The sequence below is a fragment of the Manihot esculenta genome, chromosome 2 (assembly GCF_001659605.2).
Source record: "Manihot esculenta cultivar AM560-2 chromosome 2, M.esculenta_v8, whole genome shotgun sequence".
Classification (NCBI taxonomy): Eukaryota; Viridiplantae; Streptophyta; class Magnoliopsida; order Malpighiales; family Euphorbiaceae; genus Manihot; species Manihot esculenta.
In genome coordinates this window covers 14,019,700-14,079,852 of record NC_035162.2, presented here as the reverse complement: position 1 = coordinate 14,079,852, position 60,153 = coordinate 14,019,700, and the positions used below count along the sequence as shown (strand labels likewise).

At 31.7% G+C, this 60,153-nt stretch overlaps 6 protein-coding genes and 1 long non-coding RNA gene across 8 annotated transcripts in view; 4 read left to right on the top strand and 3 right to left on the bottom strand.

The window, feature by feature from the left end:
* LOC110609594 (50S ribosomal protein L3-2, mitochondrial) overlaps nucleotides 1–257 on the bottom strand; it is an 8,405-nt gene extending 8,148 nt beyond the window's left edge. Inside the window, exon 1 of one of the 2 annotated variants that reach the window (XM_021749285.2) lies at nucleotides 1–257. This exon is cut by the window's left edge and continues 61 nt beyond it. The gene's annotated coding sequence lies outside the window, so the exon portion shown is untranslated. The other variant, XM_021749284.2, reaches the window with a different exon arrangement.
* Nucleotides 258–13,014: 12,757 nt separating this feature from the next.
* LOC110609319 (probable GTP diphosphokinase CRSH, chloroplastic) lies at nucleotides 13,015–17,391 on the top strand. Its single transcript, XM_021748815.2, has 5 exons — nucleotides 13,015–13,514; nucleotides 14,129–15,061; nucleotides 15,607–15,885; nucleotides 16,465–16,897; nucleotides 17,020–17,391. The coding sequence occupies exons 1-4, from the start codon at nucleotides 13,089–13,091 to the stop codon at nucleotides 16,597–16,599; spliced, it is 1,773 nt and encodes a 590-aa protein (XP_021604507.1). The 5' UTR covers nucleotides 13,015–13,088; the 3' UTR covers nucleotides 16,600–16,897; nucleotides 17,020–17,391.
* A 10,719-nt stretch (nucleotides 17,392–28,110) lies between these two features.
* On the top strand, nucleotides 28,111–33,029 carry LOC110609504 (transcription factor VIP1). Its single transcript, XM_021749102.2, has 4 exons — nucleotides 28,111–28,790; nucleotides 29,103–29,235; nucleotides 31,876–31,960; nucleotides 32,539–33,029. Exons 1-4 carry the CDS (start codon nucleotides 28,228–28,230, stop codon nucleotides 32,781–32,783), a joined length of 1,026 nt encoding a protein of 341 aa, XP_021604794.1. The 5' UTR covers nucleotides 28,111–28,227; the 3' UTR covers nucleotides 32,784–33,029.
* On the bottom strand, nucleotides 32,963–35,059 carry LOC110609959. Its single transcript, XR_002487120.2, has 3 exons — nucleotides 34,938–35,059; nucleotides 34,561–34,669; nucleotides 32,963–33,100 (listed from the first exon to the last, which is right to left on the bottom strand). It is a non-coding gene; the product is annotated as an uncharacterized LOC110609959 (long non-coding RNA).
* Nucleotides 34,977–38,060, top strand: LOC110609958 (abscisic acid 8'-hydroxylase 3). The gene is made up of 9 exons (XM_021749811.2): nucleotides 34,977–35,182; nucleotides 35,262–35,580; nucleotides 35,677–35,829; nucleotides 36,181–36,444; nucleotides 36,530–36,616; nucleotides 36,706–36,784; nucleotides 37,029–37,135; nucleotides 37,231–37,349; nucleotides 37,747–38,060. The coding sequence occupies exons 1-9, from the start codon at nucleotides 34,977–34,979 to the stop codon at nucleotides 37,835–37,837; spliced, it is 1,425 nt and encodes a 474-aa protein (XP_021605503.1). The 3' UTR covers nucleotides 37,838–38,060.
* Nucleotides 38,061–38,576: 516 nt separating this feature from the next.
* LOC110609921 (serine decarboxylase) lies at nucleotides 38,577–41,121 on the bottom strand. Its single transcript, XM_021749761.2, has 5 exons — nucleotides 40,618–41,121; nucleotides 39,883–40,114; nucleotides 39,581–39,774; nucleotides 39,350–39,486; nucleotides 38,577–39,240 (listed from the first exon to the last, which is right to left on the bottom strand). Exons 1-5 carry the CDS (start codon nucleotides 40,940–40,942, stop codon nucleotides 38,674–38,676), a joined length of 1,455 nt encoding a protein of 484 aa, XP_021605453.1. The 5' UTR covers nucleotides 40,943–41,121; the 3' UTR covers nucleotides 38,577–38,673.
* Nucleotides 41,122–48,432: 7,311 nt separating this feature from the next.
* LOC110609810 (SKP1-interacting partner 15) lies at nucleotides 48,433–49,952 on the top strand. Its single transcript, XM_021749630.2, has one exon. The coding sequence runs from the start codon at nucleotides 48,565–48,567 to the stop codon at nucleotides 49,762–49,764; it is 1,200 nt and encodes a 399-aa protein (XP_021605322.1). The 5' UTR covers nucleotides 48,433–48,564; the 3' UTR covers nucleotides 49,765–49,952.
* Nucleotides 49,953–60,153: the final 10,201 nt, after the last annotated feature.

The window sequence follows — 60,153 nt, the reverse complement described above, 5'->3', positions numbered from 1 at the left end:
AGGACAGTATCGAGAGAGAGCAGCAGCTGATGGAGGAGCACCAGTGAAGTGCTTGAGCAGGACAGAGGAGAAGAAGCAGCAGAACGATTGAGAGCAGCAGCGGCGTCACGAGGGACGTAAGCCCAGTGAAGTGGGGCGGGGCGGCGGCTGTGCGCGAATGTAAATGTGTGAAGTGTTGCTTGGGATGTGTTAGCAGGGGAGGGAGAGCACTATTCGGCTTAGACATAAAAAAAATTGAATAAACTAAAATATTCTAAAATGGCTTATCGGTACTAAAGACATGTAACAAGCCCAATTATTTTATACTATAATTTTTTATATTTATTAATTTTTTAATTTAAATATTTATTAATTTTATGGGTATGAAATATTATGTATTTTCAAAAGAGTGATAAAAACAATCTTTACAAAATATTAATTTTATTACCAATTAAATATTAACCTTTGCATTTTATATTAAATACACGTTATCATTATTTTTATTATTAAAAATTAATAAAATTATCACATGTATTTTTATATTATTTTATCACATCAATAAAATTTATAATTAAATTGATAAAAGTTTAAAAATTTAGAATTTAATTAATAAATTTTTAAAATTTAAATGTAATTGTATTTTTTTAAAAGCTAATATCATTTTTTAAATTAAAATTTATCATATTAAAAAATAATTTATATTATTATTATTATTAATTTATTAATGACTTATGTATATTAATTTATTTTAATTTAATGTCGAATAAATACCATCTATAGTTTTTTTTTCTTGAAATCCATAGAATCCACTCTAATTATTATTATAGTTTAAAATATATATATAATTAATAATATAATTAAAAGTAAATAAAAAGAAAAAAAGAAAGCATATTGAAAGAAAAATAATTCTAACTATTTTATTTATTTTATATGCTTAGACCTAAATTATGTGATCTATAATTTTAAATCAAATTTTAATAGTTTATAATTAATATATACAATAAAGTTCTTTTCTTAAAAATAATAACAAATGATAAGCCAACGGAATAAATTAAAAAAATAATTAGATATAGTTTGAATTAAGATATAGTCATAATAAATTTTTATTTATTTTTGAGATATTGATAAAAATAATAACAACATAAAATTAATTTTTAAATACAATTAGTTATGAAAATTTTAATATTTTTATAATTATAAAATTATTTTTTTCATAAAAATTTATAAATTTTAATTTTAAAGTTAATCATAAAAAATTATATATAAAACTTTAAAAAATTATAAAATTTAATTTTAGAGTTAATCATAAAACATTCTAAAACTTTAAAAAACTTACAATTCTGCGTAAATTTAAAAAATTTATCAATTTTAAGTTTTTATTACTTTTATCTTAAAATGTTGCTCACGCGTTAAATAATGTGATAATTCCTTTAGTATTTAACCATAGAAATGACAGTAAAGTATACTTAACACGTGATAATTCCTTTTAGTATTTAACCGTAGAAATGATAGTAAAGTATACTTAGAATAAAATATAAAAGTCAAGTTTAATTAGTAATAAAACTATTACAGGATGCAATTATAAAAATTTATTAAAGATAAAAAAAAAATTATAATCAATTTTTTTTAAAAATAAAATTTAAAATATAATTGATGATAAATAACAATTGCTCAAAATAAATTATAAATTATCACTATAAAATAGAGTCACGTAGTAAGGATTTGAACACGTGATAAGGATTTGATCACGTGGTAAGAATTTAATAAATAAGAAATACAATTCAGAGAAAGGAAAGCTCCGTGCACCCTAAACACTCGGCTCATTATTAAAGACTCGCCCTTTTCTTGACAGGCGAATCTCAGTACGAAATTACCGTTATCAAGCACAAATTTAGTATATTTTTATTATGTCTATAATCGCGAGATTACCAATCTATTAGTTAGTATTGTCCCTCGTCAAGCAGCCAGCCATATTATCGCTAGATTATCAAAAAATGTCATATTTATCTCCACCTTCTTATTAGGGGTGAGCATTCGGTCGGTTCGGTTCAAAACCGAACTGAACCGAATAAATCGAAAACCGAAATTTTAGTATTTATGAAAAATAAAATCGAACCAATTTTGGTCAGAAACTGAATCGAACTAAACCGATCTGATTCGATTCGATTTGATTCTCTTTGATTAGTTTCAATTTTTAATAATTTTTTATTTTTTACACTTTATTTTTAATATTTTAAAATTTAATTAAAATATTTTAATCTTAATATAATTTAATTTCTCTATATTATTGAAAATAACATATTATTATCACTAATCGGTTCGGTTCGATTTTTTTTTGATCAAAACCGAACCGAAATAACTGAAATTTTTAAAATTAAAAATCGAACCGAACCGAACCGAATTGAATAAAAAACCGAACCGAATTTTGAAATTAATTCGGTTCGGTCGATTTTTTCGGTTTGAACCGAATACTGCTCAGCCCTACTTCTTACAGTATAAAAATGGAAGAATCACAGAGGTAAAGTTATGTTTTTCTCTTATAAAAAAGCTCTAAATAGTTCATTGCTCCCTCTCTTTCTCAGTATACTGACTTGGGCGTCGGAGTGGCTGTCATGGACACCTACCACCACCTCGTTTTCCCTTCCTTGTGGTTTAGTCAATCACAACACAATTCCATTTCGGTCACATCATCATTTTATTTTCAATAACATCATTTGATTTCATTGTTGGAAAATCCATTAAATCCCCTTTATACATTTGGATTACGATCGGTCTTCTACTCTTTTTCTCATAAAAGAATACCTCTTTCCCTTTCACTTTCAGAATGGCCGGTAGTTCGCAAGCTGCTGCTAATATCGCTACCAACAAGGGTGCCATCATTTCCTCTACTCTTTACAATCGACAAAATGTGCTCTCAATGGTCAATGAAGTGGATTTCAATAATTTAAACAATAAGCAGATGCTCCAATACATCGAAAGATTGCAGACTATTATCGGGCAGTACAAAACTCGAAAGGAGGCGTTGTATGTGGATCTCGAAAGAAGGGAGGAAGCCTCTGTGAACACCCTAAGGGCTCGAACAGAAACAATTAAAAAGTGGCCTAAGGGAAAGGTCGAGTCCGAAGATGAATCGGATGATGCTCCAAAAGGCATCGATTGGAAGCTAGTACGAGCCGTGCAAAAGTATCAAACAAGAGGAGGATTTCGATTTCGATGGTGCCTCGCCTCTTTTGAAAGAAATCTTAGCAGAAACCTTTCCAACCAAGTTCAAGATGCCTAGCTTGGACAAGTACGAAAGAACAGCAGATCCCAGGAGCCATCTGGCAATCTTCAAGACAACCATACAACTTCAAGATGTACATGACTTTGTGTTGTGCCGAGTGTTTCCATCAATACTCACAGGTTTGGATAAAAAATGGTACAAACATCTAAGTCCATGTTTAATTTAAAACTTTACACAGTTTGCTATATTATTTAAATCTAAATTTATTACTTATATACCTCCTAAAAAACTTTTCTCTGACCTATAGAAGATCTGCCAAGAAGAGGGTGAGTCTTTGAGGAGTTTATCTCATGGTTCAATACTGAAGCCATAAGGTAGAAGAACCAAATCATGAGATAGTGTGTGAAGCATTGAAAAAAGGAATGCACAATGTCAAATTCATGAATTCCTTAATTAAGGACCCAGCCGCAACATATCAATAGTTGATAGACAAAACTCAAAAATATATCAAGCTGGATGACGAAATCCAAGCGTTAAAGGAGGATAAGAGGACAAACCAAAAGCAATGTCAAAAACCCAAGAGGCGAAGATATGAAGGAGATCACAGGAGTTATCTCATCTCCCGAATGAGGGAGGATCAAAGTAAGTACAAGAGTTATACTCTATTGAATGACTCACAGACTCGGATTTTGATATGGATCAGGAAAAATGATAAAGAAATCAAATGATCACCTAAGCTCAACCCTAAAAAAGAAGAGAAACAAGACAAGACCAAGTACTACCATTTTTACGAAAATCATGGTCATACGACAGAAGAATGTCGGCAGCTAAAGGATGAGATCAAGAGGCTTATTAGGGATGGCACTCTTTGAAAATTCACCAGGAAGGGCAAGGAAGAAATGAGACATGAGCCCAAGGAAATAACTTCCGAAAATACTCTTGATCGAGAACTTGTATGGGTTATACAAGTAATATCAGGAGAATCTAGGGATGGTCAAGGAAAGGAAGCAAATTGTAGATGTAATAGCTGGAATAGCAAGTTGGGTGAGGTCAGAAAAAAATCTTTTAAAGTTTCGAAGATATTTCACCCAGAAATCGTATAAGTCGGCTAAACTGAAAGGCCGAGTGATTCCCCACTCTCGGTATATGTAAATTTTATCAATAATGAAGTTAATTAGGGATTTTTATATGTGGTGTTATCCAGTGATAGAGAATGATGGGATGACCTTCCTTAAAAAGGAATAAGAAGACTAAATAAGGCCACAAAGTGTGTTCTGCCAAGCCAGATCATAAGGCGGATTCTGTCAGACCATCCAGGCATTGGTCCCACTAAATAAGGCTGCAAGGCAGGTTCTGCTAGACCATCCAGACATTGGTCCCACTAAATAAGGTCACAAGGCGAGTTTCACAAAGCCTGGTCATAAGGCGGATTCCGCCAGATCATTCGAACTTTATTTCCACTAAATAAGGCCACAAGGTGGGTTTCGCTAGGCCAGGTCAAAAGGTGGGTTCTGCTAGACTAGGTCACAAGGCAGGTTCTGCCAGAACATCCGAGCGTCGGTCCCATTAAATAAGGCCACAAGGCGAATTCTGCCAGGCTAGGCCATAAGGTGGGTTTCGCCAGGCCGGGTCATAAGGCGGGTTTCACCAGATCATTCAGGCGTTGGTCCCATTAAATAAAGCTACAAGGCGGGTTTTGCTAAGGCAAGTCACAAGACGGGTTCCGCCAGACCATTCGGGCGTTAATCCCACTGAATAAGGCCACAATGCCAGGTTTCACCAGGCTAGTCACAAGGCAGGTTTCGCCAAACCATCCGGGCGTTGGTCCCACTAAATAAAGCGACAAGGAGGGTTCTGCTAGACTAGGTCATAAGGCAAGTTCCGCTAGGCCATCCGAGCATTGGTCCCATTAAGCCACAAGGAGGGTTTTGCTAGGCTAGATCCCAAGGCGGGTTCTGCTAGGCTAGGTCCCAGGCGTTGGGCCCACTCATCAAAAAGTAATCATAAGGGACCATAAGGCGGGTCTCGCCAGCTATTGGCCCCCTATAAAAAATCTTAAAGCACACTTAAGGCCGCAAGACGAGTACAAGCCAAGCTAAAAGAACAGGCTAGGGTTCCACTACTCGAGGCCTTTATCCTAGGCCATAAGGTCGGCTTCGCCAGATTCAAATACCATCTCATAGCCCTATATAAGATTTTTTAGACAGTCAAGGCCCGAGACACAAGACTGATATTCATGGGTGAGTATTAGCCTCAAGGTTATAAGAAATTTTGAAGGATATTTCAGACTTGAGGCATGCACTTGCTAGGCTATGTATCCAGGTGTTACCTCCATTATTTAAAGGTTTTCAAGCTATTACTACTACGGTGGACGGGTATTAACCCTTAGTAATTCTTTAAAAGAAATTGTTTAAGTCTAGAGAAAGGGCTGTGAACGAGCACATGGTATACAAACACTCAGCAAAAGTAACAATATAAGAAAATGTTTTCATTAAGGTTATAAAAGACTATATAGGGGGAGAAATATCTTCAATCTGAGTCTCCATTACAATACTATTTTCTACGTCTAACATTGTCAGTAGAGACCTGGTCATTGCGACTGCCTTCGGCTCGTCCTTCCCCCTCAATCTCAACTCCCTCCTCCTTAGAGAAGATGTTGTCTATCCAAGAAAAGTCTTCAAAAGGAAATCGTTTCACCATCTCCTTTTTACTGAATCTTGACTTTCAATAAACATCTCTCCACCTTAGGTCACTATTTCCTGCAGCTCTGCCTCAAGCTCCGTGACCCTGGTTGAAGCAGTCGGGCCTCCCTAGCTTGAGCATGTAGCTCATGGACTTGGTGATGCAACAGGGCCACCCGATTCTCGGCAATTTTTGCTCGATTCTCAAAAATCAACCTGGAAGCATTGGCCTCATTCAGCTCATACTGAAGCTTATTCACAGACTCTAGGGTCTCCTTCATGGTGCCTCGACTTCATTGATTCGAGCCTTCAACCTTAAGCATTCCTTGGCTAAGAGCCTCCTATCTGTCTCTTTTGTGCCAAACTCCCACCTCGAGGCTTTGTGGTGCTCATTAGCCATATAAGTACAAAGGGCACCCTCCATAGCAGAGTGCATGACGTTATCAAAAAGTTCATTTGTCTCAAGCTCATTCAGGCAGTGGCGATCTGCAGGCCTCAAAGCTCTTTTGATTGGCAGGAGACCTAGGGTAGGATCATCAAGGAGGGAGAGCGTCTGGTTTAGCACCAATGCTAGGCGTTGGATGCTTGGAGGCTAGGATGATTAGACCCCATGCTCGCGGAGCAAGTTCTGGTGGGGTGGAGGCAGCAGTAGGAAGCTCAAAAGTTGGGACAGAAGTAGAAGTGCCCAAGGTAGAAGACTCAGGCTGAAGGTGGGCCAACTCTTCTACTGTAGGAGGGGCTGGAGGAGGGGGAAGCATTATCACCTCTTTCATGGGGTGAGCGCGCTTAAAAGGGGGACTAGTAGCCCTAGCAACAAACTTCCTTTATGGTAGCACACGCCACTTCAACAAATTTGCTTCGAGACCCAGCCATATCTGCAAAAAAGAGAAGTAAGCAAGGCAATTCAAAATTAAAAAAAAAAAATAGAAAGAGAAGTACTCTGATCTCTAGCTAGGGAAGCACCTTTCCCAAGGCTGGGAAGGCTAGACAGGTGAGGATCTCGAGTCTGGCTTGCGTGCGGGTGGCTCTACCAAGACAAAATGGTATTCCTCACCGCTTGAGTGATGTCCATTTTCTTTGGGGAATTAGCCTTCATCAAGAGAAAGGCTAAAGCCTCGTCCTCATCCCTCCTCGAACGGCATCCTTCCTCAATTCCACCCAATAGTACCAGCTTGTTTAAAGGCGCTCAAAACCTCTCGGCATCCGATGGCGAAGGACAAAAAATTTACTTTTCTACCACTTCAAGAAGGAAGGTATCCGGTCAAATATGGTCAAGTGCTTTCACCCGCTATATCAAAACTCTTCATTTTTGTGAGTACCCAACTGATATAGCTGGGAGAAAAGTACTACGCTCAGTTTGATGTGGTTGTTAAGATAGAGAATCGAAAAGCCACTAGGATTCTTCAGCTATTAGGATATAGCTAGGTGACCGAAAGCTTGTAGAACTGAAGGACATCCACAAAAAATGGGTCCATAAGGAATCGGAGACCCGCCTTCAATTGCTCCTCAAAAACCATAGTAGTATCTTCAACAGGAATCAAGTTACTCATACGGACGCATGGAAAAGGAGCAAAGACGCGAAAAGCCTCTCGAGAAATTTGATAGGTGTAACGACCCGGAAACCGGTACCACTCAGTAACGGTCCGAACCATCACTGGCACTAGGATCCAGATCGGCTTAAGGCCGCCGGGACCCGTAGCAAGCCGACTATACTCTCTGTGTACCTGATAAATCCCATACATGATACAAAGATACTCAACAATCCTGTAAAACTTTGTAGGCTTAACTACTGCTACTCAGATATCGCAATCTGAAATGGCCCTCAGGGCCTATACCAGGGACTACTATCTGCTGTGGATCAAGGGATTGAAACCCTTTTACTCTGTAACACAATCCACTGGTATCACATCAAAGCCATACATTAAGCCTAACTCACACATTTCTCATCAAGAAACGTAAAACAGGATTCATGTACAAGGGATTAATCATACATCACACTATAGCAAGGATACTAGGAAAAGCACAAGTCTATCCAGTATACGACAGTACATATCTATACACATTACATTACCACTAATCTTTGAGTTACATCATGTCCACTACTTTATTACAATCATACATTCATGCATATCTTCCCTCTGTACTCTTGCTGACTTTAACTTCCCATAGCTATCTCAGAACCTGCAAAACTGGGGTTAAGGGAGTGGGATGAGCTACTACAGCCCAGTGAGGAGGAACAATAAAAACAGTTCATTCATTACATGCTCTCTCATGAAATGCATCACATCACAAACATATCATCTCAAGGATGAATTTGTCACCAATAACCCTTAACTACATGTTATAATAATGCCAACTGTGCCAAGGAGACTATGTCATCACCTGGTCTACACTTATCTCTCTGATATCATAACATGACCAACTGTGCCAAGGAGACGAGGTCTCACCTGGTCTACACTTAACTCTGATTTGACAGCCCAGCTGTCTCACTCATAGTACCAGGAGCGACCTGGACTATCCAGGGGCGACCTGGTATGGCTATCTCATGCCATATATCTATATCTGCTCTCTGTCAAGGGCTAAGGATCATCCAACATTCATCCACATAAACAACAACGTATATGCAATGCATCATCGTCGTGAAGTCTAATGCAATACAACCTAATACATAACATGGCAGTTTATGATGCATGGATCATGCTAGAATCGTGTCATTTCTCAAGAGAAAATATGTAGTTTAGTTCCACTCACCTCTAGCCAATGCTGGCTAACTCTGGGCCAACTCTAACTCTGGAGCCTCCTCGGTTCCTCGGTCTAATCCTACACAGATGGACGTAAATGAGGTACCAAACATACTCTAACATAACTATGAACATCTCTCCAAAAACCCTCTAAAACATCACAAAACATGCATGCAAAACAAGCAAAGGAAGGCTGGACAGGGCACCTTCGGCAGCACCTTCGGCGGCCGAATGTCTCCTCCAGAGACGAAAGTCAGGCATGTTCGGCGGCCTAACTTGGACTTTCGGGGGCCGAACCTGAGTTTAGCCAGAACTCAGTTTCGTGCACAAGGACGCCTGCCAGTCCCTCCATCACCTGTTCAGACCTCAACACATGCATTTAACCCTTCTAAAACATGCATAATCACTTCAACAAGCCTAAGGGAGCTTCAAATTTCTGCCACTCGGTGCCCTTATAGATGAGCAACCGCCTCAGGTTCGGCTGCCGAATCGCATGCAAAACCATGCAACCTTCGGGGGCCGAACTTAACCTTCGGGGGCCGAACATTGGGCACTTTCGGCGGCCGAACTTAACATTCGGGGGCCGAACCTGGCCTTTGTCTCCAAAGCCTTTTCTCTTCAAAAATCAATCCGGTTTGATTCAAAACCTTTCAAACACTTAAAAACATTTTAGAAAACCTTTCTCTTACCCTTCTAGAAACCTCTGACATCCTCGAATTCCACCGGATGGTAGAAATTCCGATGTCCGACTCTAGCCGGGTATTACAATAGGTATCATAGAGAAGGTCTACATCATGCTCCAAGAGGACAGACAGGGTATCACCAATCAAGTCGCCTTCGCCTTTCGGAGCTTCTCTCAATGGAACAATAGGGACCAGAGCATGGATGGGCCAGTCGAAAGAGGAGCTAGAGGTAGAACCCCGCAAGGAAAAAGGGTAAAAGAAGTATTTCTATTCATATTGAAGGGAAAAAAAGAAATATAAATTATCGTAAGGAGTATAGGCAGAAAAGAAGTAGTGAATGAGTTTTTCTGGAAGCAAAAGATCACAGAGATAGCAAAAATGGTATTTGAGGAAGAAAAAGAGCTTTTATAAGATGGTTTTGATGGCAGGCTTTAAATGCGACACAATATGCAGTGCGGTCATCATTGAGGGGCTAGTTAAGTGAAATGACGTAAGCAGCAAAAACCAATCTCAGGAGGCCATGTTCCCCAAAACTTGAGAATAGCTATCTCTTTCGAATTTGAACAATCAAAGACCAGCGAGGGATCTTTAATTCTACATAATATGTAATTGCCCGCCCAAACTAACACAAATAACTTTTGGACCTATTTTTCACTTAATCCAAACTAATTAACCCAAACTATTCAGTAGTTTCGTGTTAGCTATTATATATAATTTCATTTTTTTGTAATTTTCCAATGTGGGATGTTTCTCAACAATCACCCAAAGTAAGCCACAAGCTGTCACCACAAGATAGGGCCATGTGGCACCCGAGGAAGGAAAGATTCGAGCACCCTAAACACTCGACTCATCATTAAAGACTCGCCCTTCCCTCAACGGGGTGAATCTTAGTACGAAGTTACCATTATTAGGTACAAACCCAGCGTATCTCTATTACGTCTGTAATCGCGAAATTATCAACCTATTAGCTGGCAATGTCCCTCATCAAGCAGCCGACCATATTACCGTCGTATTATTGAAAAATGCATATTGGCTTGAGCGTATTGCTCTCTCTCCCTCTGTATACTGACTTGAGCATTGGATGCCGTGAACACTCACCACCACCTCACTTTATATTCCTTGTATCTATTACGGTCATATTATCATTTTATTTCCAATAATATCAATAATAAATAAATAATAATTTATTTTTTAAATTATTAATTTTGTAAAAACAAATAATAAGATTATTATTATAAATTATAATAATAAGAATAAGAATCACCCTAAAATTTGATTACATTAATATATTTGAAAGGTTTTAGTTTAGTATGAATAATAATATATAATAAATAAAATGTAATAGATATGCAAGGATATATATACGGGAAAGAAAACAAAAAAGTAATAATGTATTAGCAATATGAGATTGATGGAGATCGATATTCCTATGGTGTGATTTCCTTGGTAATCTTGAAACACATCAGCATGTTTTCTTCACAAGCCCGAGAGCTAATCTTTTTTATTTTTTCACCAAATGCATTTCATTCGTGATCAAAGAATGAGTTTGGAACAAAAACAATCTGGCTAATAAAACAAGTTTCTATTAAGAAAGATCAAAAAATACAAGCGAACTGCTCACAACCAGTAGCACCGCTTTCCTTTCTCTGATCATCCCTTCCGCTGATATTGGTTGTAGTCAAGCTGTGTAAAAGCTTCCTTATTTACAACAATTCAAGGGTTAGTCAACCAACTAAATAACAAGGAGATGAAAAGCTATAGTTTAACTAATTACAATTCGAAAAAACCAAATTAGGAGCTAAGGTCAAATCTAATGCATGAAAGACCAAATTGGATAGTGGTTGTCGACGATATCAATCGATAAAGACATCTTTAAAATTAATAGAATTACCACCCGAATCAAAAGAGGTTCTAATTTAAAGATCTGTTACAACTTATAAAAAAACTACTAAAAAAGAGAAGAATAGACGCTGGCAGTCTAAAGATCAGCTTCAAAAAGCACTATTTCCAAATACAAAAACATATTACCATACTATCCGATGATGGAGGACAAAACCCATGGTATCATTATAAAATTAATATTATATTGTGATTAAACATCTAAAAATAAATCAAGTCATTTCGTATAGATTTATCTAATAATATAATTTTTTAATTATTTTTATATTATATTTTATTATTTTTAATATATTAATATAATAATATTATAATTAAATAGTATTAGGAATATGATACATATTTAATTACAGAATAATATCATTTTATAACTTTAATTTTTTTTTATAGACTTTTATAGTGTTTTTATATATTAAAAATAATAAATTATATTAAATATAATAATTATATATCCATAAATTTATAATTGATATTATTTTTAATTAAAGTGTTATTGTAATAATATATTAAAATAATATAATATAAATATTATTATAAAAATTATATAAAAAATAATGTTAAAATATTTCAAGTTTAATTTTTATAATTCTAAATATTTATATTAATTAATTAATTTTTATACAATATTATTAAATTATTTATAATTTGAAAAATAAATAAATAAATATGAATATTTAATATTATAAAAATTAAGTTTAATTCTTATTGGATTACTCTTATGCAATCGTAGAAACACAGTAAATTTATAATTATTATGGTAAAAAAATTAAATATATTATGAAAAAAAATAAAAATATTTATCATTATAAATAATTTTATTAAATTAATATAATATAAATATATTATAAAAATATAACAATTACTTTTAAAAAAAACTAAATTTATTAAATTATATAATTAAACATAATTATCAATTTAAATAGTATCAGTACAATTTTTAATATATTATTAAAATAACATCGTATACCAATTATAAATTTTTGATATGTATCTATTATATTTTATTATTTTTAATATATAGGAGTATTATAAGATTTAATAATAAAAGAAATTAGATAGAAAAATATTTAGAATTATGCTTTTATCTAACTACATGAGTAAAAAATATTTGAATAGTTTATAATTCATCACGTAGAAATAAATAAATAAATTAATCTAATCAAATAAAAAATTAATTACTTTATTTATTTATTTTTTAAACAATTCAATAATTTCCTACACATTTAATTATAATATTATTTTATTTTATAATTTTAAATATTAATATATTTTATTATTAATATTTAAATTAAAAATATTATGAACTCTATATAATTTTAATACTATAAAATTAATATTATTCTATAATTAAACATATATTGTTACACGAGAATAGTCCAAACAAGGACCTCCATGTGTTCCATCCCCATTAACATCTAGTTCAAGAATCCATGTTCTTAGCACTTCTACCCCTGAAGGATTTCAAGGTTGCCAGTGCTCCTCCCCAGCAACTTCCAAGAGTCTATTAAAAAATTAACAAGGTATTTTTTTAACAGAAATTTGAATTTAAATAATAAAATTAAATAATAAATATATCATATAAACTATTATTGATTATGATAATCTATTAAAAAATAATTTTGTTAAATAATTACCAATTAATTAAATATTAAGAATGCAAAAGAGAATGGGAAAAAAGGTTGGAAAATTGGAAACTGCTATCAAAATGACTTTTTTTTTTTATGAAATTAATGTTAAGCGTATGTATATTACAATGGATTAAAGTTGAGTTGTATAAATGAAATAGATTTAAAAATTGAGCAACTAATGGATAAAAATTACCCAGCTGTCTGTTTCTTTCAAAACGACGACCAATCAGAACAACACACTTCAAAGGAGATTTTTTATGGCCGAAGAAGTTCCAGGGTTCTCTCTTCTCTCTCTGTTGTGTAGCTTGCAGATGGAGCTCTCTCCTCCACCACATCTATTGATTCCGAGGATTCGAAGTCCACAACACGTGGTGAGGTTGTGGAATCTGAATCTTACTCCCAGTCCAAGGAGGTGGAGGCGGAGGTGGAGGCGGAGATGGATGGAAGTTCCAAGAGCGTCGAGGGCACTGGAACAGGCTGGGGGGAAGATGGTGGTGGAGTTGGTGGGAGCGTTCAACGAGCTCACGGACAGGATGAATGTGCTTTCAACGAGTTCTTCGAGGATACTCTTCAAGGCTCTGAAGCTGTCCATTCCAATACTGCAGAACTTACCCCTGGCTCCTGATGGCCGGTCTCCTCTCTCCAAGGCTTTGTCTGTGGCTCTTGTTCTTGCCGATCTTCAGGTACCTCTCCCTCCTACTTCTACTTCTAATGTTTTTCGTTGGTATGAAGTACAGTAACTTCTAGGCTTCATGATACTTGCTGCCTTGGTTTATCACTTGTCTGCAACCAGTTAGGATTAGCTTCAATTTCTACAATATTGGCTAGGATAACGCCAAGCAAAATTACCTTAAAGTGACTTTTGGCCTCCGGAAATCGCGCATATTCGAAGTGTTGCAAGAGTGGATTAATTGCTTGTTTGCTCTTTTCATTTGAGTAAGTGAGGTTATTTACTTTTCAAATTGAGAGTTTCCTCCTGAAAGTGGATGAAGCACTTTTTTCTTTTATTTGCCCCTAGGCAAAGAAAATAATTGGATTAACACTATCCATTGCTGGTTTTCCGACACGGGATATGCTAATAACCGTCCAGATAACAGGAGTTTATTCCAACTGTCAAATTGGACTTGTTCTGTGTTTGCTTGGCAATGATATGTGGGTTTTCCTAATAATTGCCCTTCCCTTTGTCTCTTCATTGTGGGTTGATCCATTTTACTTGTCTGTAGCTTTTACCTTCTTCTTTCTTCCTTTCTCTTTTTTTTTTTTCTTGCTATTTAAATCTTTTATAGTAAAATTCCAGATGGATGCAGAAGTTATTTCGGCTAGTATATTAACTCAAGTTTTTGAGGCTGGTGCAATATCCATACATGAAGTCAGTTATCGCATGGGTACTGGTACTGCTCATCTACTGCATGAAATTTTGCGTGTGAAGCACATTCCTTTAAGAATTGAAGTTTTAGATGATGATGGTGCTGCTGCTTTAAGGAAGTTCTGCCTTACCTACTATGATATTCGAGCTGTGATTCTGGACTTAGCTCTCAAGCTTGATATGATGAGGCATTTGGATTATCTGCCTAGATATCAGCAGCAAATGCTGTCTCTACAAGTTATGAAGATACATGCCCCCTTGGCTTATGCCGTTGGAACTAACTACTTGTCATTGGAGCTGGAGGATCTCTCATTTCGCTACCTTTTCCCGTATTCATACCTCTATGTGGATACATGGCTACGCAGCCATGAGACGGGAAATAAGTCTTTAATTGATACGTACATGGAAGAGCTGCATTGTTCGCTTAAAGCAGATCCTATCTTAGCAGACATGGTGGAGGATATCTCCATCAAAGGTCGCTATAAAAGTCGGTTCAGCACAATGAAGAAGCTCTTGAAAGACGGTCGCAAGCCAGAGGAGGTGAATGATGTTTTAGGTTTACGGGTAATTCTGAGTCCCAGATCTACAGAAAATATGCCAGAAGTAGGTGAAAAGGCATGCTACAGGACACGTGAAATTATCCAATCTTTGTGGAAAGAAATGCCACACAGAACAAAAGACTATATTGCCAGGCCCAAAGCCAATGGATATAGGAGCTTACATATGGCAGTTGATGTGAGTGACAATGGCAAATCTAGACCACTAATGGAAATTCAAATAAGAACTGTGGAGATGGACCTGCAGGCAGTTGATGGAATGGCATCACATTCATTGTACAAGGGTGGTCTTACTGATCCAGAAGAGGTCAGTACTCTGATTGCATCATTGAGATTCATTTTTTCTAACAAATTTCAATAAACCAGTCTTGGGCCAATACCATAAGGTAGTCAAAGCTGTGGAGGCGAGATCTAAACAGCAGATGTACTGTTTGGATGTGAATGATTAAAATATGAAACCTCCTAAAAATTATGTGAACAAACCTTGACCATATCCTAGATTTTGATTTTTTTTCTTCTTTTCTTTTCTTAATTCCATTGTATAGTCACAGAATAAGAGGGCTTATTTGTCCATGTGAAACTTCCTCCATATCAATTCAAAGTTTGGTCACCAAGTTGGAATGGAAAGGAGGAAGCGCCAGAAGAGGTGTTGGAAGTAGGATGGGTTTTGACTCAATAAAAGAGGAGAGAAGACTCAATTCACACCATCCTTAATTTTTTGGAGAGAGATTCAATTCACACCATCTTTAATTTTTTAAATTATGCAAACCTTATCGATTGACCTGACATGGTCTAAAACATTTAAAATTAGCTACCTGCCCTAGAAGCTGATTGAGTTGTTGGTGATGTCAGGCAAAGCGGCTCAAGGCTATAATGATGGCAGCTGCTGAACTTGCAGCATTGCGTCTTAGGGATCTTCCATCTGCTAAAGGGATTGAGATTGATCACAGAGAGAGAGTATTTCGTCTTTTCGACAAGAATGGTGATGGCCAGATCAGCATTGACGAACTTATGGAAGTGATGGAAGAGCTTGGTGCGCCAGGGGAAGATGCTAGGGAGATGATGCAGCTCCTTGATGCAAATAGTGATGGTTCTTTGAGCTCTGATGAATTTGACACATTTCAGAAACAGGTAAAAAATTGATATATGTTGCCAATAAGCGTAAATGTATTCATATTACAAATCTTACTAGAACCGCTAGTTTTCTATCAAAAGCTTGTGATTTAGTTTTTGATACAGCCCATGTTAAAGTGGTTCCATGTTGAAATGGACCTTATTGTCAACAATTAAAAATTTAATTCCATATACCCATGGCAGATCTTTTGGTTTAAGGTGAAGTGGCATTGATGCGTGGATCAAAATGGTGTGATAATAGCATTACCACACGAGTCATGATGGTGGGCATGCTTGCTTACATGGTTATAACCATTTTTGGTGTAGAATACGTTCTAAGCTGCAAAATATTGTCCTGTGTGAGGTGCAGTGACTGGTGATTATATGTGTGATTCTGTAAATTTGGGTATAAATCTGGTATCTAACTACTTGGATTTGAAAATATTCCACTTGTTTTTGTGTTAAATGTGAATGATCCCAAAAACCCTGGGAAGTTGCTTGTAGTTGCAGATTATGTAGTTAGCCACCATTGATATTTCATTGGAATATATTTTTATTGCGTCTAATGCTTGTATGTGCATAATAACGTTCCTACAGGTTGAATTCATGCGAGCTTTAGAGGACAGAGATGATGAATACAAGACCATGTTGAATGAGAAACTTAAAATGGCAGAAGATAGTGGCTTGATTAAGCTATATGGTCAAGAGCTTGGCAACAAGCTTGCAAACTAGGACCTGTTAAATGCTGTACATAATATCCTGAAACTGAATATTTTTCCTTTTTGTGAAAAAAAAAAAGGTTTATAGGTTGCAACTGTGAACCCAAATAGGCTAAATAAATTCCCAAGTATAAAATTGCAAGTAATTATTTGTTAGAGCCTGGAATCTAGGGGTGTTCACGTTTGAGCCCTATCAGTTTCTCTATCTTCTCTTCTATGTGCTATCTGCACTGTCCTCAACTTAAAATCTTTAGCGACTTCAAACTAAGATTTTCTTGACGTCGACAGCACAAACCTCCAGAGACTTCAAGGTATAATTGCTAATACCAATATCTTTTTCTTCACTTCCTGTTCTTTTCTTTTGTGGGATTTGTTTTGACATTTTTTATTTATGGTGATTAAATTTATTGGTTTTTTTTTTTTATAATTGCAGTGTTAGTTGGTTCCTCTCTGCTTTGCCATCACCTATGCCTTTCAAGGTATGCTTAGGTGGATTGGTGGTGATCTTAAAAACAAAAGTTGGTATGTCATTGAGGTGTGGGCTAATGCTATTTTTCTGAGATGGGCTCTTGCAACTAGCTGTTGTATTTTACTGAATTTTGGAGGCTTTTTTTTTTTTTTTTCTGTATTTGTTCCCCTATCCCTTCCCTTTAACCTTTTGTTTGTTTTATTATAAATCTATAGTATTTACTTTCAAAAATCGATAGTGTAGAAATTAATTCAAACAAGAAATAGTTCAGCTTCTTTCACTTGTCTATATTGAATTATTTTAACAAGCAATTTAGTCTAATTCCAGTGTTTCTATCCTTCTCTGTTTTTCTGTGTACAGTAAAATTTTGTCTGGGTTGCAGTGGGCTAATGTATTTATTATATATATATATGTATATATATATTCCTGTGGTGTTGAACTTCTATGATTCCTGAAACTGGTTGCATTTAATAGGTATTTAGCTTATTTTCTAGGAAGATTCATTCTGGGCACTGAGAGAATTGAGCAGTACATAAGAGTACTGAGAAATATGTTTTGACATCAAGTTTATGATTGAGTTTACTTGTTTGATCCAAGTGTTAGGTTACTATTGGAAGAATCTGTTTCCTTCAGTGGCAACAATGCTAATGTTTCTAATTGACTCTTTATGTTCGAGGATGCAACATATTAAGGAAATAATTATCTTTATTTTTTGTCAATTGGTGCTGCTAAATGTGGCGTTATTTTATAATACCCAAAAAATTACCTTTTGCGTTTAATTATTGATGAATTGAAGTACGACAATTTCTTAATAATTGGGAACTTGATTCAATGGTTAGGGTTTATAGGCAGATGTTAGAAGATTATGCTAAACAGCTCTTGTTATTTATAAATTTACTAATGGATTTATATTTATTTAATATATATCATTCAATATCAAAATTATTTACTAACTTAACTAGTCTAAATCACCTGTAAAATACTCCTCTCGAAATCTCTAATAAAGTAACAAGGAAGAAAAAATCCTAAATGTTTATCCTGACTTTTGCATGCATGCCTGTATAAAATTTCAAGTTCTCAACTACTGTAATATGTAACTTCAATTAATTACTTAACTTAATTAATGTAAATATTATACTGTATTAATACTTCACATGACCTAATTAATGGATGACTCATATTTTTTTATGGATAATTACTTAGGTGTTCTTAAATTTTAATCTAATTAATTAAAATATTTAATATTTTTATAATCAATTAAAAAATCTCTATATTTTATTTTTATCTATATACAAAAAATGTTCCGTTTTGATATAACGATTATAAAATATAACGATTATATCATATAAAATATTTTTTAGTATGTATTTGTCAAACTTGTCTATACATGCAGATCCAATTTTCACGGCATAATCATTACCAAAAGAATGGATTTCGCTGGATGTCTTCCTCTAAGAATTCTCAGATCAGATGAACAGTTCGTAGCTGGAATCACATAATGGATCCACATTTCTCTCTAAAACTTCAATTTCTAACCAAAAAAATGCAGAGGTTAACCATGTCCAGTAAGACCAAAGTATAAATTTATTAATTACTGATTTCTCTCTGGAGATGTAATAGATTTTACACTTCTAAATTGCAGCAAGTGTATTAGGCATTCAGCTCAAAGCGCCTTACGAGAGTATTAAAGTTGGCGTATAGCTGGAGTTAGATTGTTTTATTCTTAAGAGTGATAATATTCTTATTCGTTTTATGCTCCTACTCATCAATAATTAATTTTAAAGAAACTCCATTCCACACTACACCAAATTAATTTACAGACTTTGAACTAATAAAAAATATTATTCAATAATTACTAAGAAAAAATTCTCGACATATCAATCTCTTTTATGAATATTTCAATCAACGATGAAATAATGATATCTCTAAGATATAATTATATAAAAACATACATATCTCCCCTTTAATAAAAAATAATGAAGATCCTTTGAACCTAATAGAGTTTTCTAGTTTGAATTATTTTTTATTTCGTAAGTGAACAAATCAAATTTCTATTAATTAATATATCAATTATATTTTTTTATATTATATTATGCATAATCGTTATTTTATAATTTTATTAATAGTATTTAATATTTAATTATTCATTTAGTAATAAATGATATTTATTATTAATATAAATATATTTTTTTGTTAATTTGATCAGATTTAATAATGAATTAAATTTAAATCTTCTATATTTACACTATAAATTCATGACTGGTTTAAATAAAAATTTTCTCTTGTTTTTTAATCATTATTTTTTATTAGACGTTAAATAATTGAGGAAAATCAGAGAAAGCCAAATGAAAAGAACGCAGGCAGCAGCCCAAATCGAAGCAAAGGCAAATCTGTTACTGTTACTCTTGATTCAGGTTCAAAAATGGGGTTTTGAACAATCACATTGTTCTGGCAAGATCTTGAAAGCCCAATTAATATTCATAAGATAATCTTTAAAAAAAAAAAAGCTAATTAAATAATAGATTTTATGAATTTATGGAAATGAATCTTCCAATTAATTTATAAAGAATCTGCATAATTAAAATTAATTATTATTAATCGAAAACAAAAGCAATTTTTAATTGTCTTGTTAAAAACAATCAAAATAATTGTTATAAAAAAATTCATATAAACATAAAAATTCACATTGATACATTTATTATTCAAAACTATATATTTTTTTATATTTTTTATCTTATTATAATTATAACAAAACTAAATTATAATTTTATTTTTAAAAAATAGATAATATATTTTGTACATTTATGCAACCAGTGACCAATTTAGAGTAAAAATATTAAGTGAAGTAATGAAAGAAGAGTTGAATTCATTATGATTTCAAAATTGAAATAAAGAGTTAAAATAATTATATCACAAATTGACTAATTAATTCACTTTGATTAGATGGCCATTAAATCTTTCATCATATTTTTTTTAAAAATTACTATTTAATTTTTATAATACGACAAAATCCACTAAAATAATAGATAAAAACGTTGTAAATTGTTTAAAAATTTTACTAATTAGTCTATTCATTAATTTTAATTGTTAAATATTTTACTATTTAATATCTAGATTTTAAAAAATTTATTAGCTAATCATTTAAATTTTTTTAAAAAATCTATTAATTAATCTCTTCGTATCAAAAATATTTTAAATTTTTTTATAATATTTGATGAACGCTGAGTTTCACCACCCTGGCAAGAGGCCGAGCCCACAGTGATAGGGCCGGCTCAGGACCTGCAGAGTCCCACGAGTGAGAAAGTCCAGCCCATTCATCCTTAAGGTCGGGCTTTTCTCAGGACCCAGCCTACTCTTCCCGAACCCGGCCTGGAAGCTTAGCAACATGAGGATCACTGGCCCAGCCCCGAATTGCTCGGTTAACCTGCGTGCTAAAATGGAGAATTAAATTACCGTTACGCATGGAGCAGATATCTGATATTTTCGTACGACCGTATCCGTTTGGCAGAGACAGGTGGTCCAATGGCAGTGAAACCACTACACGTCATTGATAGACCAAGAAAAAGAATAAAAGGAGAGGAGTATCTCCTCTCAGACCAAGCTTACCAAACACTTTGTAAAACTCTATTTTCTGAATTTCAAATCATCAATATTTTACGATTATTTTCTGGTTCTCCGATGATCAATATCTAACGATTAAAATCAGAAGATATATTTTTTTTTCTTATTTTCTATAAACATAATTATAATATATTTATTGAAGGGTACATCACATAATTACCCCTTTTGAAAAAACCCATAAGCAAATGCATTCAAACAAAATTAAAGTTGAGATAAGATATGTTGGAAATCCTACACTCTAAATGTCACAAGATTTTTAATTTTAGAAAATAATGAGAATGATTGATGAGGACATTGTTAATTAGACACTTTCAATCTTCCAAATATTATTGGAGATAAGTCAAAGTGCATAATTATTTATATTATATATTGTCATTTTATGTCTTGATGCTTTTTATTTCCTGCATCTTTCCTTCAACCACTTTAAAAATTCAGTAAGCCTCCATTTGGTTTTGTTTTCACTTCAACAAAACCTTTTTAATATCATATAAAACAATTTATAGGATAGTAATATAATAAATAATATTTAAATATTATATTTAAATATTAATATAGTATATGATATAATAAATAATGTTGAATCTCACATCGGTTGTGGAAAGGGATAATGTGCTCTTTATATGAGTCATAGGCAATCATTCCCCTTAAATTATTTTTTGGGTGAGTTAAGTCTGGCCCAAATTTAATATGGTATCAGAGCCTCTCATCCGATATTGGGTCTTCCATAAATGTGTCACGCACACCAGTAAAATTCTGGGCGTGAGGGATACATCAGCTGCTTTAATGCTCCAACGAGTTTATTAAAGAGACGGCGCTTGTGGGAAGCGGTAATTTGCCCCTTATATGAGCCATAGGCAATCCTCTCCCTTGAGTTACCTTTTGGGGTGAGTTAGACCTGACCCAAATTTAACAAATAATATGAATATATTATATATAATAATATAAAAAATAGTTGAATACATCAGCGGCTTTAATGCTCCAACAAGTTTATTAAAGACGGCGAGTATAAATAAATTATTTAAATGTAAAATAAAGTGTGTAAAAATATATATTTTGAACTTTATATATACGTTGTTTTTATATTATAATAAGATAAAGTTAGTTAGTAAGTTTATAAAAAATTCAACTAGTGTTGAATGATAACAATATATGACATATTTTAACGAATATTGTATTATATCACTATAATTTTTATTAACAATTAATTTTAATCTTTTAACGGTATGTAAATCTAATGTTAAAAAAAATAAATTTATTGTAGCATTTATTTTATCAATTTTTTTAAAACGAGTAGATAAAAAGAAGTATTTGGTAAAAGAAATTTTTTAGGAAATTGCTTTTTTGTATAAGGAAAACAAATTAGCATCTTACCATAATTTTCATTTTTCATATCTTATATATAAAGTAACTTTGATATATATATAAAACTAATCAACATTCAATAAAATTATAATTTAAATATATTTTTTATATGATATTAATAATCTAAACATCTTATTAAATAAAAAATAAAAAATTGAAATATTAATTTTAAAAATCATGTTAAACTAATTATGTTTGATAATGTTTTATAATAATCATTTTTAAGGGTTTTTTTATTCTAAATTAAAAATGAATGTAATTTAAAAATTAGTCTGACCCATATTAGTAATTTCCACAAATAATTAATATATAATTTTTTTTATCTTATTTTCCACCGATACTAGTGTTAAAAAATATTTATAATTTATAAAGTGTACGCAAATACAATGCGCTGGCCATGTGCGAAGATATTTTTTTTTTCTTTTATTAATTTTTTTATTTTAAAAAATAAGGTGATGCAGTTGGTGACGTGGTCTATTTAAAACATATATAATGTTTAATTTTAACATCATATTTATATAATATAATTAAAAAAAATTCATTTTTATTATACAGAAGTTGTGGAAAAAGAGTTTCACTCTCTAATATAATAAGATTTTATAAAAAATAAATATTTTTTGAAATATATATAATATATATGTTTTAATTTTTGAAAGGCAACAACCCATTTTGTGGGAGACTGTCTTAGAGAGAAAAAAAAGGAAAAAAATTCTGAAGAAGAATTGATATAATCATTGACTTATAAATTAAAAAGAAAATAAAAAGAAGAAGAAGAAGAAAAATTTGTGTTGTTTTGTGATTTTGAGGGAGTGATTGGGCAACCAAAAGCCTACCTTTTAATAAAAATTTGGTAAGCAATTCCATCATGAGAGGGATCTTTTTTCTTCTTTTGTCAACATTCTGCATTGATTACTATAGTTTTTGTCCCCTTTGTGACTTTTTGTAGCTCCCAATTGGGTAATGAATAAATTGTAAATAAAGCTATTTTCACTAACGCTTGACAATTATTAGATTTATTTTTTTAATATTTATATAATTTTTATAAATTTATATATTTATTTATATTTTTTATTTTCATTTTATATTTAACAGTTAATTTAATATTTATTTTACTTTAAACACTCTTTCTTTAAAAATTATATAAATAATTAATTAATAATAAATAATATCTAATGATTAACTGTTAATAAAATAATTAATAATTATTAAAACAGTTAATAATTAATTAAATCGTTAATATATTAAATAAAATTTTTGTTTTTTTTCGAGTATAATTTTATTTGTAAGTAATAAAAAATAAGTAAACAGTAAATTTTTTAATAAATAAACAATACATATAAAGAAAATTAAAAATTTTTGTTTAAAATTGATTTATGCGAAGAAAAATAATTATTCTATTTTCATTTGAATAATTAAAAATACATTCTGCAATATTATTATTTCAGAAATTTGTTATTTTAGTAGCTCACATAAAAGTTTTATATCACTCAACTCACATTATTACAAAATTTATTAATTATTTTTGCATATATAAAGTTTCCAATAAAAAAATAATAATTTAAATTATATTTTTAACTAAAAAAAATTATTTAATCAACAGAACGAGACAATATTAAAAAAATAAAATTTTATAAAAGAAAAAATAACTCTAAATATAAAGAGAAGAACGTCCAAATAAAACATTTTTAAATTTTAATTTTATTAAAGTTTATCTTTGTGTTACTCTTGTGACGCGATACTTTCATCTTTTTTTCTTTTTTAAATTTAACTTTTTCTTTCACTTTCTTCATAAAAAATGATCTACGTCAATTAGCTATTGATAAAAAATAAGATATTATTGTCTCTATTAAGAGCTCAAGAGATATTCCGATCGTCACTTATGATTTCTGTATGGTGGGGATGTTTTTCACATACAATCTAATTAATTTTTCAAATATGCAGATCTCTTTGACAAATTTATGGGGGCAATTATCGAATAATTATTGTATTGAAAGATTTGATTTTTAGTTACAAGCCAGACATTTTATTTTTGATAGAAACAAAAACTCTTAGTTTTCATATGAAATTTTTTCATAATTTTTTACATTTTGATGGTTGTTTCTCAGTTAATAAATAAGGATTGTGATAAGATCTTTCGTTAATGTGTAAGAGTCATGAGTCTGTTTCTGTTGTTGACTTTTTTTTCAAATTTTATTGATTCGGTTGTTTCGGAAGTTAATATTCAATGGAGGTTTATTAGTTATTATGGGTTTCCGAAATCACAATAACGATGTCAGTTTTGGAACCTTATTTGAATTTTATCTCGTAGAAACTCTCTTCCGTGACTTTGTTCGGGAGATTTTAATGATTTATGCTCGAGAGAAGAGAAAGAAGGAACAGTATTTTTGTCAAATTATCTTATGCAGAGGTTTAGACAAGTACTTGAGAAATATTTTTACCAAATTATCTTATACAAATATTTGATTTTGAACAATTGTAAATATTGGTTAAACTATAAAACTGATATTTCTATTAGATGGATTCGTTATAATACTACTCTAACTGCTCATATTTTAGCTAGATAATTTATCAGGCATAATCATCATCTCTCTATTTGGTATGATATTACTTTTTATTTGATGAAATTTTATTAATATAATCGGTAGTTTTACTTTAAAAAAAATAAAAAAAAAAACCCAAATTAAAAAGATAAATCATATTTATTTGAAATAGATTCGATATTTAGTTTTAAAAAATATAAAAACATCTCAAGAAATAAGATAAAATGGAGAGCCACCCGTAAATTTCAATGAAAAACTCGTGGTTGACTATTTAAAGAAAATATTATATTTATTTTGTATAAATTATTTTTAATAATTTAGAGATATGAAAAACTCACCGTCACCCCCCATAAGCCAGTAGTAATTAATGTTTATTATGTGACATTAGAGTAAGGTTTTGAAGAGTTAAAATTAATACGATAATAAATTTAATAATCATTAAATATTTATATTTAAATTTATTATTATTATATATATATATATATTAATTAATTAACTATACAAAAAAATTTAAATAAAATTCATTTTTGTGAGAATATATATATATATATATTTTAATTTCTATTGGATGTATGAATTTACTTTTATTGTCGGTAAGTCCCGAGGACGCAAAACTCAAGTTGCTCCTCTGTTTTCAACTTATTGTCGGTAAGTGCAAAAGTCATTTTCTACTCCATGTGATACGATTAAAAGCTCCCTTTTCTTTTTTCTTTTTTTTTTTTCAAATTTTAGTTTCTAATTTATTTTTTTATAATAAAATTTAAGATAAACTGCAATTTAGTCCCTCTGATTTAGTGAAATGTAATATTTCGTCCCTCTGTTTTAAAAAACTTTCAGTTTAGTCACTGTGATTTTTAAAAACTATGTCATTGGTTCCTCCTGTTAGATTTTCAGTTAAATCACCGTTAATTTTAATTAAAAGACTAAAAATACCCATAACAACTTCTTCACTCCTGACCCCACCTACTTTCTTCCAAATGGCCACTTTGGCATTCAGGTCCACCACCAAGCGAACCCCATTGCGAAATCCTCTTCTTCCAATCGATTGTTTTCTGCTTGTGTTTTTAATTCTCCACGTGTCAATATCCAGTGTACTTTGGGGTATTGCAGAAGAGTTATGTCGTGGAGGAGAGCGACGAGGAAATTGAGGATAAGGAAGGTCCACAAGTAGAGCCTGAAGAGGAAGAAGAGGAGATGGTGATAGTTTTCTTAGTTTGGGATTGGTGTGTGTTTGCTTATTTTGATTGTTTAGTTTTGGGTGTACATGATATTTTACAGCTACTGTTTACATCAAAATGAAGAAACCCAATGCTGCCATCCGGGATGTCAATGCTGCTCTTGAGGTTGTTGCTTTCATTAGCTTTATTTGCACAGCTGCTTGCATGAAATCAAACACAGAAGAAGAAGGAGGAGGAGGAGGAGGAGGAGGAAGAGGAGGAGGAGGAGGAGGTCGGGAAGAAGAAGAAGAAGAAGAAGAAGAAGAAGAAGAAGAAGAAGAAGGAGGAGGAGATCGGGAAGAAGAAGAAGAAGAAGAAGAAGAAGAAGAAGAAGAAGAAGAAGAAGAAGAAGAAGAAGAATGAGAGAGAATGAATATTTTAATCTTTTTAACTAAAACTAACGGTAATTTAACTGAAAATCTAACGGGAGGGACTAATAGCATAGTTTTTAAAAATTACAATGACTAAATTGAAGGTTTTTTAAAACAGAGGGATGAAAGGTTACATTTTACTAAACCAGAGGGACTAAATTGCAGTTTATCCTAAAATTTATATTCTCTTCATATTATAATTTTTACCTATTTTATTTTTTTATACATATTAAAAATATAAAATTTTAATTATATTTATTTTAAATATATTAAATTTTAAAAATAAATAAAATAAAATAAAATTATAATAATAAATTTATATATTTAAATAATCTAAAAATAATAATAATTTTAAGATAATAAAAAAATATATATGAATATATAAATAAAAAAATTATAAAGCGAAAAAAATATTATATTAATTTAATCTAATATTTTTTTTTGAAATGGAGATTGAATGAGTAAAATGAGACCATTAAATTTACTTAAATATATTTACTATCATACTAAATTTGTGATTGTATTTAATTTGATGTTAAATAATAAAAATTAAGTTTTAATTTAATTTGATATATTTTTTTTAAAATAAAGATCAAGAGTTGGAGAGTAGAATCTGAGACGAATCTGAGATACACGTACTTACTATTAAATCAAATATGTGAGTATAATTTAATTTGATATTAAATAGTAAAAATTAAGTTAACTATCTTTAATTATTTAAAAATATTAAAAACAGTCAATTTTTCAAGTGATGATTTGACTATTGACATTATATATATAATTATGAATATTAGTTGGATATATTTTTAGGTAAATAATTATTAAATTTCCAATTTTTTGATAAAATTAATTAATTAATTTCTTTATTGTAAGACTTATAAGATTAATTAGTTTATATTTTTTAAATTCATTAATAAATACATCTCTTCATCAAAAATTATTATTTTGTCTTTAAAATGAAGTGGAATGGCGAAAAGGCTACGGCACTTTCATTCCTCTTTTCTCTCCCATTCCTGCTCCATGTTTCTCGCTAGTTTTTATGTTAATTATCTTTTTATTTTATATTTTTCTACATTCACCCCTCTTCTCTCCTAATTTTCTATGCTCTGTCACAAACTTTGGGATAGAATGTCAATATTTATCATTGAAAAACATTATAATTTTGTGAATCACAAGAAATTATGGATGAAAAAGAAAAATAGAAAAGCAACAAACTAAGTTGATAGAAGAACTGATTCATGCTTAAGCAAGACAAGCTCTTCAGTTTAAGGACAACCATGTCCTCATCTACTCAATTCCTTTTAGCATCGTCATTTGGAGAATAAAGAGTTGTTTTGGTTTGAAGGAATCAATAATTTGTTGGGATCGTAAAATCATTAAACGTGGGGCCCTTTTTTAGGTCAGATTGTAGGAGCTGTTTGAATCGAAATTGAAAAATCAAAGTGGATTAGGGTTTCATTGTTTATTATATAATATAGCACTTTCCTACGAAAAGCTCTGAAATTATGTTTTATTTTTGTCGTTTTTTACTGAATTAATTAAAAAAAATTAATTTGTTAAAAATAGTGAATTCAACAATAAATTCAATCGATAAAAATTAAATCGCAACCCATTCATAAATTTAATTTAATAATAAATATAATTAAATAAATTTAAAAAATTTTAAATTTTATTTTTTTAATTTTTAATTTTCGGTTAAAAAAAAAAATAGAACACACCAACTGATTACGAATCCATTCTAAAAATTTTATTAATAAAAATACTTTAAATTGCGACTCGGTAATAAAAAATATTAAGATAGACTAAATTATGCATATTTATAGTTTGAACACAGTTGTCCAAATATTGACTAATTATGGATATTTATAGTTTGCACCCAATTGTCAAAATATTGTTGCAATTATACCCTTGTAGCGTTAACAAAACTTTGTCCGTCACTATACAACGCTTAACACAACCACTACCAGTGTGTTTCAGTTAAACACCTCCTTACAAAATCTATCATTAAGTACACCGGCAACCAACCACACAACCACCACTTCCGTCGCCGGCTGAAACAAAATGGACTCGGCAAAGTATATCGGGAAACAGCCGATGACGATGGACATAGAGCAGATGCCCGATACACCGCAGCGCGGGTCCCACCATAGACGGGCCCATTCCGACACCTCCTTCCGCTTCGATGATCTCCTCCTCTTCGACCCCTCTGACCTTGACCTCTCTTCACTGGACCTCCCTACTCCAACCCCACCTCGCGGTGCTCCCATGGCCGTCGATTCCGGCTCCGTATCCGATGACTCTGCATCTCAGAGTGGCCCAACTACAAAGCCCAAACCCATCAACCACCTCCGGAGCTTGTCCGTTGACTCGGATTTCTTTGACGGGTTGGGCCTTACAACTGGTGGTGGAGATGAGAAATTTGGCGGGAAACCGGCGGCGATGGCAGCGCCGGGGGCAGTAGGAGCCGGAGAGAGGAGGGTGCACCATAGGCATAGCAATTCTATGGATGGGTCAAGTACGTCGTCATTTGAGATAGATTCTGTTATGGTCGATGGCGTTAAGAAAGCCATGGGTCCTGATAGACTTGCTGAGCTCGCTTTGATTGATCCCAAGAGAGCTAAAAGGTGTGAACGTTTGGGTCTAATTTAACGTTTTCTTGAGCCAACTGTATTTCTTTTGTTTTTATGTATCAGTATTTGTGCATCCTCGTTTTTGAGCTAGATTCTGTGGTTGAAATGCTTGTAAATGCTAATTTTTCTTTAGGATGAGGTAGATGAGTGGTTGTAATGATTATAGTTGCAGCCTTTCTCTAAATCTAGTTTTTTAATCCAATCTATTACCTGAGCTTGATATGCAATTTTTTTTTTGGTCCAAAAAGTGGACGATTATTGAGAACTGGGGACATTGGTTTCTTAGGAAATGTTTGTCTGGTGTAGGATTCTTGCTAACAGGCAATCTGCGGCACGGTCAAAGGAGAGGAAAGTGAGATACACTAATGAATTGGAGAGGAAGGTGCAGACACTTCAGACAGAAGCAACCACCCTTTCTGCACAGGTCACAATGTTGCAGGTAATTATGGAATTTGGTTTACTTGTTGGTTTCTCTTTATTACCAAACAAATGTAATTATGATTCTGTTTCTTATGCTGCAGTTGTGCTTCCTTCTCTATGTTGTGAACATGTGATGAAAGTTCTTTTATGCATGGATCTGCTACTTCTAGTTTGTTTGGTGCTAATAATTCAATAACGTGCAATTTTTAACCAACGATATGTTGATTTGGAGCTATTCTCAGCTTTAGTTTTATTTCATACTTCACATGAAAAGTTAATATAAAAGTAGAAGTGATTATATATATTTCAGTATTGTCCTGAAGATGCCCTTTATATACATTTGTTTTTTGACAATGAAGTGTATGCGCATGAATAAGTAGATTGTATTCAGAGAACCAGAGATTCTCAAAGTTCCCCGATATATTAATCTGCCATTTTCTGAAGTCTGAAAAATTTGCTGTGATACAATTACTTTCATTATTAAATTTGATACTTGAACCTATGGCTTCTCAGCTTGTACTGATGCATGCAACCTATGCCCCATCTGTGCTGCCTCACTTCTTATCTCCTGTCTATATTGGGAAGTTCATATTTTACACTTATGTTTCAACTTTAGGACCATGTCTTAGGCTGTATATTCTGCCCACATCTTAGGTTTTTCTTTTTCCCCTTGCATTAGCCCAGTGTTTCTTGGATGCTGAGTTATTCCTAATTGGTGACACTTTAGATTATGCTCTGCAAGCTTTATCTTTTAGTTTTTTGAATAGAAATTTCATTAATATTACTTTTGTTCTCCATGTGCAAAGTTCTAAGTTCTGTGGTAAAAAACCTGGCTCATTCATAAGATCACCATGCTTGTGGAGGCCTAGTGTGCCTACATTTGGAGCCAGGACATTGTACTTCTATTGCAGTTAATATTTGTTCTTTTCTGACACTAAATAAGCTTTCTGTAATGGTGTGGTACATTTTATGTGGCCATGCCTTACATGCACTAACAAGCTAAGTGGCATTTGATGGTTAATATGATGAAAAGCAGTTAGTCTGTAATTTGTGCCCAACCAAGCCTCAGTAGCTGCTTAAGCATAATCACGTAAGTAGAGCTTCAGTTTACTAAAGAGTTAATTGTCAACTAGATCTAACAGGGCAGTCGATCTCCTTGGACTTTATTCTGTTTCTGGCGCACTGGATTGGCTGTGTATTTCTTAACATGGTGATCCAGAACTAGTTCCCCCCACCCACCCACAAATTTTTTTTCTTTTGGGGGGTTGGGGGGTGTTGTTGAAGATAACTAACTTTCATACACTGGTGATGGATTTTTTACAAGAGAAGGATTTAGAACAGAATTTAATTAGACATTTAAAACTTTATTCAGACAAATTATGGTTTTAGCGCTCACTAGGTGTCTAATACATACAATCTACTTGACTGTCCACCCTCCACTAGTGATGAATTGTATTATCTTTTTGTTTCATGGATAATAAATTGTATATGGAAAAGATTTTCTAAAAGTTAGATAAAGATTAGCTTACGCAATTTGTTGGAGTATATTAGAAAGTATATGTTTTCTTTAGATCATGAAAATATTTGGACCTACAAGGACTAAATTTTTTTCTTTATAAACGCAAATGATAGGAAATTACACAAAGGATACATTACTGTGGTTGTTTCTAGTGATTGGCAGCTGTTGGGAATGATTGATAGACTAATAAGCATGTGCCTATGCAGTTATCTTACAGGTTTCTTCCCGTTTGCTGCAGTTGTGAGGTCTGAAAAATGATTTTATGTTTTGAGAACAATAACCTTTTCTTTTCTTCTCTGAAATGGCTTGGTTCTTACTGACCAGGAAATATATTTTCCATTCATCATTTGCAAAGCGCTTCAAAGTCCAGATGCTGAAGAAATGCAGAAAACTTTTTCTGAGAAAATGAAATGGAGGCTTAATGGAAATATCTTTTGGGAAATGAGAACATTGTTCCTTGAAATAAATGGATCCTTAACACAAGTCTTGCATTTTATGAAATGTTAACCACAATCACACAATCAACAACCAGGAGTTATACTTCCAAATTTGGCGTTCATATAGCATTTTTCATATAGATGATGGGTGTATGCTTTCACAGAAGTGTTGCCATAAGATTTGATATAATTATGCTCATTGAAACTTATAACAAGAAGAATAATGTCTTGATAGAATGCTGTCTGATCAAATGATTCCAGTAAAAACGACCCATATGTCTTCTTCCACACATCCATTTTCTTGTCTGAAATGTCTTCCTTTCTCACCCTGGGTATGCTATATGGGTGCGCGCTTCAGAATTGTGCTAGTTGCCCATTTTATAGAGACTGGACCTCCTACTCAGCTGGATAACACCCCATGTTACTTTATATAACTAATGTATTAGTTAAGTCACCAAATATCCTAACAAGTAATTTTGTTATGGGATAAATTTAGTTGTTGGCTGCGGCTTTGGAAGGTTCTATTCTGTTAATATTTTTCTCTTTATAAGTGTTTCATGGAGAGCATGTCTCATGTATGTTGCTGTAATTATTCTCTTATTTTATAAATAAGTTCTTTTATAAGAAGATAATCTAATGGCAAAAAAAGGTGAAAAAGCATAAAGGAAACTTAGTGCTTATTTATATGATTTTATTCATGCAGAGAGACACTACTGGGTTAACAGCTGAAAATAAGGAGCTGAAACTGCGGTTACAGGCAATGGAGCAACAAGCACAACTTAGAGATGGTAAGCATGTGAAGGAATAGTTTTGCCATTTTAATAAGGGAGTCCAGGAACTACATAACTTAAGTCATTCAACATTTAAATCTATCTGAATAACTCTCCTTTAGGCTTCATTTCAAATAAATTATTTACAAGAAAAAAAAATCAAATGAAATCTTATACAATCATGTACAGAGTTCTATTTCTTTTGAAATAATTTTTTTTTTTTTTATGTTAAAAGAATTGAAATCTTTTATTTCAAACATGGGAATTTATACTAAAGAAATCAATTGAATTGAATTCTTGTAAATTTCTTGATTCCAAACTTAGGGTAGATTATTTTTTTTTGGGACACTGATGCTATAGTTTGTTATTTTTCTAGTGTGCGAGCCTGTAGTTATGTAAATTGTGAAGTAGCAGTAGATAAATCAAGCACCACGAAACATCTTTCTATGTGGTCTTCGAATGTTACTATTGACAGTCCTTTTAAACATGATACTTTCCCCTTTTTTGTTATTTTTTTGTCCTTCCCCCTCCAATGTTTTATAGGAATTGGATCTAGAACCGCTAGTAATTGGTAGATGTGCTTCTGTTTTCTGCAGCTTTGAACGAAGCATTGAGGGAAGAGGTGCAGCGGCTTAAGATTGCAACTGGCCAAATTCCAGCTGTCAATGGAAACCCCTTCAACCGAGGTTTGACTCCGCAATACTCCTCCCATCAGCCAGCCTTGCATCACTTCGGAAGTCCCCCATCCCAGCAGCCACACGTGCCTCAGCCATCCACCAACAACCAGACTCTGAATGGGCAGCCACGTCCTGGCTTCTCAAATTTCAGCCAGAGGGTGTAGTGTATGTGGAGAAACATCAATTGTTCGTGAATCAAATGTTGCAAAATTAGGAATTGAAAAGTTCAACCAGGTAGCATGTGTATATGTAAGCATGTATATGTGTTGCAGATAGAAGGTTGTGAATGTTGTTGGTCAGAGCTGCTTCTGTCACCTACAAACTACATTGTCTAGAGACATGTTAATTGTCACATGCTGACAAGAAATTTAGGTCTTTGTGAAATAATTGATGGGTCGTTGATTTCTCTAGTCTTTTCCTGTATAGAACAATTAGCTCTTGAAGTATAAGTAGGACTAAATCCCCTTCTGCACTCTCCAACCTGCAAATATGCACCTTGGTTAGACCTCTGTTGCATTCTTGGCAATGGCAGCGAGCACTTGACAGGTATGGTTTTAGGGATTTCAATAAGGGATTTTGATCCTTTGCGTTCAGCCAAGATTTATAAGATTGCAAAATTTGCTATGATGAATTTTTCCTTAAATCAAGAGGTACCTGATAAAAAGCTCATTATAAAGAGGGGGGAGATTGTTCAATTTTTTGTTTTCATCTTTTTTTTTTTTTTTCTCAAAACTTCTAACACTGTTTGAGAGGAAGTTTTTCAAAACAATAGAAGGTTTTTCAAAATTTAAAGATCTTACATTTGTATTTGGAAGGGGGCAAGGGTTTTTAAAATAAAGTTTTTGGGGGGTTTTTTTCTAAAAAATTTCTATTTAAAAATTTTATTTTATTTCAAACAATAAAAAATTATTAAAATTTAAAAAATATGAAAAATTTTATTTTAAAAAACTTTATTTTACTCTCTGTTACTTAAAAAAATCTTACGTTACTCTATCTTTTTCCAAAATATTGTAAAGGTTTTTTAAATTTAGAAAGTCCATTTGGCATTATGTTGAAGGAGTAAAGAAACATTTTTTGTTTGAAAAAGCATCATAAAAATAAAAAAACATCATTATAAACATTATTAAAAAAACAAAGTTTCCATCTTAAAAGAACCAACAAACCTTTGACGAAAAAGACACGGGAGAATCAAAATCTTTCTCCCATAAGGAGAATACTCATCTCAGTTCTAAGAGTTTCTTCAATTTGGGGCTGAGCAAACCTTGGAAGTAAGGATCTTTAACTTTGAAATTTGTTTCTATCGCATGAAACCAATTTAATTGCACTAATTTTTTATTATATAAAACTAAAAACTTTCAGAGATCATAATAAAATTTAGTGAAAATTAAGGGATCGCAAGTAAAATTAGTACAAAATTATTATTATTATTTTTATATGGAAGTTTCTGCTATTTTTTTTTTGTTGAATTAAATTTTATTCTTTTAACTATATGATTTTCAATGGACCAATGAAGTTTTTTTTTTTAAAAATAAGAATAGGATCATATTTCACTCATTTAATAATTTTATTGCATCGTAAACGCTATTTACTGCAAGATTTTTAAGGATTATTAACGAATTTTTCGTTAATAATTTTCAAAATTTCATTGGTAATTGAAATTATTAATGGAGTTTGATCATTGTTTATAAACCTTATTGATAATTTTTAACGCCAAATTTCAAATTCATAAATTTTCATAGTGATTCTTTGTATTATAATAAAGGTATATTTAGTATAGTGTAATGAAATATTATTATTTTTTATTGAATCTTACTATAAATTTTAATTTCATTATATTATGGTATGGTATATTAAACATAGACTAAGATAATGGTGGCCTTGTTCGACATAGATTAACAAAATATAGAAGGATATCAACGAAGGACGGCAAGCAAAACTTACCAAAGATTTGACACGTTTCAGAGCCAGAGTTGAAGTCCGATCTTATCAAAGCAAAGCATCCATCAATTTGTTTGTTCTTCTTGCTTCGATGCATAAACAACAAGCCTTCCTATTCATTACATTGCAAAGATTCCGTTAATAACTACACGGTGGTGCTGGCTTGCAGCTTGGAGAAAATCGGCCATATTGTCCCATTTCCTTCTTAAATTACATGCAACCAAATATAACAAGACAACAAAGAATATACCAGATAATTTACTATTGATTTTGATAAATAGATCAGATTTGAAGAGTGTTTGTCTTAACTTATAAATCGGCGTTGGCTCAAATAGGCTGATTACTTATATATATATTGAACAAAATATCATTATTGTTACCTCAACATTTGGTGCTGCCTAGTGATCAGGCGACTAGCAATGGAGCCCATATTGATGATCTTTGTTCTTGTATGCGTGCTTCTGTTTTCAGTTTTCTTCTGGCTGCATTCATGGATTTCACCAAAAGCAATGGAGGAAATTCCAGGAAGCTTGGGCTGGCCTATTGTTGGTGAAAGCTTCCAATTCATCTCTGAATTTTCAAGTCCTTCTGGTATATACAGCTTCATGAAAAAGAGACAAGAAAGGTAATCGATCATATTCAAAATCTATCTGAATCAACATTGCTATAAAAACTATAGATGTATTTTTTTTTTATTTTCTCAGATATGGAAAGGTTTTCAAGACTTTTGTCCTGGGGAGATTCACTGTGTTCATGACTGGAAGAGAAGCAAGCAAAATCTTGTTAACAGGAAAAGATGGGATGGTGAGCTTGAATCTTTTCTATACAGGGCAACAAGTACTAGGCCCTACAAGCTTGCTCCAAACAACCGGAGAAGCACACAAAAGGCTCCGGCGACTGATTGCAGAACCTCTATCAGTTGATGGGCTGAAAAAATATTTTCATTTCATCAACACTCTGGCAATTGAAACATTAGACCAATGGCCTGGAAGAAAAGTATTTGTCCTGGAAGAAGCTTCTACAGTTAAGTCTAAATGCTAATCCCTACTTTTGTAATCCAGAGTTTTGCAAAAATTCAATTCAATTGATTGATTTCTACAATGCTGCATTTTTTTACAGTTCACTCTCAAGGTAATTGGAAATATGATAATGAGCCTAGAACCCACAGGAGAAGAGCAGGAAAAGTTTCGTTCAAATTTCAAAATCATTTCTTCTTCATTCGCTTCCCTGCCATTCAAGATCCCTGGAACAGCTTTTCATAATGGTATTAAGGTATCAATTCTATTGAAAACCAACAATATTAAGAATACATGTAATTCACAATGGCAATAATAGAAAAAGAGATACAAAAAATTTAGCGTAATTAGATTATAAGCTCTGCATCCACAGATGAAGAAGAAGCGTGGTATAATCTCTCGGAGCTCTCAAAATCCTAACGCTAGTTTGTTTCCCAAAATCTCAAAATCCAATTCGAGTCACCGTGTATAACTTTTCAGACAGGGTCTTAATTCCATCCATAATAAAATATACCTAAAATTCCAGACACATAATTAACAATTTCATTGCAGATCTATAAAAGGGAGATTTCAAAAATTTTCTGATGCAATATTCCACCTCTTTCAGGCTAGGGATAGGATGTATGCAATGCTAGATTCAATCATTGCAGATAGGAGAAGTGGCAAAAGCTTCAGACAAGATTTCTTAGAAGCACTGATAATGAAGCATACGAAAGCAGGGAATGCAGAAGATTCAGATAAACTTACTGACAAACAGCTCAAGGACAATATATTAACTCTGCTAGTTGCAGGTCATGATACCACAACAGCTGCTCTCACCTGGCTCATCAAATTTCTTGATGAAAATCCTCGAGTTCTTGAACAACTTCGAGTAATATTAACCTCAAACTCCTGATGATACAAAAATTTTAGTTTGATCTGATCACATCAAACTGGAATCTGATTTTGAGTTGCAGGAGGAGCATAAACAAGTCCAGTCAAGAAGAACAGAAGGAGCAAATCTTACATGGTCTGAAGTTAATAACCTGCCTTACACAAACAAGGTGAGAAGCAAATTAAAATTTTATTATAATTACATAATCTATCAAAATCTTCCCATTTCTCAGTTATTTCTGCTTCCATGGAAGTTCAGGTAATCAGCGAGACTCTTCGAAGGGCGACAATTTTACCTTGGTATTCAAGAAAAGCTGCTCAGGACTTTGAAATTGATGGTATGAATCCAAAAGGCACACAATAACACTTTGTTTGGCATGATTCATTTTATAAGAAAAAAATTCAAATAAATTCTCTCAAAATCATGCAAAATTTTGACTTCTTTTGGAATTGAATTTTTCTTTTCATTCCAAATAAAAAAATTGTGAAAAAGAAATCAATAGAATTAAATTTTTACGAAATTCTTGATTTCAATCTGAGGGTGATACTTAGAGTGGCATTAACTGTACCTTAACATTTCAGGATTTAAGATCAAGAAAGGCTGGTCAATCAACTTGGATGTTGTCTCTATTCACCATGATCCAGAAGTTTTTCCTGATCCCCAAAGGTTCAATCCCACCAGATTTGATGTAAGTAGCTCCCACTTCATTATCAGCAGCCCATTTTCTTTCCTCTCAACTGCAAAATGAGCAATAAATTTTTGTTTTTTTAAAATCAAATTCAGGAACTCATAAAGCCTTACAGCTTTCTTGGATTTGGTAGCGGACCTCGTATGTGCCCTGGAATGAACCTGGCCAAACTGGAAATCTGTGTCTTCATCCATCACCTGGTCACCAGATACAAGTAAGATGAAAGAAACACATTGAATGGAGGAAAATTGCATATAGATAACTCCCAACGGACACATAAATTTGTCAACTAACAGATTTGTACCTCAATGCTATTTGATATTAACCCCTTTAATGCTTGAACTAAAATCAAAACGCATTTAATACATAAATTTATAAAAAATTATACTAATTAAACAAAAAACCATTGCGAATTTGTATTTTACTGTAATGATTTTTATAAATTCAATAATTAAATAAGTTATGATTTCATTTCAAATGTTTAACTAGTTATGATTTTAGTTCAAGTATTGAATGGGTATCTGATATAAGTAGCAGCATGTTCTTCATCCAACCCTCTCTCTCACTCTTAAGTGAAGTCTTTAATTCTGATATTCTGATGTTTATAACAGATGGAGACCTATGGAGAAAGATGACTGTGTCCAGCCAACACTAGTGCGGATGCCAAAAAACAAGTATCCAATTATTGTTGAACCACTGTAAATCTCCCACAGGTGCCGCCAGCTTACCAAGCATAGGTAGAAGGGAAGAAATAATTTCGAACCACATAAAATAGGAGATTAAATAGCACAAATCTAAAAATGGATGTGACATTTTGTTCAAGCATGAATGTAAGATCTAGCATATGACAACAAGTCATATTATGTCTTCTCTTGATATAACAATGTTTAATTTTGCATTGCAAGAATATATGAAATTTTAATCATTTGTATCTTTGTTAAAAGGAATGGGAAGTGTTGGAATAAAACATGAAATTTCGACACCAAAGTCATAACGGTTAATAGTATAGCTTCCGAAAGGTAAGGAAGGCATATAGAGATTTCCTTGAGCCATACGTGATGGCAATGCAAAGGTAGAGCGGAGTTTTAACATTATCTATCCAGCTATAAAGAAAGTAGGCTTTAGTATTCCAAGAACTTCGCAATTTCTAACTGTTCTTTTATTTAGAAGGAAAGCATTCAATTTTTTTATAATTTAATCTTTTTTTTTTTTCAATCTTACATGATTTTGTTTCTTGCAAAATAAATCATTACCAAAGTCACTGAATTAGGCGGGGCGGTTGTGGGATTAGTGATCTAAACCATGAACACATGATGACTATGACTTAACATTTGAGCAGATCTGACCTCGCGACAATTCACCGTAGCAGTGAGACGAATAATTGCAGGACAATTCAACAAGAATAGATGAAATTACAGAAACATGGAAACTAGAGGAGGACTCATTTGAAGAAATTTAGATTCTAAACTAATCAGTTCTCTGTTACAAAATAAGACTAGTACTACAACAGTGCAATAATTCTCACTCGTGACAATGCTTCACTTGTGCAGAGCACAAGCACAATTCTCATTCCCCACATCTGCTGCAATACACGGAGGTTGAACTTGTCCATCCTGATACCATGTTGAGCGCTTCTCAATAAATTCATTCAGGAAATCATCCAGCTTTTCAATGGTGATGCTGGGCATCACCACCACATGAGCAATATTCCCTTGACAAGCTAGTTGCCACCTGCGCACAAACTTCTCATCTCGAGGACGCTCAAATACAACTGTACTGCTGAGTTCATTCAACATAGCACTGATCCCAGCATCACATAGTCGGTCCTTCAGGTAATGAGCATTTCTGAGACACTTTTGCACTTCTTTCTGGAATCCTTTATAGCCTTTTCTGTTAAGGGTGTACCAGAGGAAGAGAGGAGCATGACCATTGCGGCTTCCCATGATTGTGGCATCCCTTGAAGCAAGGTACTCAACATTCCTTGAGAGAACATTAACGTGTTCCATCCTTGTTATCTGCACACCACATGGCATTGGACAGCCAACAAACTTGTGACCCGAAACACTCACACTTCCAATGGGCTTCTTGAAAGTGACCTTTGGGGCCTATTCACCGCAAGCAATAATTAGCGGAACGCCTTTGACAGAAACCATGGTATTTGGAAAGAAAACAATTGAAGGATGCTTAACAGGCAGACAAAATGAAATCACTTACACGCTTGACAAAAGGCATCATAAGTCCAAATAAAGCTCCATCACAGTGGATGTAAAACCGATCATGTGTAAATCCGCTTTCTTCAAGGGTTTGTATGACAGAATCAAGGTCATCTACGGCTCCTTTGACAGTTGTGCCTGCATTAAGAATAACACATTGAAACAAATGAGTAATGTGTCTATAGCACACAAAGACACAAGTTCATATGACAATGTATAAGGAGAAAGGTACCTATATTAACATTAATGATAGCTGGTTTATCCTTGTTAGCCAGTAGTTTAACTTTAAAATCAGCACAATCAATTTCACCAGTGATCAGGCAGTCAATCTTCACGCATTCCATTCTATACATGCGAGCTGCTTTAAAGACAGAATAATGGGACTCTCGTGATGCATACAGAATTCCATCTGGAAGCACTTCTCTCCTGCAAGGTTAACATTTTTAACCATTTCACCCATTTCTGACTGAATAATCAACGAGAACTAGAAAGGAAAAAAGGAGCACAAGCAAAGCAAAAGTGAAAAATACTTACCCGACTAAAATCCCATGAAGATTTCCTTCTGTACCGCAGTTTGTTATGTAACCCCAGTATTCATTTTTCTCTATCTCCCATAGACGCGCAAACCAATCTAAGACACCAACTTCAAACTGTCTTGAATGGACACCATAGTTGCTCTCAATAAATGGATCACCAAGATTGTTTATGGAGAAATGCTGCAACTGCCCCAAAGCACCATAATCGAAGTCCAGATTATATGGATATCCTGTATCAGACATAACAATTTAAACAAACATTTGGCAACAGAGACACTTATGGTTCTAATAATTTGCTAATAGTCAAGCCAATTAATTGCAAACTTTACAAAGCATTTCCATTAAATAACAGTGTCCAAAAGAAATTGAAAGCAACTTAATATGCATCCAAATTGTTCCCCTCCCCTGCCCAAAAAAATCAATGAATAATTAACTAGTCAAGAAATTCTGCTTCACCCAATTGTAGGTAATGATAGAGAATTTCAGTGTAAAATCGGGATTTTTACAATCTACCAAACGGAGTTCAACCGGTAAAAAAGATTTTACAAATCTTCAAGCACATTCAACCAACAAACAACAACATCAAATATAACTTCGAATCGAACATTAACGTGAACTGTGACAAGCTTTAGTCGCAACCTCAATCATAACAAATATAGAGCTAAACTGAAACAAAAATACCAAAAACCCAAGAAATAGACCATTGCAATTTAGAAAGAAGCATATCAATTACCTAAATGATGCTTGGTTCTTTCCACCAAGGTTTTTCGATATCTAGCCAAAACGCCAGCCATATAAGCCTCCTTGTCTCCAGTGAACTCATCATTAGCATCTGGCTCTGTCACCTCAAGAGATTCAGTGCGCACGTTTCTGCCTAAAACAATCTCTCTGCCATTCTGCTTCTTCCCTTCATCACCAACCACCAAATCATCCGCCGACACTACAGTAGGCAGTGGCTCAACGTCAATCACAGCCATCAGACCAAAGTGATCCTCCGCCAAGATCCCCGCCTTTCCTCCGTTTACGTGCACCGGCACCGGCACCGTCGCAACTTCCATTAGGATTGGATTGTAAAAGGAAGAAATTAGACTAGAAATGTTATGTGAATTCGGATTTGAGCAACTGTAGATCTAGAAAACGAGTCACGTGAAGTGTGCCTGCAAGAAGATGAAGGTGGCTGTTGCTCAAATCGAGGGAATCCAAATGCAAAGCGGAGGGAGACTTCCCTCTTTCTTCAATAATCGTTTATATAATAACCGTTTTCTTACCATGAAAGCTTTTACCTTGGTATAATTTTGAATGCAGCTCCATCTCCACGAAAGTAAGTATAATTTTGAATTTTTATTATTTAATATATAAAAATTATACACAAAAACATATATAGAAATTTTCCAAACAAAATAGCAAGAGAGCATAAGTTACTTTGTTAATAAAAAAATTTGATTAGTTTTAATTTTAAGAATGAAAATTTAAAATGAAAATAGATATGGTGGACCCCATATAATTATGAAAATAGAGATAAAGCACTTCATAATGATTGTGATTTGTGATTTTACTTTTTAATAAATTAATTCTATTTATTATTGTGATTATAAAACTAATCCCTATTTATGATGTAAGCTTAAAAATCAAGTATATACTAAAAACTTATAACTTCGATCTTTAGAAACTATTTTTAACTTTTGTTTGTTTTTTAAAAGTAATTTATATTTAAAAGTATTTTTTATAAAAATTATTTTTAATAGAATAATTTAATTGTTAATTATTTTATTTTAATTTAAAAATAAAATATATTAATAAATATTAAAAAATTACTATTTAATTCTCATCATATAAAAAAATTTTTAATTAATTAAAATATACTTTATTAAAACATTTATTAGTCCATTTTTTCGTCAATTTTAACTGTTAAAAACTTAAAAAAAATTTAAAATGCCCTAATATGTAAAGATTAATTAGTATTTTTTAAAAAATTTGAAAAATTAATTAATAAGACTTTAAAAACTATATGAATTAAATAGCAAAATATTTAATTATTAAAATTAATAGAGAACTAATTAGTATACGTTTAGAATATTATAAATATTTTAATATATTTTTTAAAATAAAAAAATAATTAAAAATTTTTTTTATATCATAAAAATTAAATAATAATTTTATCATAAATATATAGAGAGTTTTTAATAATATTCTTAAAGTTAAAGAAAATATAAATATGTGAGTCTTTCTTTATAAAAAATATATAAAATTTTGAATAAATTTATTAAATTTTAATATAATTAACAGATTTAGGATTGTATTTTTAAAATTTAACACTTAAATATCCCTGTAATCGATCCGTCTAAATTAGAAAATATTTTTATTATATTTTTTAAATTAATAAACTACAATTGAATTTTTAATTTTTAAAATAATTAATATACCAATTCTTATATTTTAAGATTATATATTTAAATCCTTTTCTAATCGGTACATCCTCACATATTATAATTTAAATATTTTAATTTTTTTAATTTTTATTTGAAAAACATATAAATTTATATTAATTTTTATTTATAATATTTTATTTAACTAATTTTTAATATTTTTATTTTTTAATTTTTATTTATTAAAATATTTTAATATTTAAAATTGTAAAATTTTAAAAAATATTTATAATTTCAGTTATTTTTAAATGGTACAAATAATTTTTAAATATGTTGTAAATTTTTATAAAATATATTTTAGAAAGAAATTTTTTCTGAAACATAGTTTAAAAAGAAATTATGAAAAAATTTGATTATCTATTAATTTTAAATTAATATTTAAAATAAATTAAAAAATTATAATCTTAAATAAATTAAATATAGGGATTAAAGAATTTAATTTGAAAATATAAAAATTAATTTATTTAGAAATAAAAATATAATTTATATAAAATAAAATTTTTTATCTATATTATAAAAAAATTAAGTGTTGATAGAGTATTTTATATATTTAAAATATTTATTTTTTTAATTATTAATTAATTATTAAAATTATAAATAAAAAATATTTAATTTGAATGAATTAATTATATAAAAAATTAAATATTTAATTTGAAAAATATAAAATTCGATTAAGTATAATCTATTCTAAAATTTTTATATTTTTATTTTAAATTAACGGTCAACCGAATTTAAATAAATTTCTTCCCATCAATCGTATAGTGATCTATGAAATTACGAAGCCGACGCCGACGCCGAAAATAGATCGGTTATCCAACGTGGTTTTAATTACTTTGATGGTAAGTTTTCAATTTTGATGATTTCTTTGGATTCTTGAGATTCTATATGGCGCGAAGGCTCCACGTCAAGAGATTCGATCAAGGAATGGCCCCGCATTAGATAATTATTCTGTGTTGATGATATGAACCAATCACGTGGCACACGTATATGATTTGTCGTTTTTCGTCTGCCACGTTTTATCGCTTATTTCAACTGTCACCTCTCGTCTTTGGCTTTGTTTTTAAAATAGTAATTAAACTTCGATTTTTTATTTAACTCCATAAACTTTTTTATTTTATAAAAGATATTGTTTTAAAAAATAAATATTAAATAACAGATAGTTTTTATATTATATAAATAAAAGTTAATAGTATCATTTGTTTTTTTTTTAACTCTGATAACCGCTGAATTTTTTTACTCCGATCTAGAGCCAGATCCATGACAATAGCCCATTATTTGGAGATCCTCAAGTCTCCCGCATGGATCCAGTCCGGCCCATTTAGCCTTGAGACCGGGCTTCATCTAAGTTGCTCAATCAGACTCGCCCAGTCCGTACGGCTCACCAAACGGATCCTCTTTGGACTCAGTTTTAATCTTATCTTCCGGCCCGGCTCGGAACCTAGAAGGAGACCGACCCATCCGTCTGGTGGATCTCTCAACATGCGTGCCCATGGAGAATCAGAGACCGTTACGCATGTAGTAGAAATATGATATTCTCGTACGCCCGAATCAACATGGCAGGAACAGGTGGTCTAATGATAGACAGTTTGTTATACGTCACTAGCAGACAAAAAAAAAACAGATAAAAGGATGATTGCCCTCCTCTAGACCTAAGTTTTTTCTAAGTTCACAAAATTTCTGTAAAACCCTATTTTCTAGATCTCAACTTATCAATCTCATATCTAAAATATTTTTAAATAGCGTTAAATTCATAAGTTCAACTTTTATATAATTGATTTTAATGATACTATTTTTTTAATTCAAAACATTAAAGTTGATTTTATCTTAGATATTAAATTTTAGTATAATTTCTTTTTAACATACTATTTTATCCTAAAATTCATACATTGCATAATGAAAAAAATTGACAATATAATTATAAAATAAATAGCACCTTTTAATGAATTTATAAACTAATTAGTTCATTATTGGTTCTGTTATATATTATTTAAAAAATTAACTACTATGATATAATATAATTATTGGTTAGATCGTTGATATGGTGGGTAGATATATCAGAACTTTTTTTTCATTTAATAATATTATTATTTTTAAAATAAAAAAAATAATTATTTAATCTCCATATTATAAAATCAAAAAATAATTCTTTCATACAATTATGAGTCTGACGCGGAAAATAGATACGGTCAAACGAGGGGTCGTTTATGCTAAGCCTCAATTATCCAACGTCGTTTTAATTACTTTGGTGGCAAGTTTTCAATTTTGATGATAACCTCTTTGGATTCTTAAGATTCCATTTGGGCCCACGCCTCCGTGTCAAGAGATTCGACCAAGGAAATGGCCCCGCATTTGATAATTTTTCTCTCCGTGTGGATGATACGATCCAATGACGTGGCAATCGTAGTACGTGACTTGTCGTTTAGCTTATTCTTTTGTCTGCCACGTTTTAATAATGGATTTTGCATTTCCCATTTACATTTAGAAATTCATATTAAAAATATTTCTTATTGTTTTATTGTTTTTAATTTTTTTTTTCCATTATTATTATTATTGTCTCTCAAGTCTCAATTATTCTTGCACTTTAAACAGCTCACGGGTGCTTACCCAGGCACGTGTAAAAATTATTTAATTAATAATAGGATTCGATTTGATTAAATATAATTTGCTTTTTAATTTTTTACAAAATTTAACTTTTAATATTTCGATTTGTTAAAATTTACTGTTATACTCTGTTGTTTACTTGCATCCTATTTTAATTGTTTTATACTTTGTAATTTTAAAATTAATAATAATTTATTCATTTAAATTTGAATTACTTTAATAGTCAATCAACTATTAATTAACAGAGTGAATTTTTTTATTAAAAATAAATATGATTTTTATTAAATTATAGAAATTATAAAGTAAATTATAATTTAAGGGAGAGAAGGGAGAAAAGAGAGAAAGTAATTATGTGATTTTGAATTTGATGAAGGGTGTAGTTTCATTTTAACTATTCCTTCACTCGTGATTTTTTTGTTCTTATATAATTTTTTAAGTTTTAGGTATGCTTTAAGAGATTGATTTGTAGATCTAGAGTTATTTATAATTATTGGATATTTTTCCCCTATTAGTGACCGATAATCTGTTGTGTTGTGTTTATGTTATTGCTGGTTGCTTTGTTGTTAATGGTTGTTTTGCAAGTGGATTTTCGCATCTTAACTCGGTGGAACTTGTTGTATGTGCGCAATGGTGAGAGTTCCGGGAAGTATTCGATTAGGCAACAGGTCTTGCTTCTTTTAGGTTGCAGAGATTCGATTCATGAGTGTCTTTATCGTCCATCTGAATTTGTGCTTTTTTGTTCTCTTGGCTGGCTTTTCACAACTTCTGTTTAGTTTCTGTTCTTTTGATGGTGAAATTTAGTGTTCGAGACGTTATTTGGCTTGAAGGCGGCACTGATTGTTAGTGGTTTGTGGTGATTGACGACTTTGAGATGAGAGGTGGTGTTCCGCGGTCTTTGATTTGTTTTCTACAGGATTTTCGATTTCGATCTCTAATCTTGAGTTTTGAATTGGTTTGGATTGACTTGATTTAATTTTTTTGTTTGGATTTCTTTTAGACTGCAATGTATTATTTGGTTGGGCCAAGTTATGCGAGGCATTTGCTATATTTTACCTTCTTTTTTACCACGAATGCATTTTTGCGGTTGAAAAATTTTTTTTTTGGCAAAAATGGTAATTTATATAGATAGTCATAATTGAGAGGCTTAAACATTTTTTTTTAATTATTAGAAAAAATTATTATTTATCGTTTATATTATAAAAAATTTATTAATTTGATCTATTAAATTTTAAAAAAATATATTAAAATATTCACAATATTTTAAAAAAATTTACTAATTAGTTACTTCATTAATTTTAATTTTTTTAAATATTTAACTATTTAATTTCTATAATTTAAAAAAACTCATTAAATTGATTTTTTAATTTTATAAAAATTATACTAATAAGATTTTTATATCTAAACTATTCTAGACTTTTTACAATAATATATTTTTTTTAAATTAAAAAATTAATTAAAAATTTTATTTTATAATATATGAACTAAATAGTAAATTTTCTTGTTATTTTGCACATAGTGTAAAATGAATTAAACTGTTCATGAGTTATTTGAAATTTGACTCGATAAAAATTCGACCGAGTTTAACTCTATTTCTAAATGAGTTAAACTCAATCTTAATTTTTAGACTCGTTTAATAAACGAATCAATCTTGAACTCTATAGTATTCAGCTCGTCAAGACTTGTGAGTTCGACTCGTTTTCGAGTTCGTGAGTAAGTTCGCGAATAATTTGTGAACAGTTTTGTTAAGCAGGCTAAAATTAATATTATAAGAAAAATAATATCAAATTCTACATATTTTAAAGTTTAGCTCTATATGGTTTGATTATACTTTTAAAACTTATATATATTTGGATCGTTAAGATTTAAGAGTTTATATTTATATTTAGATCGTTAAGATTTAAGAGTTTATATTTATAAGTTTATGAGTTAATTTATATATATATTTATTTAATTAAAATTATTTAATTTTTAATTAAAACTCATTATATATATAAATAAATTAAATTAATTTTAATTTATTTAAAATTAAACTCGATAAAAACTCAACTGGTCTAAATGAATAAAACTCAAGTTTAGTTCAAATTCGAAAAAATTAAACTATTCATAAATTATTTAAAATTAAATTTAAATTTATTAATATTCGATTCGAATTTAAAATAAATAAAATTTAAATTTAATTTGAATTAAAAAAAATTTTAATATATTAAATTTAAACTCTTTAAAAATTAACTCGAATCAATTTATTTATAGTCCTGCACACATTATCTTCTGGGCTTAAGATGAATTTGAGTTCAATAGTTCCAATTTGAAGAGTTACTTACCCAAATCCAAACTCCTGCTCCAACCAAAAGACAAATCAGTCCATGGTGAAAGCGCAACTCTGGGAATGTGCGGACACTCAATTAAAAATATATTTAGAAAGAAATATTTTTCAGAAAATAAATGTTATTTTATTTATTTTTTACCCTAATTGATACTCAAATCTTAAATTTTCAAGTCATAAGAATAACTCTACTACTAATAAAATGAAATTCATTAGTTATTTTATTAATATTTACTATTGAATCTTTTAATAAAATTTAATTAATGTTAGAAAATATCATATAAGTAAATAAAATTAAAACTAAAAGAATACAAAATAAACCTTACAAATAATAGAAAAATACAATAAGATACCCTGCAAAGTTACTTTATTAAAGCTCAAAATCAGATAAAAAGTACAAAGTCTACAACAAAGGGAGGTAACAATAGCAAACACCAATCTGCCGCCTCTTAGTTTGGATGGCCAGCGGGTATTCATGTTGATCTTGAGATTCCAGGATTAAATCCCCTTCTCGTACTCCTTCCTTTGATAAGAAAAAAAAAAAGAAACAATAGCAAACACCAGACAACTAGTCCAGAAGCTTACAATAGCCGTATCAGAAGTTTCCGGAAATAGCTTCGTTTCTCTACACCTCCAGTACCATCGACCGTCAACCAACAAGAAGCCCAAAGCAGATTGCTATGCATGGTCGAGAAATCAATTGAAGACACCAAAAGCAACACAAGCACACATAGAAACTTACGGTAAACGCATAGAATCAAGAAATAATTGCAATAAAGGCAAAGAAAAAAAAAAAAACAACTAAAAACCAAACAAATAAAGCTAGAGGGATAACATTTAAAGTTTTAGTAGAACTGGAATCGATTGGAGGACTTTTCTCCATTTAACTTCAAATTTGATTTTCTTTTTTAAAGAAAGTCATATTGATTTTCTTCTATTTTTGGACGTAAAAACGAGAAAAGAGCCACATATAACAATAATTAATCCAATAATTTATATATAGGATTGAATTTCACTTAATAAAAACAGAAATTGATCGTTTTTTTAAATATATATTTTAAATTAATTTTTCAAAAGAGATTTTTTCCCAATTAATTGTAAATTGGCATGGGAAATAGTTAAATATGTTTTTTTTTTAATTTTTAATTTTTTAAAAAAGGCATGAAAATTACCTGAATCGAAAAGTGGGCAGAGAGTAACGGACGCTAACTGTTTGTACTGGGACAAGAAGTCACACCACATCCCCTTTCTCCCCTGTTCATTTTTTTCTCTCCTCGCTCTCTCTCCCTTTCTTGGTGATCTGCTGCATCGCCGGCCCATCCGACAACAAATGGATGCGTCGCCGATCAACAGATTGCCACAGGATAGCCTCCATCAAATCTTCTCTTCTCTCCCGCTCCGTCAAATCATGATCTGCCGATCAGTCTGCAAGTTCTTCAATCAGATGTTGACATCACCCTCTTTCTTAGACCTTATCTCCGCCCAACCTCCTCTTCGTTTCCTTGCTCTACGGCCCCCGCATCATCGTCACCACCACCACCACCCCCACCACCATCATCGTCATCATAGCCACCTGTCGCTTCTGCCCTCCCTCCACGTTTACGATCCCGAGCAAAGCCAGTGGCTCAGATTTAATCTAAGCTTTTTACCTTTCAGGTCTCCTCACCCTGTCGCATCAGCTGGTGGATTGGTTTATTTCTGGGGTGATTCGCCCGATTCGATCGAGTCTAGCAAGTCCCTTATTGTTTGCAACCCCTTGACTGGCCGATTCAAGGTATTGCCTCAGCTGGGTTCGGCCTGGTCGAGACACGGTGCTGTCCTGGTTGACTCAGAGAACCGAGTTATGGTACTCATGGAACTCGCGGCTTTATACTTGTCGAACACAAACGCAAACTCGTGGCTAACCTTCTCTTCAAATCTTCCATCAAAACCCAGAAGCCCAATCTTAGTTTGGAACTCGGTTTTTGCTTTATGTGATGTTGGGTCTCCCTGGAGGTCCCAATGGAAACTCTTTACTTGCAAACTCTCGAGTCTCAATTATCCCAATAACCTCAAAACCAGTGGCACATCGTCGTCGTCGTTGTCTTCATCTTCATCGAATCAAAACAACTGGTTCTGCTTAGAGAAGCACGAGTGGGCGGATCTCTTCGATATCATAAAACGGCCTCGTTTGGTTCGTGGGAACGGAAATAAGCTGTTGATGGTTGGAGGGTTGAAATCAACATTCTCCTTGAACCCTTCGTGTTCGACGATATTGATATTGAGATTGGATTTGGAGAGATTAGAATGGGAAGAGGCCGGGAGAATGCCTGTGGAAATGTACAGGTGTTTTCAGGAGTCTAGTAAATTGAAGGTTTTTGGTGGTGGGGATAGAGTTTGTTTCTCTGCAAAGAGGGTGGGTAAATTGGCGCTATGGGTTGATTGTGGTGGAGAGAAGAGTTATTGGAGGTGGATTGATGGGGCGCCTGGGGGTGGAGATGGGCTTTGGAGAGGATTTGTGTTTGAGGCCAGACTCACTGCATTGCCTTGAATTGGTATGTCTAATATCCAATTTGGTCAAGATATTGTATCTCTATCTGTATAACAATGGATGTTTGAATTTGAGCAACTTATTGTGTTATCTTCTGGTGCGCGATTGCACTTGAGTTATCAATGAAATGTCAAGAAAAATGTTATATTTGATTTGTGGTTATAAATCAATTGCATGTAATGTTCTTTCATTTTCCTGCCTTTTTGTTTTTGGCAATTGGCAAGCTTGTCCGTATTGTCATAGCGGTATGAGTTTACATAGCAAATTGGATAATCATGTTGAGTTTGTTGCTGCACTATTTGATGGTTGAGAGACAAGTGAGACTGATTTTTTTTTTTTTTTTAAAAAAAATTGTTGGAGATTTGTACACCATAAAGGGGTTCTTTGATTCCATGTTGAAGGAATCGGAAATATTTTCCTTTCCTTTTATGGTAGCAAATCAATGTCTAAAATTTTCTTTGCCATCCCTAAATTAGGAATTGAACTCCATTCAATAACTTAAAAAATTTTGTTATCTTTGGCAAACTTGTTTTATGATAAGGATGCTATATCACAAGTTGCTATGGAGCAAATATAACATTTTACATTAGTTCTCCAGTGGTAGAATTATTCGATTTGGAATTGTTTAAGTCATATGGTATGGACCTTTAAGTATGTGACTTGCGTTCTCCTCGTGTATTTGGGTTTTTTAATTAGTTCAAAGATGCTTATTACATTTGTGAGTGAAATGATTGTGTCATGAGAATCATAAAATCTTGGAGTTGCAATCAGTTTCAATCAGTTCCATAGTGGGGACATATCTTCTTGCCCCCTTGATGTTATTCTGATATTTGTTTTTGGCATGAATTGGTTTGGATTTTGGCTGAAACTGTAAAAAGCTTACTAAGCCTTATACTACAGAGCTCATTTTTATTTTCTCACTTCAAAGATAATGTTTTCGTCAATTCTGAAGGTGTGAATATCCTGGAAATATTCAAATTTCAAATACATAGAAAATGGTGAAACAGGTACTTTGTATATGGAGTAAGTTATGATTCTCTTGCAAGATGAAAAAAAAATCGGAAATTGTGATCATAAAATGACTATTAATGGATTGTTTCAACTGCATGGTTAAGGTAGTTATATCCTTATGTTTGGGTTTAATAATCACGTTGTTGGATTGTGAAGTTCACTGGTAGTAGCTTCACTACATCAACTGCTACTCCCTTTTTATTCTGAGGGACTTATCAAAGTTGGCCCAGTAGAGAGACTTTGACGGCACGTATTCTGCTTTTTGAAAATTGCTAGAATGGTCAGCATAGAAAAAAAAAATAGTGTTTCTTTGGACTTGCACTTGGAGAGAATGGTAGATTTTATTTCAAGTAATTTGCTATGATATTTGACTTTTTATGTGCACTGATACATTAATTGACTATCAAGTGAGTATGATAATTTGCAGCTGCTACACTTTGGCATCTAAATAGTAGGAAATGGAAAGTATCATGTTTGTCCATTAAAAGAGAATTAACAAATGAGAATTTCACAAGGCTTTTTTTGAGATGAGTTGCTGCTTCTTCCAATTATCCAGGGCTTCAAATATTAGGAACGGATATGTGGTTAATGTTGAGGTGAGTCAGCTACCATAATTTGTGTTAATGATGTTCTAACTGGAACTTGTGCTTTACAATTCTTGATTTACAAGAGTATGATAATAAGTAAAAAACCTAATAACGAATTCATTCCTTTCTATCATGTGATTAGATTTTTTTTCTCTCTTTTCTATTTTACCCAATTCTTTTGGTTGCATAAAATTCTAAGATGTGATTTTCTTTTGAATAAATACTTGAGATATGTGAACTGAACAGCAATGAGCAATCCATGACCAAATATCACCCCTTAATTTAGTGCCCCCCCTCTCTCTCTCTCTCTCTCTCTCTCTTCCTGATTCCAAGAATTGCTCACTTCTCTAGCATCGCGTAAATCCCAAAATCACATGTAATTTCCTAATTTTAGTCCCAATGCCTTTAGTACTGCTTTACCCTATATCTTGGAATTTCAGTAATCATTTTCCACTATTCCAAATCTATATCAGGCTTAGCCTCCACTCTTTGAACTCTCATTTATCTTTAACCTTAACCATGATTTTTGAAACATATCCTTAAGTTTAGCTCATCAAGGGTCCATGATGGTCCTAAGTCAATCTCTTTTTTCTTCTTCCTTTTCTGTCTATCTGTTCAAGGGTGGGCATAGTTGAGGTTGAACTTTTAACTTCCAGCTTTACATGCAAGGGGCCTAGGCTACCATGGGAACACCTGATCACTCAAGTATTACTACCAGTCCATAAATATGTGACGTACGTTTTTTACTGATTAAAAGATAGTTTCATTACTTTGCATCAGCATAATGCATCTTCTTGGTTTTGGCTTATGATTATGGATGTGCAACCATTGTTTTCCTTTATTTCTAGCTTATTTATGGAACAGAAATTGCGTTGCAGCATGGTTATATATATAGTTTTTCTTGCCGATATAAGGATGGGTTAGTGATTTTATTTTGCTTATTGGCTTGTTTGATTAGTTGAAATAGTATTTAGTTTGTTTTTTTGCTCATTTCTTGTGTTACAAGAATGCTAGGGGGTTGAAGCCAGAAGTCCAGTGCCCTGTGTCTACAAAAATCACGACATTTTGTAAATGGTATGGCCTATAACAATGAGTACTAATCTAAAATATAATTAATGAATAACAGCACCTGATGACCATTGCTAGTTGTGATATAGATTTTAAGCGGTACAAATGCATTATCGCTGATGAAGATTTGGAGGGGCATAATTATGCAGGACATAGTAATTAGTCATGAAATTAATTAAGACTAAACCTATTGTTTATTTGCCTCCAATAGCCTTTGCACTCCTTGGTGTATTTCTCTTTCTTGGTACATTGTCTTGTGAGTTGTGATCCTCCAATGGATGCTTCCCTTGATTACGCTGATGAAGGTCCTCTATATAATATTAAAATATGGAAACTACAATTGATTGCATGTTTACATGAGTTAAGTTACTGGATTTCGTTATGATGCTCTTCCGTTTCTTCTATAATGTTTTTCCCCTCCCTCCTTCTGTACAACCAGTGTGAAACCATACAATAATAAATTGGATCCCATTCATTGAAATACGATAAAGATAACGAGACTTGCTGATGCCACTTCTTGTTTATTTTTATTCATCCTCTGCCTTCTTTGCCATGTTGTTTCACCAGTAATGGATGCTTTACATGCTTTGGCATTATGGTCCATTTGTTTGCAATTTTCGCAAACCAGATACCCTTTAGTTCTAGTCACCTTACATGGGTTCATGGGTTTATTAGGTGTCCTAATCATGTTGTTAAGGTCTACCAATCGGTTTCCTAGGTATGTTAGGACTGTCAGGGAACCAATTCTTCTCTATTTATGTGGGCTGGCAATTAGTTGGATCATGGATGGTGTGTTTATAAAGAAGAAGGTACATTTGTTTTGAGAAACTACGGGTGAAAGTAGCTGATGTAGCATGTTTGCAAGGAACTTCTGTCATGTCCTATTGTTTGCATGTAAATGTTTTCCCTCTCAAAACATTACATTTGTGATGTTATATCTAGCAACCTCAAAGTCTTAGTTCGCCGGTTGGGGTTCAGAGGCAATTTCTTGCTTGCAATGTCCTCTTTTTAAAAATTCATTTATAATCCTAGGTATCCTGTCACTTCTCTATTTAAGCATTCCAGTGTACTTGACATGAAATCTCTTCATTACCTTTCGTGTGATCCATTCAAGCGTATGCTTAGAATGGGCATTTCTTTGGAATTAAAGAACTTGGTTATATTGTTATGCAGTGCATTTGATTTGATATGGTCTGAAAAATATGAGAAAGTCCCATGTACTCATCACCCATTCATAAGCCTCATTATCAAATTCCTTGAGTTTTCCCAGTTAGTCGTCCTCAACTCTTGTGCCTGCACCAACTACTCTCTACAACTGTTTCTTTTAAGTTAGTGCCCTGAGTAATTGTTTGTAATTCTCATACATGTGTTCCACACATTATCTATGTTCAATGCTTTGGATTGTCTGAAGGCACCTTATGAACCTTAAACAACATAAAACACATATGTAAGTATATGGAAATGCACACAATTTAAAACACACATATAAGCATCTTGTTTAAAATTGGCATACCTTCTGCTGATCTGACGTGAGTACCTAATCAGTCTCTACTTGGGCATGCCAAAAATCTTCGATTCCTCTCCTTGTATGTAACAGAAACCGTACCATGAATTCTTGCGTTCAATCAACGCAAGCAGTGGCCAGTGGAAACATATTGTCATTGGCATCCCTACCAACTTCTCACAGTGGAAGCCCTCCATAGGTGTCTTTGAATGGCAACCACCTAACCCTATTTGTGGTCTATAGGTGTCTTTGAATGGCAGCCAACTTCTGCAGCCAGTTGCACACATATGATAAAACGTGGTAAGCTTCCGGTTACATCTCCTTCATCCCCTTCATCAAGTCTTTCTTCTATTAAAGTTGTCAATCCAGCCTCAAGTTTCACCAAACTACTTGGATTTGTACCTCTTACAGTAGCTGCATAGTGCCACAATCTTCCATGGTGCTCTTTCAAATCTCCTCCAATTTTTGCTTTGGCTTCCCTTTTGGCTCTGTAATAATTTGCTATTGAAGTTCAACTGCCAACTCCCTTTGCTTCCATTGCAGCCACATGCATACTAGGATTATCTTTGAAATCTTTCAAATATTTGTCATGATGTACTAAGCACTGATCAATATATTCTAGAAATTTCTGGGGCTTTATTTGGACTTGCAAATAACACTCAACCTAGAATAAGTGTGCCTGTTAGAATATATGCAAATCCCCTTGTACCGGCCAACTCCTTCAAAGCCTTTTCGAATATGGCAGCACTAGTGAACTTTACAACCTTGTAAAGTTGAGGGTCTTGCATTCCAATGGTATTATTGCAGTCTGAATTTTTTCACCTCCCCCATTATTTGAACTTTGCATACTATGCAAATCATCATTCTCTACATCAGATTCATTGAATTCATGCATGTTATCATCACCTAAGTTTTTGATTCATCAGTTGCACCTGTTACCCAACGTGCTGCCATCAATATTAATTGTTTTGTTATTTTCCTCCTCTGTTACTTGATTATCTGTCTCTGGCCCACTGAAAATGTGCTCATCAGACCCTTGAAACCTTCATGCAGCTTGCTAGGCTCACCTTAGCTATCTGTTGAGCACCTTCTGATTCAGCATTATCATTCTCATGTCCAATTGCATTATAATCTAAGTCTCTTTTTCTTTACAAAAAATATTTTTTAATAATTTTTTTTGTAGTTTCAAACGACGTTATTTTTATCCTTTATAAACTTATGAGAGCAGAAATAAACAAGACGCTATCTTCTGACAGAGCATGCTCAAAACAATGTAGGAGTAGCTGCAACTAAAATGATAAAATGGAAATTTAACATACCTTGCTCTTCAAGTTTCTAATTAACAAATTTATCATAGTCACATTACATAAACCCTAAATTTTAAATTGTGATTTCATACCTGATCACAAAATCTCTCATTTTCTATATTAAAATTTGCCCCAACTATTTTAACATGAAATAACTTAAAATTACCCCAACTATATTTTAAAAAATAGTCAATATAAAATATTTTTTTAGTTGAGAATAAAATTAATTTATTTTTAAAATTTCATTAATATTTCTAGATAAAAAATATTTAATATATTTTATTTTTTAAATTAAAATTAAATAATAAAAAATAAATTATTTTATCAACAAATATTTTCCATCAAAAAATTTTTATATGGTAAATGTTTTTCAAAGACAATCTATTTTTTTCAAGCAAGCGGATCCTTGATATAGCTTTGTCTTGCCCCATCGCATTTTGGAGTGTTGTGGTTGCTCATTCGTAAGTTTTATTTTATTTTATTTTTTTGATAATGCTCACAGCATTTTCCAAGGTCTGTTGAATAATATAAAAATAAATTAATCATTTAGATTTGACGACTTTAACGTTTATACGTAAGTTAGATGTTGCGTAGTAGTGAAAAGGAATCATAATCTTTTAGAACTTTAGTGAATTTTCTACCACCAAATGCTTTCCATTCTAAAACCAATGAAAATCTAAAAGATTCTGAATAAACCTCCTTCTTTTCAAAAACTCCAAAAAAATATGTTAATTTTTCTTGAAAATATTTTATTTTCTGTAAAATAAGTAATTGTTATGAGTTGACCACCAAGGTGTTGAAGCTCGAAGGAATCTTCCTTTGATCTTTGTCATCGTCCGGCGTTTCCCCAATCTTCATCTTTGGTTCACTGCTCCAGCTTTGCAGCTTAATAAATATATACACATTTGAAGTGATGGATAATTTTTGAAATAGGCATTTATGGGCTTTTATACTCATTTCATTTTATAAATTTTTGTTTTTTTTTTTCACATATATTAAAAAAAATAATTTTTTATTAATTTTTTAATTATATTCATTTTAAAAACATTAAATTTTATTAAATATATTTACATGTCATACCACATAAAATTATTTTTTAAAAGGTTATTGGATGAAAAAAATTCAAATATTTATATTAATTTATATTTATATTTAAAATTTAAAATTTAAAATAATAAATTTAAGTCCTTTTTATTTTATCATAATTATGACCAAAATATTGGTGTTTTTTATTATAATTGTAATAAATTGAAAAAATTTAGTTTTATCATTTAAAATTTAATATTTTAAATATAAATATAAATTAATATAAATATTTATATTTTTTATTTAATAGACCTTTTAAAAAATAATTATGTGCTGTAAATAAAAAAATTTAGTCAAATTTGATTAAAATTAATGAATAAAATTGAGGTAAATAAAAAAAATTTTGATTCTATTATTTAGTATTTTAATTAAACTTAAAAGACAAATATAAAAATTTATAAATTTTTTATTCTTTTTGTCTAATACATTTTTTTTTCAACCATGAATGAAAAAACAACAAACAATTCAAAATCTTAACATATTGTAATTACATTTATATATAGTACGGTTTTACTTAGTTAATAGAGATACTTAAAGAGTTTTTTGTTAGTTTAGACAAGTAATTCAAGTAAAAATTAGTGTCCTTTTTAGATAAGATATTTATATTGATATACGATTATTTATTTATTAAATTTTTTTTTAAATTTTAGATATGAACCGAATCTTGTTGTTTGAAATTTATTTCGAATATATAAAAAATCTAGCTTGTAATGTCTTGTTTAAAATCTATTTAGATCTTTATAGAAAATTCAAACTACGTTTCGCATATACTTTTAAATTTTATTATTAAATCTGATTTAGAGTTTTAAAATAAAATTTAGTATTAGATTCTATTATCATATCATCTTTGTTCCATCAATAAATATCAAAAAAATCAGGTCCCATGCATATTTAGAACTGTATTAAACGATCATGAGGTTGACGATAATTTCTTGATTTCAGAAAAGAAAAATAGCTATCAAAGGCGACGCGGAATGCAGGAAGAAAACAGTCATCTTGCTTGCTGGGGCCTGCTCCTCTCACTCACTCGTATTCCAAAAGTCTACGTTAGCTTTCAATTTGTGGGTTCCTCCTCCTCTCCAATTCCATTCTCTACAAATGATTTGTCAATTTAATTTCTAATTTACTTGATTGCTTCTGTACGTTTAATTATTATAATATAATTCACAACGTACTGACCAATCGCATGCAAAGGCATGTAAACTTTTGTATAACCAATGACTCAGAGCTTTGATATTCGCTACTCAGCTGCAGCTCTTCTCCCATGCAAATTGGCGAAAACGATATCCATTCAGACAAAGAATTTATGGAAGCCAGCTACGTTCTCAACTTCACGTCTTAAGGGACCCCACATGTACCCTTCAATACAAAAAAATAATTTTAATCAATAATGTTAATAAAATATTTTTTAAAAAAACTCGTTATTAAGATTTAGATTTTATTTTTTTGTCGTTCACATCTAAAATAATTGTTTACATATGTTAAAAAAATAGTTTTTTAACAGATAGATTCCACGTGAGAGCACGTGCCATGCATGTGCAGACTAATAGATAAGTTAAACCAAATTAAACCTCATGACATATGAAAGATTTGGAATAACAAAGTGGAGCCACCTACTCCACATAAATAAATAAATAAATAATATATCTATTTATTTATTATGGAAAATAAATATCAAGGGCTGGTTCGAAGCTGGGTTATACTGAATCTGAAGTAGGTGAGAAATGGGGTTTGGTATTTGATTCTCAAATTTGAAGGTGTCTGCCATGCAATGAACTTTCTTATTGAAATAAATGTTGAGAGAGAGAGAGAGAGAGATTATCCTAAAGGAGAATAAAAAAACTTAACTAATGCATTTATTATGATCAATTTATTATTTATGGATAATTAAGTGTAATTGAATCTATGCACAAATAATTTTAAATTTATAATTAATAATTTTATTAAATATGCCATATATCATGAATATTTAAAAAAATTTAAATTAAAATATTATATATCACTTATTATTTATAAAAAAAATTATTTTTTAATCTCTGAAATTTAACGTAATTAATACTTCTATCCCTCTATTTTTACGACCCAACACTTAAATTCTTCACTTTCTATTCCGTCCAAATGTATAGTCATTCCATCCAAAATAACTGTTTGGTCAAAAAGTCAAAAGTGAGAAGTAATAATTTTTTTCAAAAATACATTCCTCTCAACATGAAATCCCTATCTTTCTTCTCTTTCATATATTTTTCATTCCCTTTTCTCTATTGTTAATTCTCTTCTTTTTTTTTCTCTATTTTTTTCATCTTTTTTATCCCTCATGTTTTCTCTATTTCCTTTTGACATCGTTGATTTTTCTTTTTTTTATTTTTTTTCTCTTTTTCATCTTTTTTCTCCATTATATTTTCTCTATTTCTTTTTGACATTATTGATTTTCCTTTTTTTTCTTTTTCATCTTTGTTATCCCTCATATTTTCTCTATTTCCTTTTGACATTATTAATTTTCCATTTTTTTTTCTATTTTCCATCTTTCTTCTCCCTGAAGCATTATTTGAGAGTTGCAGAAAAAGTAGGAGTTATGGTAAAGAAGAAGAAATTGCAAAAAAAGTAGCAGTTATGGTAAAAAAGAAGAAAAAGAAGAAGAATCTATGGTGAAGAGGTATTGGGTTTGGATTTCGTGATTTTGAAATAGCGAGATTTTTAGTGATAGTCAATTTTATCAATTTATGTGTCCCAGACGGCTATTTTGGATGAAAGGACTATGAATTTAGACAGAAGAAAAAGTGAGGAACTTAAATATTGAATCGTCAAAATAGAGAGACAAAAATATTAATTACCTTAAATCTCAGGAACTAAAAAATAATTTTTTCTTATTTATAAATAATTTTCTCAATAACATATGTCCTCATAATCTGCATTTTCTTTTAACTTCGTTCGCATATAGGAAAAGAATACTAATTTTATTTGTAATTAAAGAAAATAATATTAAGATATAGTATTTTATAATTTTTATTTTGAGATATTTAAAAAAATAAATAAAAATTATAAAATTTAATAGCATTGTAAATAATATAAAAGTGTTATTAAAAATATTTTAATACAAGAATTATGTGCATTATTAATTTTTTATTGATAATTCTTATTAATAATATATTTTAAATTTTTATAAGTTTTTCTTTTTTCATTTTCTTAAGGAGAGATTCTTTCAAAGCTTTAATTTAACCGTGTATGAGACTTTAGGGTTACGACTTACGAGCACTTCCTATATCCGACTACGTCGTCTAATGATTAAATGCTTGTCAATTGTCAGTTGACGAGCTTTTGTACAGTCTCGATCTTTATTTTTGTGGTCTACAATGACGGCAGCCATAATAGCCGCTTGGCCCACCTTTTTTTTCTTTTTTTCTTTTTTTTTTCTTTTTTTCCTCCAAAGATAGCAAATTGCATTTGAAGTCTTGACGGGCATTCAGAATACAATATGATTGATTGTTAGAAATGAAAGTAGAAAATATAGTTTAAGACAGTGTGTTGTAATGTTTTTAAGAATTATTTAGTAACTCAGAGAATTATATATTTTTTTGAATTGTGAAAATAAAATTTATTTATAATGGTAGAAAAGAGATATTAGAACCGTTTAAAAAAATCAATGGAATCATTAGACTTGTTTTGAAAAATCAATAAAAATATTAGAGTTATTTAAAAAAATCATCAGAGATATTTAAATAAAAATCTCACAACAGTTATAAATAATTTTAACTTAATAAAAATAGCAGTTCGTAAATAAAATTTGAAAAATTAAATAAACAAAAATAAAATTTTATCGCTCTACTTA

Excerpts from the sequence above, each read along its gene's own strand:
- LOC110609504 (XM_021749102.2), top strand. The coding sequence starts at position 28,228 with ATGGACTCGGCAAAGTATATCGGGAAACAGCCGATGACGATGGACATA. Across the intron at positions 28,791-29,102 it reads GATCCCAAGAGAGCTAAAAG|GATTCTTGCTAACAGGCAAT; the intron begins GTGTGAACGTTT and ends TGTCTGGTGTAG. Across the intron at positions 31,961-32,538 it reads ACAAGCACAACTTAGAGATG|CTTTGAACGAAGCATTGAGG; the intron begins GTAAGCATGTGA and ends TGTTTTCTGCAG.
- LOC110609319 (XM_021748815.2), top strand. The coding sequence starts at position 13,089 with ATGGCCGAAGAAGTTCCAGGGTTCTCTCTTCTCTCTCTGTTGTGTAGC. Across the intron at positions 13,515-14,128 it reads TTGTTCTTGCCGATCTTCAG|ATGGATGCAGAAGTTATTTC; the intron begins GTACCTCTCCCT and ends GTAAAATTCCAG. Across the intron at positions 15,062-15,606 it reads GTCTTACTGATCCAGAAGAG|GCAAAGCGGCTCAAGGCTAT; the intron begins GTCAGTACTCTG and ends TGGTGATGTCAG.
- LOC110609810 (XM_021749630.2), top strand. The coding sequence starts at position 48,565 with ATGGATGCGTCGCCGATCAACAGATTGCCACAGGATAGCCTCCATCAA.
- LOC110609921 (XM_021749761.2), bottom strand. The coding sequence starts at position 40,942 with ATGGAAGTTGCGACGGTGCCGGTGCCGGTGCACGTAAACGGAGGAAAG. Across the intron at positions 39,487-39,580 it reads TATCATTAATGTTAATATAG|GCACAACTGTCAAAGGAGCC; the intron begins GTACCTTTCTCC and ends TTCTTAATGCAG. Across the intron at positions 39,241-39,349 it reads TGATGCCTTTTGTCAAGCGT|GCCCCAAAGGTCACTTTCAA; the intron begins GTAAGTGATTTC and ends TGCGGTGAATAG.
- LOC110609958 (XM_021749811.2), top strand. The coding sequence starts at position 34,977 with ATGGAGCCCATATTGATGATCTTTGTTCTTGTATGCGTGCTTCTGTTT. Across the intron at positions 35,183-35,261 it reads ATGAAAAAGAGACAAGAAAG|ATATGGAAAGGTTTTCAAGA; the intron begins GTAATCGATCAT and ends TTATTTTCTCAG. Across the intron at positions 35,581-35,676 it reads TCCTGGAAGAAGCTTCTACA|TTCACTCTCAAGGTAATTGG; the intron begins GTTAAGTCTAAA and ends ATTTTTTTACAG.